Below are 72,089 nucleotides of genomic sequence, written 5' to 3'. Positions count from 1 at the left end.
CAATGTATGGATGTATATTTTCATTTATAAACCCCTGCTTGCACATACAGCACTGTACAGTAGAAAAATATATTAGTATATTAGTAGAACAAACCGGGGTCAATAAAATGATAAAGTAAAATATACAAAAAATAGTTAAATTTAAGTGCTGAATGTTAAAAAGACAAGATGAAGGAGATCCTTGCCCCATAGAGTTTATAATCTAAGTTGGTGGGTACAGACGAGAAATAGTTTACACCTGCACTGCTATCGTTATCAATTACCTGTAGGAAGAGCTACAGCTAGGTAATAAAATGGTTACTGCATTAAAGAAATAAATATCCCTTTTTCGATACATACATCAATAGGAGCATAAGATGTGCTGCAGTTTATAGAGGTGCTCAAGAGTCAGATGTTATGTGAGTGCAAGTTACGCAACTTGTATATATTTTGAGTTTATTTTTGATCAGGCTGAGGGAAAATTCACTCTGGAGGAATTCAGGAAAGGCCTTCCAAATTTAAGAAACAACGAGAGAAAAAGGTTTAAAGGGGTGGTTCACCTTTAAGCAACTTTTCAATTGGTTTCCATTATTTATTTTTTATATTGGTATAGTTATTTGCCTTTTTTTCTGACTCATTGCAGCTTTTAAATGGGTGTCGCTGACCCCTTCTAAAAAGCAAATGCTCTGTAAGGGCTCTTACACATGAGCGTTTTTACCTGCGCTCCCCTGTCTTCCGTTTTTCGGCATTCAGCCGCAGGGCAGAGCAGGAATAGACGCATTTCATTATTTCAAATGGGGCTGTACTCACACAGGCGCATGTAGGCGCCGAACGCAGGAAAAATGCAGCATGTTGCGTCTCAACCTGCGTTCGGCGCCTACATGCGCCTGTGTGAGTACAGCCCCATTTGAAATAATGAAATGCGTCTATTCCTGCGCTCCCCTGCGGCTGAATGCCGAAAAACGGAGCGCAGGGGAGCGCAGGTAAAAACGCTCATGTGTAAGAGCCCTTAGGCTACAAATGTATTGTTATTGCTACTTCTATTCAGGCCTCTCCTATACATATTCCAGTCTCTTATTCAAATCAGATCATGGTTGCTGGGGTAACTTGGACCCTAGCAACCAGATTGCTGAAAATACAAACTGGCGAGTTGCCAAATAACTTGTGGGGGATCGCTCTTTAGGTAGTAGCAGCAGCAACTCCTTTCACACAGATAGTAGACAGTACACAGGTTTCCAGCTGATCTTTGTATGTGATTTTTATTCCACACACCAGTTTACACACCAACATAAAAGTTCATAATCTTTTAGGAGGCAGAAAACAAAATAGTTCCAGCTGTGCTGGTAAAGAAAAATGTCCTTTTCCCAAAGGATCCACAGCCCCACGTGGGCAATATAAGTCCAGCAAACAAAATAAACTGTTAACTCACAGTCCTTGGAGATTCCCTGTGCTTTTCTCCTGGAAGCCGCTCCAGGTGAGGCTAATCACTCCTCACTGCTCCTCAGAGCCTCATTTTCACATTACTCTGCACTGCTTCATAGAGGATTCTGGGATGGATATTTCTCTCTGTGCTTCTCTTGTTTCTGGCCATGCTCCCTCCTGACACAGTAATGGACCAATACAGCTAATGGACACAGCGATGAGTTATGGTATGCCTGTGCTGTAGGTTGGCAAAATAGCAACTCTACCTTCTTCTGTTATTTTTGTTTGGTTAGTCTTTAGTGTTACCTAAAAAACAACCTCCTTTGCATTAAAGGTTTGACAGGTCACATCCTTATGATGCAGTAGCCTTATTTGAAAGTCTAATAAGCAGCCCTTGGAACAAATATCCCCTTGACCCACTTGTTAGCTCTCCCTTGGCTCTCAAAAGCACATTTCCTTCAGTGGTGGTACAAGGCACATAAAAGAATATTTTAAGACAGTGGACTGCAACCCTATCAACAGCAAAAAGTGAGTTGATAGTTAACTGGATTCAGTGTCTTAAAGTTATAGAAGAAAACATTGCAATGCTGTTTGCAAGAAATACTAATGACCTGCAGTACCGCCAACCACCTGCAAAGCAAAAGACAATAGGGAATATAAATAATAAATACTTATTGCAAATGGAAAAACAGTTACAAATATTTAAAACATGGTTTTATTACTTTTAAATGGCCCTATTTTAATATTTCTTTATAATGTTAGGTTTAAACTTTTTCCTACTATACATTCTGTTTTTGTAGATTATGCTTGCTTCTACCACCCCCCTTTTTTTGATGGAACTGTGAGCCAGTAAGACTTATTTCTCTTTTCTCATTCACAAATTTAGTTGCAAAACTAGAAACTGTTGGACTGAAATAAAAAAATGTAAACTGCTAAACTGGAATGCTAGTAACACAATAAAACATTAAACAGTTGATTTTAAACTGCCATCTGTAAAATAAGGCTTGAGAAGTGTTAGAACTTAGAAAAGATTATATTATAAAGAAAGAAATATTGGGAAGCTGTTGTGGAAATTATAATGATAACAGTTAATTTATGTAAGCGTAGAAAGGTAGTCTGTGGTTTAGAAATGTTTTGTAAAAATGTCTGGCTACAGTTGTAAAAAAAGTCTGGCTACAGTTTATGTTTTATATCAGTTTTCCCTGGTCTTTTTCTGATCCTCTAACAGTGTTTTATACTATACAAGCCTGTGGTCTCTAATCAGGTATTTCAAACAACTCAGCTAGAAAAAATGGCCTATATTCCAACCCCAAAGTATCAGATCTGGTCGTATATGGAGATATGGAAAGCTTACAATAGACAATTGCTTTGTGGAAAAGGTCAATGTTTCCCCACCCCCTGTTTACAAATTGTCTACTGTTCCACCAGACGCAAAGCAGAAGGGAATTTGGAAGTGATGCTGTAGGACATTGTTTTTATTACCCACCTAATGTGGTAGGTGGAAGGGAATTCCTAATACTCTTTGCTTAACAGAGAGGCAATATTTATATTTTATTTTTTAACGCATTTAAATATGTCAAGGTCTTATTGATCAATTTCCCAAACAAAATCTGAAAATAGTGCTTATTCACAGGTTATTACACATTTTAAATGGATTTTAAGAGCAACCTATTTACACATTTAATAAAAAGTCTATATTAGTGGGTTATCAGCAAAAAAGTTATTACTCCATTTTATCTAATGTAATAAATGCAGAGGTCTATGGAATGTGAAAGTAGAACCTCCGTTACTCATGGGCTAAGTTGACTCAGCCTGAAGACCAGTTAGGGTATGATATGAGGAAAATGTTGATTTGTTTTCCTTGATACTCCTCAATGCTTAGCATGAAGATCAAATAAAGGGGAATTTGGGGGTGAGGGATGTTATACAATGTATATCTTGGCTAATCTAGCATTCTCCTGACAGCATCTCTTCAAGGTTTAGCCCAGTAATCCCAAACCAGTAGCTTGTGAGCAACCTGTTGCTCACCAACCCCTTGGACGTTGCTCTTAGTGGCCTCAAAGCAGATGCTTGTTTCTGAATTTCAGGCTTGGAAGCAAGTTTTAATTGCATAAAAACTAAGTATACTGCCAAGAAGAGTCTCCTGTAGGCTGCCAGTCCACAGAGGGGCTAACAAATGGCCAATCACAGCCCTTATTTGGCACTGCAAGGGACTTTGTGTTGCTCCCAAACTCTTTTTACATTTGAATGTGGATAAAAAAAAGGTTGGGGACCCCTAGTTTAGCCCCTTCTCCACTACCCAATTACCTGCCTTTTCTCTCACCTCTTCCTCTTTTCCCGGAACAAATTACACATGCAGGCAGAAGAATGTTGTAATGGGCGTTTGGTTTAAGATTCTGAATATCCAGGATTGATGTTTAAAGAGTAGACTTTTCTGCTCTGGGTTCTTCTGTCCCGTTTCTCGATAGTTTTCCTCGTTGTACTCCTATAATCCAAAAACATACAGGAAGGTTAAATGGCTCCAGATAAAACTGACCCAAATGAATGTGATAGGGACCTAAGGGAGAATGTAATAAAATTCACAAAGAGAACAAATTTGCAAATAAATATTTGCATGTAACTTTATTGCATTGCGAATCTTAATTGCGCATTCCGAACCTTTAGACCTGTGTGAAGGTGCCGTAAACAACTTTTTCGTTAAGAAGTTTTATTATATACACTGCACACTATGGCAAACTATAAAATTCAGAATCAATATCCAACTGTTTTTCACTTTGCTAACATGTATTCGCATTGCAAACGAATTGAGAAAGTTTTTTTCGTTAGCGAATGATTTTACATTTCCCCATTTGAGTCTAAACTCGATTGGGGCATAGACTACAATGCCTGTACAGAACATGCAGAACATATCAGCACTAGGTAAATGCAGGATAATCATTTGTTCGTTATCATTTATTCTTGAGCATCAATGTGAGTAGTACATGCATAATTTAAACTGTCTATGCACTGAGCAATGGTAAGGCAATTTGGTAATTTTAGAACAGCCCTAACACATCTCTCAGTACTGAAAATCAGGTTTCATACTGCTATAGGTGGGAGGTCGATCCGGAAGGGAAAAGGTTGTAATACCTTCTATCTGCTCGGTCATGACCCAAATTCATAGAGTTGTACAATTTGTCCATTTAAATTCCATGTAATTGCCCATGTGTGGCCAACTGTAAGCATACTTCTTAGACCATGCAGTAGCTTATATTGCTCCATTTTCATTCTATTAGGCAGTGATGATTTATTATATTGAGACAGGTTGAATTTGATAAAGTTACATGATGATTAAGAAGAAAAATAAAATTATGTAATTTGCTATGACAATGGAATCTGGGCAGCTGTGAACCTGTCCGTGTAATTTTATCCTTTGGGGTAACAACTCTTGTCAGTTTTTCATTTAACTTAAGATAACATTTCGTTGTTTTTGAAATGTATCTTATGATTTATGATTTCAATCCCCTATCTTTTAATCCTAATTGTGAAACATGAAACTGAGTGGTGGGAGCACAACATGTACTTCAAGAAACCAGAAGTGCAACTCACCAGGCTGTCCCTTGTTTTCCTTGTGGGAGACACATACATTTAATAATTCTAGCACTTACATGCAACACATAGGTTCAGTATGTGCAGTAACATAAAATGTGTTTGTTTTTCCATATAATCTGGCTGACTTGAGTTATGGGGTTTCTATTGGTTTTAAGTATTTTGGGCTTCCATTCTTTAGGTAATATGAGTAAACAACTGGAACGGATTGATTATTATCAATAATTCCATGTTGCTATGGAGGCATTCCAAACAGACGCAGGGATATCGCTAATTCGCTAGCGAACGGGACCATCGCTATTGTTCATTCACACTCTATATCCAGGTGACTTTTCACTTTGGCGAACGATCGTTATAAATTCACTAAAGTGCAGATTTTACTAATTGTTATCTATTTCGCCGGAGTTGACCTCGCCACCTCAGACCAGACGAGGTGCTAAAAAGCTAGATCTTCCTCAATCTTCTGTCACTTACATCATTTTCTGTGTGCTGAAAATGCATTAAAGTTCCAAAAACGCTGGCAACTTTTCCTCTTCTGAAGCGAAATTGCCTACAAAAGTCCTATCTTGGTCTTTTTTTTTGGGGTAACTGCTTTTCTCTAGACATTTCATAACATATAGAACATTAATTTTACAGTGGGCTCATGTGTAAGGCATTATATTGACATTTGTAAGAAAAGTGGTAACTTCAAGCTTTTGCAGCAACATTTATAATAAAGACCTCCATATAACTTTAAATTACCCGCCTTATGCAAATTGACCTAAGTGCAAGATCACTAGCGAATTTTCGCTAGTTGGCGAAAAGTCGCCAACGTTCGGCGCCCAGGTTGCAACTTCTTGTAACTTGTTACTGGTTTATACCTTTGCCCCCTCTCATTACACCCATGCCATTGGGCAGCACCTGATAAAACCCAACATGACAAGTGAGTCAGAAATATCGCACTATACCAAGCTACCAAAACATGGAATGAAGGTAAGACTCATTAGTAAATATATCCTCACTACCATTTTCTCTTGTTAAACCCCCACTAATGCATATAGAATCACTGACAATGTGACACTGATACTGAACATCTATTATTTTAATGTAAATAGAAAATTCTGCTTGTAATAGAGATAGCGCTAGGCAAATGGACTTGTCACTACAGAAGTTGAATACTTTTCTATTACAACTATTTCCACTAAATTAGGAAATCACTGTGTAATGAATGCCACTCTTTGAACCTGCAGTTACCAAATTTCCATCTATTGCAAGTCACCCCAATAACCCTCCCAACACACTACAATACTGCATCTGTAAATTCCTCATTTACAGAAACTGGTAAAGAATTCCTGCTGGCAAACAGACCAGTTAGTATAAACTTCTAAATACTATTCCCACACCTTAAGGTGTTCCGCTCTTTCATAAATCAAATATGACAATATTATGGGTTCAGGTCTGCTGGCACAGCTGTGCTGCAAACTCTGTTGATATATATTTTGCCAATAAACTTCTAGCATATCAATAAATATACAGCCTTAAAGGAACATCTTTTCTCCAACACAAAATGTATCTTAAAGGTATTTTAACTTCCACAAAATCAGTGACCAACTTAATACCTCTTTTTGACCTTACAAAGGTAATTCTGATTTACTCTATTCTTTGCATCATTTAAAGTAAATGTTAAAAGATTAATTTCTTAAAAGATCACAGTCAATTACTTCCAATGACAATAATGTAAGGTCGCTGGCTAGTCCAGAGGTAGTAGTGGCAGCACTCATCAGTAATTCCATGCCCAAGGACCAAATAACTGTTTTAATGCAAATAGCATTTCCTCCACATACAGTATATGCCAAACTTGAATATGATCTATTAATAAATTTAAGGGACCATACAATCACATTGCACAGGATTTGATTCATCTTTGCATTATTAAAGGAGCCACATGTCTGTATAAAGTTAGCTCGGCCTCTAGGTTTGTAGATATTTTTTCTGGTTGTGTTGTATGGCTACATTTCAAGATTACATTTGATATATACAGCAAGCTTTAAAAACATTTCAGTTCCTTCTTCAAAGGTCATCAGCTGTAGAAAAGGAACTGAAATGTTAAAGCTTGCTGTGCTTATCATCTAAAGCGGTCCATACAATGAAAAATCTTTGCCAAACAAGCAGAGCTTTCCCTGATATGCCCACCTTGAGGTCACAACTATCAACCTGTCCAAACTGCATCAGTGAACTTTATCTGTTTCAAAACACTATTTATAGTTTATACTGTATGTGTAGAGTACATTACAACTAGAAGGATAGGAAGGGCAGTTTGCTTTATGCTTTTCTGCACAGAAAAATGTAGAGTCAGCTCAGTGCTAACAGAAAACAGTGATTGCCATTGAGGCCACTGAGGTAGAATTTCTGATATCATATTATTTCAATTATAAGATTACCATACAAATATCAAACAGGTCACAAGCATAACATAGTTTCATAAGAATGATGCCATCCCCATTGGCATTAGTAGCTCACAAATGACTTTAGAAGCTCACTGTCACGTTCGGCACCCAATATCCAGAACCCAAGCTAAGCTCCGTGGTCTCGGCTCTCACTTCTGCCTTTAACCGCTGACTTTCACCGCAGGAGGAGCCCTCGGCTAATTGGATGCCGCCAGGTCTTATTTGAGAGAGGAGCTAAGCTAAAGGTTCTGGATGAGCAAAGGGGCACGATTGTCTCACCAGGATACTGGAAGGAAGAACACCACCAGGAACAGGCAAGCCGGGCCAGCACAAGCAGAGAATAGCCAGACAGGTTGGAATCAGGATTGAAGAATGCAGAATAGTCAGTGGACAGGCAAACGATCAGGATTGGAGAGGTCAGACTAGTCACAGACAGGCAGGATCAGGATTGGAGAGATCAGAGAAGTAATCAGGCAGGCAAGGGTCAATACACAGAAAGTCAAAAGGATTCACTTAGAAATGGCACTAGGAACAACCAAATTGGCAATCTCTTGTACACTGAATTCCCCTTATATACCTTTTGAATTTCGCGCCATTGTGCGTGACGTCATCAAGCCAGCGCATAAACCCGGAAGTGTGCCGGTGTGCGCCATAGAGGAACCAGACTTAGAAGAGGAAAGATGCATGCTGCAAGCATCCCCGCTGGAGGCATGGCGGGCGCCCCTGCATGCCCAGGAGGAAGCCACTGGACCACCAGTGTAAGCGTTAACCACTAGACCACCAGGGCAACCGTTCCTTACACTCACATTTAAATAGGATCTAAATTAAAAAATTAATTGATAAAGAATAGTTAACATTTTCAGGTTGCATCTCTGAACACATTTGCCAATTACATTTACTGTTTCAGAGATATTTGCATTATTATGTGGGGAATGTAATATTGGTCTCTTATGCAAAAATCGGTCGCAATTAATTTGCAATGAGAATAAATTTGCCCCTCACACAACTGTAGGATAGTGATTGCAAATGTTATAGTTTGCAATAGTGTGCAGTGTAATTAATACAACTTCTTGAAATGAAAAAGTTGTTACGTTTGCGCCAAAAGTTTATGCTACCATCAAGCATGTCTTAAAGTAGAACTAAACCTCTCCACAGCCAAAAACTCCCACTGCCCCCCCGCCACTGGCCCTCCTCCATTATTCACAGGTATAATATACAAGTAGTATGAAATACTATAAACAATGACAGTGTCTTTGCCCATTGAGCTAACAATTAAGTTTTGGGGCGTATTGCATAGTGTGAATTTAACTTGCTGGGACCACAAGCAGCTGACAAGAAAAATCATTTTCACATTTTTTTACATATATGTTCACATGGAGATTAAAAGAGTATGCCCCCCATATTGCTTTCATATGAAAAGAACAGTAATAGCATTTGAAGTTTAATATACTGCAAATTCCCACCCTAGTTTTTTTAATGATTACATTTCCTTGTGATTTCAAATTTAACTAAAGTTTTTACAAATATTGTTTAAAGGGTTTAACTTAATATTTAATACATTCCACATGTTGTGGGTCAATGTCAGTGCCACTTTGAATATTAAAAGCCTGTATGTGGGGAAATATTTTTTATTCTTATGTACTTTTTTACAGATGTATAATGAATTGCTGACATTCATGGTCATAATTCATGCTGTTTGCAGGTGTGCCACCATTTTGTGTTAACCCTCAAATATAACTGAATGACCTTCTCTTTACTTATAGCTGTGTAAAGAGAAAACATAGGGTTTGTTATATGGAAAGAAACACATTCCTTGTGTGCATTTGTAGTCCTTAATAAAACTACTGAAAACCATAGGGGAACCAGACTGCAAAGTTGCCCATTAAACTGTCTACACTTTCCTGTTTAAAGAAGGCCTCTCATGGGCATTAGTAAACTGACCCCTCTGGGTCAAGATCCAGGAAGGAAGACGTTTCTAAGGTAACCACAAGACCTTCCACCAAAGCAACGAGTAAAAGTACCAAAGTCGTTAAATTGATAAAAAGGAATTTTAGAATTACTTTATTAGCAAATGGAGATATATATATTTTACTATTTTACCATATGTATTTCTTGTATGTGAAATGAAAAAACAATAATAATAATATAAAAACAGAATATTTGTTAATTGAATTATACAGTCACAGAATGTATAGGTTGTGTGGTCAAAATACACCCCAGACAGATACTTAATAATAATAATAATATTAAAACAGAATATATGTTTTTCTTTTTGATTATTTTTTTACAATATGTAAGTCACAGAATGTATAGATCCTTTGCTTGAATGATCACAAATGTTGTACACCCCAGACAGGTAATTAATAGTCAAATATTGTTTTATTTATGTATTTATTTTAAATCTAGTTGATCTGGGAGATTTTATGATTATATATGTTGGATGAGTACATACTTCCTATAGGTTCTATGCAGGATGCTGCCACTTTGCGTGATTTAACTAAATTTCAAAGCTGGGTAGCAAAATGAAAAATGAGGTTCAATGTTGATAAATGCAAGGTTATGCACTTTGGCAAAAAATAATATAAATGCAAGTTATACACTAAGGGGCAGATTTATCAAGGGTCGAAGTGAGTTTTCGAAGTTAAAACTTTGAATTTCAAATAATTTTTTATGTACTTCTACTAGGGAATAGTCCAACTTCGATTCGAATTTGAAAAAAAAAGTTGAAATCCGAATATCGAAATGTATTATGTTCTGTCTCTTTCAAACTGAGAAATCAAAGTTTTTTGGGGGGAGAAACTTAGAATCGAATTTGATCGAATGTGCTATTACTTCGATCATACAATTACAATTCGGCCGAATACGGACCTCTTCAACCCCAAAAAAACTTTGACTTCACTTCGGTTGGTCTTTTTGAAATCGAATTTCAAAGTTTTTTCAATTTGAAACTCGACCCTTGATAAATATGCCCCTAACTGGCAGTGTGTTGGGAGTTTCCTTAACTGAGACGAATCTAGGAATTTTTGTAGATAAGTTGTCTAATTTCATGCAGTGTCATTCTGTGGCCACAAAGCAAATAAAGTGCTGTCTTGCTTAGAAAAGTACATGAACTCAAGGGATGAAAACATAATTTTGACTTTTTATAGGTCCCTGGTAAGGCCTCATCTGGAGTATGCAGTGCAGTTTTGGACTCCAGTCCTTAAGAGGGATATAAATGAGCTGGAGAGAGTGCAGAGACGTGCAACTAAACTGGTTAGAAGGATGGAAGACTTAAATTATGAGGGTAGACTGTCAAGGCTGTGGTTGTTTTCCTTGAAAAAAAGATGCTTGCAAGGGGACATAATTCCACTTTCCAAAAACATTAGAGGACATTATAGACAAATAACAGGGGACCTTTTTACCCATAAAGTGGATCACCGTACCAGAGGCCACCCCTTCAGACTAGAAGAAAAGAACTTTCATTTGAAGCAACGTAGGGGGTTCTTCACAGTCAGGACAGTGGGGTTGTGGAATGCACTGCCGGGTGATGTTGTGATGGCTGATTCAGTTAATGCCTTTAAGAGTGGCTTAGATGATTTCTTGGACAGACATAATATCAAAGGCTATTGTGATACTAAAATCTATAGTTAGATATGGGTATATAAATTCATATGAGTGTATGGAAGGGTCAGGGAGAGTGTGTGTATATATAGATGCTGGCTTTCATTCGGAGAGGTTGAACTTTATGGACTTGAAGTCCCACTAAAGAAAGCAGAGGGAATTCCAGAACCCAGGGTCGTCACTTCACAATGGAATAAGGTGAGGGGGATGATTATGATTATGTCTGCATTCTATTCCAGTTATAATCCAGTCATGTGGGCTTTACAAAATTCTGCATGATTACAGGCATCTGTAAGGTAATTTACTATATCCAGAACAATGTTTTTGATAAAAGCACATGATTTAATAGCCTGTGCAGAGTTACAAATATCAAAACGTATAAAGTAAAAAGACATGGCTATTTATAAAATGTTGACATATTTATGTAATTTATGACATATTGAGATATAGACATTTTTTCACATTTTTTTTGTCATTGTTCTCTTGCCTCAATGGGGCAGATTCCCTTAAGGGTCAAATTGTCGTCAGCGACCGATTCGCACACCTCGCACCACTTTGCGCAAATTCACTACGACTATGCTAATTCACTAATATGCAAAGTTGCCCCTGGGCGCTGAATGCTGGTGACTTTTCTCTAGTGTTACTTCGGCAGTGTGAGCATTTCATAGCATTCATTTGTGCCTAGTGAAAATTCGCTAGTGATCTTGTGCTTAGATCAATTTGCATACGGCGGGTAATTGAAATTTGTATGGAGGTCTTTATTATAAATGTTAGTGCAAATGCTTGAAGTTTTAAAATGAATGTTCCATATGTTAGGAAATGTCTGGAGAAAACCAGTTACCCAAAAAAAGACCAAGATAGGACTTTTGCAGGCAATCCCGCTTAAAAAAAAGTAAAAGTCGCCAGTGTTTTTTGAACTTTAATGCATTTTCGGCTCACAGGATATGATGTAAGTGACCGAAGATTGAGGAAGATCTAGCTTCTTTTAAGCCCTTCGCCTGGTCTGAGGTGGTGAAGTCAAATCTGGCAAAAGTGGTAAGGTTCAGTACAATCCGTACTTTACGGAATTTGCAGAGTAACGACCATTCGTCAGAATGAAAGTCGACCTGGCGATAGAGTGCGAACAAACTTTTGCTACTGACGTTCTCTTTCGCTAGTGAATGCACACCTGCGCCTGGGCAATGTCCCTGCAGATGTGATTTCTGGTGAAAAGTCGCTAGCTTTAACCACTAGTGATGGGCGAATTTGCGCCGTTTCGCTTCGCCGAATAATTCGCGAATTTCGCGCGAAATTCGCGAAACGGCAAAAAATTCGCGAAACGGCGCCGGCGTCTCGTTTTTGACGCCGGCGCCCGTTTTTCCGACGCCGGCGCCCGTTTTTGGCGCCGGCGTCCGTTTTTCGGAAAAAAAAATTTTGACGCCGGCGAATTTTTTGACGCGAATTTTCGCGGGCGATTCGCGAATTTATTCGCTGGCGGCGAAACGCGCAAATTCGCCGCGAATTCGCGCCTGGCGAATAAATTCGCCCATCACTATTAACCACTTCGCCCTTCAGTAAATCTGCCGCAATGAGTCTATAGCTTGTGAAGCATTCTATCCAATAGGGCAAAACAGCATTCTCTTATGGAAGTATTCAGTCAGTGGATTTACTAGAGAATTCTCAAGTTGGTTAGTAAATTAATTCAATAGAAGCCTTTGGAAAGACTGTGTCTTGTATTTTCATGACATTTCTCAGAAACAAGGTCAGCTGACATTCTTGCAACCTGGTGCACAGGCTTGCTACTAATGTCACAGATTTGAGGGGCTAATTAACATGATAAGTGGAGCTGTTCTGAAATGTAGCATAACTTCCCCCCAAAGTTAATTATGGAATCTAGTACAGTATTACATTTACAGAATGTTATGTACATATTCTTTCCATTACATTCATGATTCATAAAATAAAGATCAGGGACTGTGTATCTCTAAAAGGAATTGCTAAAATGAGAGTAAATAGCCCTCATCATCCCACAGGAGATAAAGACTGTACTGTCTTTTTCAGTATTCAGTGATATGACCAGTACTAATTGGTTACATCCTTTAACTGCTGTAATTTGCCACTTGCTGATTCACCAGCGAGTTTCACCACAGTGCTTTGTTACATTTTTATCCCATCAAGCCCTATTCCCTTCTGAATTCACACTTGTCCATTGACAAAAAAACTCTGTTTTTAAACATAGAACGAGTGGTGGTTTTTTGCTCCTGTCCTGAACTATGCTAGATTATATAAAATAACTTTTTAATAAATGTACTGTATTTACAGTAACATACTGCTTAATAAATAGCACACTTTATGTGTTTTTTATTAGTATTCAGCCCTTAAAGCCATATTCTACCATATGGTTTCAGTGATTTACCTTTGGAATAGCCAGAAGCAGCACCAGTAATATGTGGGTTAGGGTTGCAAAAAAAAAACATTCTTATTATATAAAATATTGACATGATAAGTGGAGTGGCACAACATATTGTTTCATCTAACCAGGAGAGTTTCTATACCCCTTGCCACCCTGAGGCAGGTTCTTCTTTGCTGATCCCCCCCCCCCCGTGATTACCTTGAGAAACTTCATCACAAGTCAAGGGGGGGCCAGATCGCAAACACAGAGAGTGCAACTTCATGCTCTGCACTAGAAGTTAAAGTTACCAGGAGTGGCTTTTAATACTGCACTGTTTGTAATGACTTATAGCAGACCAAAAGTTCACTACTAATTCTCTTAAATATCCACAGATGCAGGGGACAGCATAATGCTTGTTCCAAAAGAAAATATGCAGATTTTAAATGTTTGGAACAGTTCAGTTCTAATGGCCATACCATAATTTTCTGTGCCTTCATTTTTTTTTGTTTAAAGTGGTTATTAAATGATCCTATCAATTATCCATTTAACCTTACACATATTCAGGCATGTAGACTACAGAAATAAACTTTGCATTATTAGATAATCTTATAATAAGGATTAAGAAGAGAGACAGATCATGCATACTGCCAGAAATACAGAAAATGTCTCTAGTTTGTGTTCCTGGGCAGAAATATAAACACAAACAATATTTCCAAAGGATTTCATTTATAAAATTTAATAAAGTATTGTTGGATTGTGTTAGCATCAGAAACTCCTTTTAATAAAAAGGGTAACATATTTTAAAAGGAGGTTCACAGAGGGTGGTTGTTAATGGGACATTCTCTACTTGGAGTTAGGTTCTTAGTGGGGTCCCCCAGGGCTCAGTATTGGGTCCACTTTTATTTAACTTGTTCATTAATGACTTAGGGGAGGGTGTTGTAAGTAATGTATCAGTGTTTGCAGATGACACAAAATTATCCAGCCCAATTAATTCCATCCAGGATGTGGCATCCTTGCAACATGATCTTGACAAACTGGCAATCTGGGCAGCTAAGTGGCAAATGAGATTCAATGTTGATAAATGTAAAGTCATGCACCTGGGATGTAAAAATATCCAAGCCACTTATACCCTTAATGGGACTGCACTAGGCAAATCCATTATGGAAAAGGACCTTGGAGTCCTTGTAGATGATAAACTTGGCTGTAGCAAGCAATGCCAGTCGGCAGCATCAAGGGCAAATAAGATCTTGAGCTGTATTAAAAGGGGCATAGAGTCACGGGAGGAGGGGGTCATTCTTCCACTGTATAGAGCACTTGTAAGGCCCCATCTAGAATATGCTGTACAGTTTTGGTCTCTATCACTCAAACAAGACATTATTGTATTAGAGAGGGTACAGAGAAGCACAACTAAGCTGGTAAAAGGTATGGAAAATCTTAGCTATGAGGAAAGACTGGCCAAATTGGAGATGTTCACGCTGGAGAAGAGGCGCTTAAGGGGTGATATGATAACTATGTATAAATATATAAGGGGATCATATAATAATCTCTCTAATGCTTTATTTACCAGTAGGTCCTTCCAGCTGACACGAGGTCACCCATTCCGATTAGAAGAAAAGAGGTTCCGCCTAAATATTCGGAAGGGGTTTTTTACAGTGAGAGCTGTGAAGATGTGGAATTCTCTCCCTGAATCAGTTGTACAGGCTGATACATTAGATAGCTTTAAGAAGGGGTTGGATGGCTTTTTAGCAAGTAAGGGAATACAGGGTTATGGGAAATAGCTCATAGTACAAGTTGATCCAGGGACTAGTCCGATTGCCATTTTGGAGTCAGGAAGGAATTTTTCCCCCTCTAAGGCAAATTGGAGAGGCTTCAGATGGGTTTTTTTTGCCTTCCTCTGGATCAACTGGCAGATAGGTAGTTAATAAAAAAAAAAAAAAAAAAAAAAAAAAGGTTGAACTCGATGGACATGTGTCTTTTTTCAACCTTACTTACTATGTTACTATGTTACTATGTAAATTACAAATTAATGGTAAATAAAAGAGACACACATGCACGTTTAAGGTTCAGTTAATCTGTTGCAGGCAGCTACAATTATTATTTGATATATAGGTTCCGCATTGCACAGAGGTTTGTAAAAAAAACCTTCATCAGAGATGTCAAGCAAAAGAGGAAAATGACCAGACACACAGCATGTTAACTCTCCGCATGTCAAACAGTGCGCCATGGAATTGGTAAATGCAAGGTACTATTGGGCAATGGAGGCCAGGAAGTGTACAAGTTTTTTCAGGTCTAAAGACAGCCCCAATATAAACAATGAAAGTGAACATGGATGCCATCACTTGGCATACTAACCAGGAAGTGTGAAAATACATCCAGGTCAAAGGGCAACACAGATTTAAATATAAAAATGCTGTATATTAAATATAATTAAACTTGTAAAAACGTAGTGAAAAACTGTACTAAAAAAATTGAAAAAGGGTGAAAATTGCAGATTATTCAGGGTACAGCAGGCCACAACATGTGTCCTTTCGAAGTGCAGATGGAACAACTTGTCTTGCATACTCCCAGAATAGTTGGAAGGCACAAAGGATTCAGGGGCACAGTCAGGATCAGACAAGTTATGCCATTAGGTGTGACATTTTCACACGGCAAGCACAGCAAACCTGTAACTAGGTTGCTGGCATTGGTCCACAAATACTCCCCAAACGGACTTTATATAGGAGCTTTCTGGATAACAGGCTTCCAGATAATAGATCCCATACATGAGATGTCTAACTTGTTTGATGAGTCTGCCCTTTTGCAAGTTTTCTGTTCCTTTCCTTTAAAACCAAAAACAGTTCTGCATAGACAGCATAAATATACATAGAAATCTACACTGTAAATGCCATATGCATATATAAGATACAACATTGTATATTAAACAGTTATTTTAAATAGTGCATTCTGTATGTATTATCTGGGGCATTCATCAATAATGGAATAACTTTTCATGACTAGTCTTGCTAAACAAAGTCACTTCACCTGCAGGGATCCAGCAGAGATCTAGGGCAAACAAAGCAGGGTCTTGTAACCTACTAGTATCTACAGTGTCCATGCTTATAAAATCTTAAGGCTGACAGGTATTGTAGAATAAAAACCAGCATTTTAATCAATATTTTAAAATGTTTGGTAGCCCCGTATTGATATATCCCATATTTAGGTACTGACGGGATACTCACTTGTCTTTTTTTCCACACTTCTTAGAATGAAATGTTTATTTAACTGTTTGTATTTTTGCATTTTTATATCATGGTAGTTAGTGTGGTATTTCTGTGTTTTTAATGCATTTTATAAGAATCTGCGTAACTGTCTGTGTTGTAATAGCATGTCCTATACGCCTTCTGTGCTTCTTCCTCATCAATCAGCTCTGCTGTCAGTGTAGCATTAATGTGTTGACGTGATAGAATCTAACAGTATCTATGATGAAACGTTATGAGCAAAGTCTGTATGCCTTGAATGGAAAGTTTGGTATGCAGCTTTTCATTTGAGTAATTTTCTGCTAGAACAGCTGTTCTTCTTGGACCTTCTGTTTGATTTCAAGAGCACATTTTCCTAAAGTGCCGGTATTGAGTAATATGAGTCTTTTTTCCTCCCTGTTGATGGCAAATTTTAAAATTTCTTTTTAGAATTGCTAATCTATATAATCAGCCACAGATCTGGTAATCATTACCAGAGGTTTTGGTGCTGAGTATGATTTAGATATCTATTAGAATATGCACTTGATGATGTAAATTGAACTGTATATACAAATGCACAAAAGTAACACAAATAGGGTGTGCAGCTAAAATATTTGTGGATGGTGTGATTTCTGGTGCTCAGCTTTAAAACTGTGTTAGTGTGTAATTATTGGGCACAGATCGGCTCTGCCTATTAATGCAGCATACTGAGGGATACCCCGAATTAACACTACCGTATATACTCGAGTATAAGCCTTCCCGAGTATAAGCCGAGGTACCTAATTTTACCTCCAAAAACTGGGAAAGCTTATTGACTCGACTATAAGCCTAGGGTGAGAAATGCAGCAGCTTCTGGTAAGTTTCAATCAAAAAATTGAGGGTTTCTGCTCCCATTGGAGATGCCGGCGACCATTCTTGGATGCCGGCGAATATTCTTGGAGACTATTCTTAGGCACTGGCGACTATTCTTAGGCGCCGACTACTATTCTTAGGCGCGGGCGACTATTCTTAGGCGCCGGCGACTATTCTTAGGCGCCATCGACCGTTTTTGCGCTTGACCCGAATATAAGCCGAGGTAGAGTTTATCAGCATATTTTGGGGGCTGAAAAACTCGGCTTATACTCGAGTATATACGGTACATTCAAGTTGGCAGTAGCTTTAGGATTCCCAACGTCAATAGGCATGTTTGTGCCTGATTCAACAGAGGGGTTGGGATGGACACATCATTACTAAGTGCAGCTATAGGAAGTGCAAGAAGTGTGTGTTTAGATGCAAAGCACATTTAATGAATGCCAGTGATACATGCAACAACTTGTTTCCACATTAGCTCAACTACACTTGTGGTTGCAATCGTAAATTAACTCTTATACCTTTTCAGCAAAAGATACATAAAGCTTTTGCACCAGGGAAATGTGAGAAGCATGTTAAATTATGCTGGATCTGGATTGGCCCTAGGACAGCTTTTCTACAATAGGAGATCCTATCTTAGTAGAATTTGACCTGTATCTTCAGACTTAACTAGTAGATTATATAGGTAGGGTTATATGACTGGTCTTTAGGCATCTTACCAGTGGTATTATATAAAGGAGACAAAACAGCACAGCCCCACTCACACACTCCTGTTTTTTTTAACATCATTTTGAGATGTATCTTTTTTACCACAAAGACAATGTGATATAATTCTACCTACATACAAATACCTGCACTGCATATTGGTACAAGCCTGGGGCCATGCATTCCAAAGCAAAAGTTGTCATTGTTAAAGCAGATTTTTGCATTTTTGAGATATTTAAAACATCAGATAAGGATAATGAAGATACATATTTACTGTAGCTAGCATGAAACATGTTTTCGAAAGAAATAGACAAAACTATTACAAAAGATGCAAACGAGTCTACTTTTTTGACAGTAATCCCTGATTTCAGATGTCAATATTCCAAGTGAATGCTGACAATTCCTACATATTCAAGCACATGCACAGCCTATTAAAAATCTATTTAATAAACTACAAAAATTAGACAGCTTTTCAGTTGGTGGGTGAAAGCAGTGATAGTTCCAGTGAAATGTGGGAGCCGGTTTCAGCTCTTCAATTACAAAATGTAGTGCTTAGAATATGTTGGATTCTGAAACAGGACCATACAAAAAGGCAGCTGTTAAATTAAATGTATTTTGCTATACATATAAACCATTCAAAGAACTGCCTGTCTGCAACTGTTCTTAGTATGTCCACATACTTGTGAATGATATTGAATACAATTAACTTTTCCATTGGTCACCATATTGCAGAAATAAACCAAACCACCACAGTCCCTAGTGTATTAAACAAAGGTGTTTTTTTTTGTGTTAGTCCATGGTTTCTGTCATTTAATGCGACCAAAACACAGTAAGTACCTTGTTTTGTATCTTCAATAACAATACGTACATTGATTTTGTTATATATATATATATATATATATATATATATATATATATATATAGAGCGAGATACGGAACGCACACCCCCAGCAGAAATTACAGATCGGGTGCCAGTCGAAAAAAAAGCTTCAATAGGTAATGTGGGGTGACGGCACACCAAACAAATACAGCAACACGTTTCTAGAAGAAAAATAGGAGGTTTATTGGACTGAACCAACGTTTCAGTTCCTCACAGGAACTTTCATCAGGGAGTGAAAAGCTAAGTGCACAGTGAGACGCTTAAATTGTGAATAAGGCGCCAAAATTGGTTGCTAAGCAACCCTAGTAACAGTGTAAACAAGCAGTGATCGTGGCACCTGGACGTGAAGCATAATAAAAACAAAGCCGTATGTCTCGTAGTCAACAATTCTTACCTCCTCAGCCATGGCTTAGTGCCCCTTATTCTACATGGATCGTGTGTCGATGGCCCAATACAGTCCCCGTCCAGGGTCCTGTGCGCTGTGTATGTCTCTCACCACTTGCAGGCGCGGAGGGGGCGGAGCTTGCTGCGTGGTGCGCCAATTTGCGCATGCTTGCGATTGGAGGCCATACCGCTCAGATTGACAGCTAGGAGCCGTAACCAACGTCGCTAATGTATAGCAACGGTGGCGCTCCCCTGCTGTTCTTATCACAGCCCAGGCCCAGCAGCAATAAGGGTGTAGGGTCTGCGAGCTAACGCTGACCCATGCGCCTTGCTGCAATTAGCCCTGCTGGAACCTCTTTGGCCAATGCTTGCTCCCCAAATACGCCTCTCACATGTGGTGGAATGAGACAATGACAGCCATAAGTAGATCAACGAGGAACACACTATGTCGGGGGTACTGCCCCTGGGGTCCTGATGCCAGGCTGAGTCATGGGTAAGGTGACAGGGGACAATGGATATAACGGCATAGACTGTGAACAATAAAAACATATTTTGACATAAGAGGAAAATTAACACAATAGCGAGAGACCCCGGGCATAAGCTGGCAACGCAATGTGATGTGTCTCAGAACATATTATGACAGTACAACTGCTGGGCAAAACTGTCCATAAGTAGGTAAGTTCATATGAAGCACCCCAGTGGGAGTGTTTCGTTCAGACCACGGGGGGATACTGTATCCAATGTGTAAATCCACCTGGACTCTCTTCTTAACAGGGCTTGTTCTCGGTCGCCACCTCTTTCCAACGGAGGTTGATAATCTATAGCCATGCATCTGAACGTTGGGAGAGTGTGTCCTTCCACTAGAAAGTGTTTTGCCACAGGTTGCATGGCTTTACCTTCTTTCCATGCTTTGCTGATGGCGGAACGATGATTGCTGATTCTCTCACGGAGAGTGGTGCATGTTTTTCCGACATAATATTTACCACATGGACAGGAAATGATATAGACAATGTATGTGGAGGTACAACTTAATCTTTCACGTATCTTAATTCTCTTGCCAGTATGTGGATGAGGAAAGTCAGGACCTGTCAGTAAGCTTCTGCATGTTACGCAATTGGGACATTTGTAGCACCCGAGTTTCTTTTTCTGTGCCAACCAGGTAGTATCAGTAGTAATGGTGCCTTTAAAGTCAGTGCGTACTAGCATATCCTTGAGGGATTTACCTCTTCGAAATCCCATCATGGGTTTCTTAGTTGCGTGCAGTGAGAGCGATTCATCCATGTTCAGCATGGGCCAGTGTTTGTTAATACTGGCGGTGAGATGTTTTGATGCAGTTGAAAAGGTAGTGGTGAAGATCATTGGAGAGTTTGTTCCTGTCTTCTGTTGCGGTCTAGATAATAGATCACTTTGAGTATGTTGTAGAGCCTTGTCTAGCTGTGTACACAGTAGCTCCTCGGAGTAGCCTCTTTCTAAGAACCGACCAAACATCTCACGAAGTTGTACTTCGGCTGTTTCTCTTCTGCTGTTGTTACGTATTACTCTTAGGAATTGGGAATACGGGATACCCCGGATTGTTGCCGGCGGATGATGACTGGAGGCATGCAATACAGAATTGCGGTCAGTAGGCTTCCTATACAGTCTGGTGCCCAGTTTGGAGTCTTTGATATAAATGTTTAAATCCAGAAAGTCGATGTTGTCCACATCAGAGTTGATGGTAAGTTTAATGGGGCTGTTGAGGTCATTGAGATGTTGGTAAAATTGCTGTAGGGCTTCCTGTGTGTCCACCCAGACCATGAATAAATCGTCGATATAGCGAAAGTAAGTGAGTATAGATAGTCCAATCAATGGAAGGATGTGGGAGCGTTCGAAATTCAACATGTATAGATTGGCATATGAGGGGGCCAATGCACTTCCCATGGCCGTCCCGGACACCTGTAGAAAGAAAGACTTCTCATATCTGAAGAAGTTCCTGGACAACGTCAGCTCTAGAAGTTGTGTGAGGAATTCTATGGGTACAGTGTTAGGTGGTGTATTGATGAGTGCTTCTCTGCAGGCTTGGATCCCTTGATCATGCGGGATGACAGTATAAAGACTCTTTACATCCATTGTCACTAGTATGCTGCTAGAAGGGATGTGGTGTAGTTCATTCAGTCGTCTAATCACATGGCTAGAATCCTGTGTGAAGGATGCCATGGTCTGTACAATTGGCTGTAAATAAAAATCCACATATGTAGAGATGGATTGATATAGGGAACCAATGGCAGAGATGATCGGTCTTCCGGGGGGAGCCGACAGGGACTTATGAATTTTAGGTAGTGTGTAGATTATGGGGGTTCTCGGGTGCTCTGTTACCAGGTATCTATGTGTGTCCTGGTCTATCCAACCAGCATTTTTGGCTAGGAATAGAAACTCATCTAGTTCCCGTTTGAACTTGATGGTAGGGTCCCCAGGAAGGGGCTTGTATGTTGTCGTGTCCGATAATTGTTGCAAGATTTCGTTTCTGTAGTACGTGTAGTCCAATAGGACGATGGCAGATCTGGTGATACGGGCGGCTGACAAAGGGGGTGCCATCGTCCTATTGGACTACACGTACTACAGAAACGAAATCTTGCAACAATTATCGGACACGACAACATACAAGCCCCTTCCTGGGGACCCTACCATCAAGTTCAAACGGGAACTAGATGAGTTTCTATTCCTAGCCAAAAATGCTGGTTGGATAGACCAGGACACACATAGATACCTGGTAACAGAGCACCCGAGAACCCCCATAATCTACACACTACCTAAAATTCATAAGTCCCTGTCGGCTCCCCCCGGAAGACCGATCATCTCTGCCATTGGTTCCCTATATCAATCCATCTCTACATATGTGGATTTTTATTTACAGCCAATTGTACAGACCATGGCATCCTTCACACAGGATTCTAGCCATGTGATTAGACGACTGAATGAACTACACCACATCCCTTCTAGCAGCATACTAGTGACAATGGATGTAAAGAGTCTTTATACTGTCATCCCGCATGATCAAGGGATCCAAGCCTGCAGAGAAGCACTCATCAATACACCACCTAACACTGTACCCATAGAATTCCTCACACAACTTCTAGAGCTGACGTTGTCCAGGAACTTCTTCAGATATGAGAAGTCTTTCTTTCTACAGGTGTCCGGGACGGCCATGGGAAGTGCATTGGCCCCCTCATATGCCAATCTATACATGTTGAATTTCGAACGCTCCCACATCCTTCCATTGATTGGACTATCTATACTCACTTACTTTCGCTATATCGACGATTTATTCATGGTCTGGGTGGACACACAGGAAGCCCTACAGCAATTTTACCAACATCTCAATGACCTCAACAGCCCCATTAAACTTACCATCAACTCTGATGTGGACAACATCGACTTTCTGGATTTAAACATTTATATCAAAGACTCCAAACTGGGCACCAGACTGTATAGGAAGCCTACTGACCGCAATTCTGTATTGCATGCCTCCAGTCATCATCCGCCGGCAACAATCCGGGGTATCCCGTATTCCCAATTCCTAAGAGTAATACGTAACAACAGCAGAAGAGAAACAGCCGAAGTACAACTTCGTGAGATGTTTGGTCGGTTCTTAGAAAGAGGCTACTCCGAGGAGCTACTGTGTACACAGCTAGACAAGGCTCTACAACATACTCAAAGTGATCTATTATCTAGACCGCAACAGAAGACAGGAACAAACTCTCCAATGATCTTCACCACTACCTTTTCAACTGCATCAAAACATCTCACCGCCAGTATTAACAAACACTGGCCCATGCTGAACATGGATGAATCGCTCTCACTGCACGCAACTAAGAAACCCATGATGGGATTTCGAAGAGGTAAATCCCTCAAGGATATGCTAGTACGCACTGACTTTAAAGGCACCATTACTACTGATACTACCTGGTTGGCACAGAAAAAGAAACTCGGGTGCTACAAATGTCCCAATTGCGTAACATGCAGAAGCTTACTGACAGGTCCTGACTTTCCTCATCCACATACTGGCAAGAGAATTAAGATACGTGAAAGATTAAGTTGTACCTCCACATACATTGTCTATATCATTTCCTGTCCATGTGGTAAATATTATGTCGGAAAAACATGCACCACTCTCCGTGAGAGAATCAGCAATCATCGTTCCGCCATCAGCAAAGCATGGAAAGAAGGTAAAGCCATGCAACCTGTGGCAAAACACTTTCTAGTGGAAGGACACACTCTCCCAACGTTCAGATGCATGGCTATAGATTATCAACCTCCGTTGGAAAGAGGTGGCGACCGAGAACAAGCCCTGTTAAGAAGAGAGTCCAGGTGGATTTACACATTGGATACAGTATCCCCCCGTGGTCTGAACGAAACACTCCCACTGGGGTGCTTCATATGAACTTACCTACTTATGGACAGTTTTGCCCAGCAGTTGTACTGTCATAATATGTTCTGAGACACATCACATTGCGTTGCCAGCTTATGCCCGGGGTCTCTCGCTATTGTGTTAATTTTCCTCTTATGTCAAAATATGTTTTATTGTTCACAGTCTATGCCGTTATATCCATTGTCCCCTGTCACCTTACCCATGACTCAGCCTGGCATCAGGACCCCAGGGGCAGTACCCCCGACATAGTGTGTTCCTCGTTGATCTACTTATGGCTGTCATTGTCTCATTCCACCACATGTGAGAGGCGTATTTGGGGAGCAAGCATTGGCCAAAGAGGTTCCAGCAGGGCTAATTGCAGCAAGGCGCATGGGTCAGCGTTAGCTCGCAGACCCTACACCCTTATTGCTGCTGGGCCTGGGCTGTGATAAGAACAGCAGGGGAGCGCCACCGTTGCTATACATTAGCGACGTTGGTTACGGCTCCTAGCTGTCAATCTGAGCGGTATGGCCTCCAATCGCAAGCATGCGCAAATTGGCGCACCACGCAGCAAGCTCCGCCCCCTCCGCGCCTGCAAGTGGTGAGAGACATACACAGCGCACAGGACCCTGGACGGGGACTGTATTGGGCCATCGACACACGATCCATGTAGAATAAGGGGCACTAAGCCATGGCTGAGGAGGTAAGAATTGTTGACTACGAGACATACGGCTTTGTTTTTATTGTGCTTCACGTCCAGGTGCCACGATCACTGCTTGTTTACACTGTTACTAGGGTTGCTTAGCAACCAATTTTGGCGCCTTATTCACAATTTAAGCGTCTCACTGTGCACTTAGCTTTTCACTCCCTGATGAAAGTTCCTGTGAGGAACTGAAACGTTGGTTCAGTCCAATAAACCTCCTATTTTTCTTCTAGAAACGTGTTGCTGTATTTGTTTGGTGTGCCGTCACCCCACATTACCTATATATATATATATATATATATATATATATATATATATATATATATATATATATATATATATAAAAATATATATAAACACCATACATACTGTATAAGTATATATATATATTTTTTTACTGGGAGGACTGCGATAGTGGGCAATAGCATGAAGCATACGGTAATATGGAAAACCATTGGGTTTGCCTCAAGTACTTTGATTTTCTACTACAGGAAACCTATAATCTGAAATTAAACGAATGATGAAATTTACTGTAGGGTACTGGAACTTCAACTGGAACAGGGATGTGCATTCAAAAACATTCCATATTTGATCAATGTATATTAAATATAGTTACTGTATATTAACTGTTAGTTTAGTGACTTTAAAATGCCTGTGTTTATATACTACATCCCACTGTAATTTACATGTATTTATTTGGAATTCCAACATAATTATTGTGCCTTTATATGGGGGTTGAGCTTTAACTGTATCCAAATTTAGCAGTTGGCAAGCAGTTTTATTCACAGCACGCCACAAGGATAACTTGATCCAGTACTTTAATATGTTAATTGCAAAAGGGAATTTATATATATAGTAACTGTGAAAAGAGCAAGACATTTTAATAAATCCCTGCATTGTACAACGTTGTGCATATTTGAATGTACCCTGTATTTTAAATGCTAATATGTTCCATTTTTTTTTAAACATATGCAAACTTTATTTAGCACACCAGTTGAAGAGAGTTTTGGCAATTTAGGACTAATATATACATGGGAATGGAATTTCATACCTGGATACCCATGATCCAGAAAGCTCTGAATTTTGAGAAACCCATTGATTTCATTCTATGCAAAGAATTATAATTTTCTAACATTACTGAGATGTAACTACAATATACTATGCATGGGTACTAGTGATGTGTGGGCCAGGCTGGACCAGGACAGGCAGGACTCACTGGTATCCCTGCCCGCAACCTTAGACTGGCAGATTCCAGCTCCCGGCTTCTGGTTTTAAAGGCACGCGCCTGCCACACCCCACCCCTTTTGTGACATCATCAGTGGGGCAGGTCTATAAGTGGAGGGGGAAGCCAGGTGTGGGCAGGCACAGGTGGGCGGGTGCAGGTTTGGGTCAAGTTTTTATCGACCCCCACATCACTAATGCGCACATCTTAGTTTGCACTAGGGATACCTGGGAAATGAGAGAATATTTGCAGCACTTCTTAAAGATTGTATTCAAGGGGGGGGGCTATCATTTTGGAACCCCAGTGAATATAGCTTTCCTTTTCCGTAAATCTAAATTGATTACATTTTGCAAAATACATTGCAAAGTATCTAAATCAAATTTGTGGAAACAGATATGTGGGGTATTTTTTTCAGGCGACAATAAGAAAATATATTTATAAAAGTGTTCCCAAAGTTATCTTTAGGACATACTATGTGTTAGGGGATGCTTTTCAGGTACTTTTATATTCCTCATTTAATTCATCTACAGTATTTAAAGTAACTTAAATGTAAAAGCAATTTAAATTTAAAGCATTTCAACATGCCCCTGAATCATACTAATGAATACAATTAATTAGCTCCATTCCTCTTGGACTCTTCATTGAGTTTTATTATCAATGACAGTAACGACATGAGCTAAACTTGTGCTCAGAATTACAAGCCTTTTTTCCTATAAATATGAAGTACAGATACACTCCTTTATACTATTTCTTCTTGCTGAACCTTGCGGTTAAAATTCGCCCCTTTACAAAGAGCATATTTTATGTCAGTTTAATTTACTATATGATTTCTGCTATGATACAGGAAAAAGGAATTTTAATGTCACTGAACCAATAGCCTGTAGCTATAGGCATATCCTTAGGTGTCCCCCAAGCGCGCTGGTTTCCGCCTACAGGAAACATACAAACACACAAGCAGTTTAAATGACTTCTGATGAAATTTACCATAGTGTGTATATTTCTGTGGTATAGAAATTAGATTGCAAATTCCACTTGGGCAGGGATGTGCATTCAAAGAGAAACTTTATGTTAGCATAAATAAAGATATAAGATAACTAAAGCTTTTCTTTCCCTCTTTGTTTTTCTGCCAAACTTTAGGAAATTCAAATGCAAGCTCTATCTGAGTGCAGTCATCCATGCCAAGCATATTTTAGCGAGAATCCTAATGTGAAAACAAAATGTATATTGACTACATTTATGTATAAATATCTTAGGATCGCCTTTATGTAAACATGTCATTCAACTAAAGTGTTTTTCCTTTGAAACCATGGCAGAGCAAATAATCTTTCTTGAAATGGTAATATTTGGTTACTGTCCATAGCTTGACATGATCCATGTTTCCAGTCTCCTATGGGATCTGTAGTATTTGTAGTGCAGAATTCATAATGAGTATATATCCGCTATCCTCTGGAAATTCTGACTGTTCACCCAAAGTAAAGTAGACACATCAAAGAGATTTATAGTCACAAACTGATTTTATTTTGTGAACGTGTTGTTTTTTGTTTCATAATTGAGGCACCTAACCATGTATGGTGCTGTCTACTCATATTGTTAACTCTTCAAACAAGAGCTCTGCAATTGTTATTTTAAAAAGTAATGGTTTCAAACATGGAAAAACTTGCAACAAACTGTACCAAAGTTGTGGAAGTGAGGCATTTAATTCTGCATATATTCATATATTCCTTATAAGAATGGTCAAAAATATCAAATATATCTTCTCCTAATTCAAGGAACGTCAAATAAGGAGCATATTTATCAAGGGTCGGATTTCAAAAAATAGCTCGAAATTTGATTTTTTTGAATTTGAAAATTCACCTCGACCTTTGATAAATCTGCCCCCTAAGTGTGTTCCACATGTCCACAGGTGGAAAGGATTCATCGAGGTGTGTGGACAACATAGGGGATCATCATCAAAATCAGAACCACATCAAAGATGGTATATATTGTAGTTTATTGTGTTGTTATTTCCTTTGGTGTTTTTCATTTTGTTTTGTTTACATATGGTTGGGTCATACTCAGATGAGGTCATGATGGCATCACTAATTGTTTTTTTCTGCATTTTAGGGTGTATAGGGAGCGTTATACTATATTTCTAGCTTGCAAATGACTAAAAATCCAGCCAAAATGTTAAATTGTACAAATATGATTTAAAAGCATTGTGCTGTACTGCATTTGTATTTATTTATACAGCACCATAAATGTATGCAGTGCTTTACAAGTCATAAATACAAACAGGGCTACAGTTGTTCTAGATTAAACATTGAGAACAAATAGGTAAGTGTTTGACGTTTTAATGCACAGTTGGAATGAGGCCCCTACCCTGAAGAGCTTACAATCTATGAGGCAAAGAAGATAGATGGACACAAAATAGGGAGGCAACAAGTGCATATGTCAGGGGTGTGAGAAACATTGCTGAGATGGATATTTCAAGTACTTCTATGATAGGTGTGATGCATCTGCTACAGAACTTGATTTAAAGCAATAATATACAAGTCTATTATGTCCATAAATCAGTCTCAGTAGTATGTGCCTGTAATAACTCATCTGCACAACTTGGTATTTTAATAGAGTTAAAATGAATTCTGTTTCTCCAATCTGGCCCCAGACTAATGAGTCTTTCTATTTGTGCCACCACCTCATAAATATGAAGCAAGCAATCAAAAAACATAAGATGTTACCACAAGAAAGGTATCACATTTCCCTTTCCTTAAAAAGCATTGTTTAAAATATGTTTCTTAGGAGAGGAAACAATACAAGAATGCATGCTAATGATTATTTTTCTGTATTGAGCCCAAGGATCATTTTCTGTGGCATGACCTGTGTCAGAGACCTAAAAAAGATTATTCAGCAGTTTTCTTATATGAATATAATCTGCAACAACAACAAAGGCACAGACACAGCAGAAGTAAAATTGGGAGTCAGTACATAGTGTTCCCTTTAGAGATATGGCTTGCTGTCAAAGACTAGTTACCTAGAACTTGAAAGGAATGAATTGTTTATCAATGCACTACATGCATTTTAGCACTAGTCTGATTTTAAATGAATGATGCAAATACATTTTAACGAAACAAAATTGTAGATTAGTTGATCTTTCCTGAAAAATCCATCTTTGAATAGTCATATGTGACTTTTAATCTAGACAAATATATCAATCATTATATTTAGAGAATAATATTATGAAAGATATTTATTAAGGTTCAAGTTGTGTTTTCCACGAGTTTTTGAGGTAATTTTTTTGTCAAAGTTTACATTTTCGGGTAAAAATAAAACGGGTTAAAATAAAACTTTAAAAAAAAACTCGAAGATTTATTATACTCTGACCCTGGAAATAGCTTGTATCCGAAAATACACCATCTAAAACCTGTCAAGGTCATTTAGAAGTCATTGTCAGAAATCCCTTGAACCATTTGAAGATGTTAATAGCCTTTATGATGTTCGAGTTTTTTTCAGAGGGTTTTGCCAGAAAACTTGATCGATTCGAGCAATTCGGATAATTTGAGTTTTCAGGTTTTGAGTTGAGTTTTCAGGTTTTGCAACTTGAACTTGTTTTTTCCATTCAAGTATTTTGAGTTAATTCCATTCAAGGTACAACAAGCTAACATTGACCTTTGATAAATAACCCCCTAAGAGTGTAATACAGGTGATTATATCTCAAAATACTAATGGTAACTGACAGTACAGGGGGGTACCAGGTACAGTCAAGTGATCAAACTGAGATCTTAATAGAAAACCAAAACCAATCAAAATTTTAAGTCTATGTGGGTTATTTACTTAACTTCGAATGCAAAAATCACCAAAAATCTAACTTTCAAAAAATCATGAATTTTTCAGAATCTATTAAACCCCGAGGATGGAAAAGTCAGAATTAAAAAAAAAACGGCATCTCAGACCTGTCGAGGTTGTATATAAGTCAATGGAAAAAGTCCCATTGATTTTTCGATGTGCGCTGGGTTTTGTGCAATACCCCGAAGTATTCGGGCAAAAAAGCATAAGAAATCTGAGTTTTCGGGTGAAAAATCCAAAAAAATCGTGAAATTCCGTTTTTTTCCCACTGTTGCACAGTTGATTTTGTGGGCAAGGCATCATGGAGGTTACACTGCTGAAAACATAGTGGGTTCTAGAGGGGGAGCTGGAGGAACTGGGAGAGGGAATGTTAGGCAGACCGGAGGCAAATCGGAGGTGAGCTGGGGTGGAGGACAAATTTACGTGCACATACATTTGTGTTGACTAGCCCTAAAGGAGTCAGACTTCCAAGTGGTCTGTTTACATTGGTTTTGTTTCTACCTCAAGGTGTTTCTAGGTCAAAGAGGAAGTGCTCAGCTCCTGAACTTCCTTATATAGGCTCCCTACAGGCCAACCTTATGGGTTGGGCCCCTCTGCAGGCTACTCTGAATATTGACAACTATTTACACTATGAAAAATAAAAATGATTTTTCACCTCCTTGCAAGGGTACTGCCCACTGAATGCAGAATGGATGTTGACTTTAGCTGTAATGCAAGCACAGTGTATGTGCCTGAAAACACATTGCAAAGTCAGGCAACATGGCTATGATCCAGTCTCCACCCATTCCTCATTCTGTTAATAGAACCCCAATTATGGTCTCTGCATGGCATGTAGGAATAAACCACACCTTGAATGGTCATAGCTTTAACTTTGGTCTCTAGACTTAATTTTTCACATCTGTTCTTTGATACAATAATATATATAGTTGGTGCTGGTGTTTTATTTATTTGTGGTATCTTCAAATGCCAATGAGTAGGAAGATGAAAGAGTCGTGACTGGCAAGTTAAGAAGTTTCTTTTCTTACCCATAACATTGAGTTTACACAGTTAGCTTGTTCATTCTGGATGGCAATTATTTTCCTCACTCTTGCAGCAAAAATGTTTTATTGGAAGTTCTACGTTATTCTAACTGGTAATCTTAATATTCCCATGAAAGCAAAATTCCAGTTTAGTTGAATTACTTTCTGTGTACATAAGATGAACTTTCTTCCACCGAAGCACATTTTTTATTAAAGCAGGGAAGACATGCAACAGCTATAAAATTCAACTCTTGTTTAGACTTTAAATAAATTAGCAACCAAACCAGACTTGCTCAGACTAAGTAAAACAATTCCGGTTTGTGGTTCAAAGCCCTTCTTTCAACCTTTTTCCTTCAGAGAGAAGCCTGGAGAGAATTTCTTGTCCTGTAATGTTCCAACTCCGATCACTAGATAAATACACAAGACTGCAATGAGTTATTCACATTTTGCATTTCTCAAATTAATTATTGGCACTTTAAAGCTGTGCTATGCAAGCATGTGTTGTGCAGTAAGAGGAACAGATCATTTCAGGGAAAACAAGAAAAAATTGGTTTAGGGGTTTTTATAATTCCCACAAATTTCATTGCAGGAAGAATAAGAATAGCTCACTTTAACCTCAAGTAAAGGTAATAGCTTAATGCAATTAGCATCAGTAAAGCAATTTGGTACTATATAACAACTAAGGGATTATTTTCATCAATATAAAATAATTCAGCACCCCAAATTAGATATGTGCAATTTGAAAAACAAAACTACAAGCTACATGAGAAATTGTTTTGAATCATTTATTGATAAAATAGTAACTGAGCAAATAAAGAAGACCAACAGAACTAAACATTGCCTAATGAATTATCTATATTAACTTGCATAACACCTTTTGTATTAAATAAAATATTATTATTTATGTATACTATTCCTATAAAGCAGTGATTTCAAATGTGATCATATCTCAATTTTATCTTTCACCTTTGAGATACCTTTAAGTATGATGTAGAGAGTGATATTCTGAGACAAATTTCATTTTTTATTATTTAAGGTTTCTGAGTTATTATTTAACTTTTTCTTCAGCCGCTCTTCAACTTGCATTTTAAGCAATCTGGTTGCTAGGTTCCAAATTACTCTAGCAACCATGCATTGATTTGCATTTGAGACTGGAATAGGAGTGGGACTGAATAGGAGTGGGACTGAATAGAAAGATGAGTAATAAAAAGTAGCAATAACAATAAATTTGTAGCCTTACAGAGCATTTGCTTTTTAAAAGGGGTCAGTGATGCCCATTTGAAAGCTGCAAAGAGTCAGAAGAAAAAGGCAAATAATTATAAAACTATAAAACATAATAATGAAAAACAATTGAAAAGTTGCTTAGAATTGGCCATTCTATAACATATTAAAAGTTACCTTAAAGGTGAACCACCCCTTTAAGTAGCTGTAGCATTCAAACTGCTTTTCCTCTAGGATTGCTCATATTATCGGGTAAAATAAAAGCTGCACAGATATGAATTCTATTATAATACACAAAAGCCATGAATATCTTGTAAATTATATCCTTATAAACGGTGAGTAGTGATGTCATCAGTTATAAACGGTGAGTAGTGATGCAATTTCTGTCACATGACTCACTAAAATTTGTGTATTATAATTAATAATGTACCCCCAGTTGTAAAATATGAGGATATTAGAAGTTACCTCGGAGTTCCATGACCTGTATAAAAACACTCGGCCTTCGGCCTCGTGTTTTTATATGGTCATGAAACTCCTCGGTAACTTATAATATCCTTATATTTTACAAGAGGGGGTACTTTATTCACTATATGTAGAATGCTTTAGGTTTTGGAGTGCCATTAAAACACTTTCCCAGCATCTTCAAAAAGCCACTCAGCTTCTATATTTTTGGGAATCTCTGTATAAATGACTTACTATTTATTGTAATGGTTGTCCTCCTGTTGTATACTTTTCTATATTGTAAAACTGGACAGCACTTCATTTCCCAGTAGCACTTTATAAATAAAGGTATACCTACATTCCTAAACATTAAATATGGATTTATGTAGCTTAGTTATCATCAATTATCATGTATTGTTTTACTATTACAGTGAAAAAGGAAATAATGTTTAAAAGATAAAATTATTTGCTTCTAATTAATTAATTAATTAATTAATTAATTAACTAATTAGTATTCGCCCAGTTAATTCCATGCAGGATGTGATATCCTTGTAGTAGAATCTTGACAAACTGGCAATCTGGGCAGATAAGCGGCAAATGAGATTCAATGTTGATAAATGTAAAGTCATGCACTTATACCCTAAATGGGACTTCACTAAGCAAACCCATAATAGAAAAGGACCTTGGAGTCCTTGAAGATAATAAACTTGGCTGTAGCAAGCAATGCCAGTCAGCGTCATGAAGGGCAAATAAGGTCTTGAGCGGGGGTTATTCTCCCACTGTATAGAGCACTTGTAAGGCCCCATCTAGAATTTGCCGTACAGTTTTGGTCTCCATCGCTAAAACAGGACATTATTGAATTAGAGAGGATCCAGAGAAGGGCAACTAAGCTGGTAAAAGGTATGGAAAATCTTAGCTATGAGGAAAGACTGGCCAAGTTGGAGTTGTTCACTCTGGAGAAGAGGCGTTTAAGGGGGATATGGCTGATACATTAGATCGCTTTAAGAAGGAGTTGGATGGCTTATGGTTATGGAAGATAGCGCATAGTACAAGTTGATCCAGGGACTGGTCCAATTGCCATCTTGGAATCAGGAAGGATTTTTTCCCCCCTCTGAGGCAAACTGGAGAGGCTTCAGATGTGTTTTTTTGCCTTCCTCTGGATCAACTGGCAGTTAGGCAGGTTATATACATAATTAAGGTTGAACTTGATGGCGGTGTGTTTTTTTCCACCTAACTTACTATGTTACTATGTTACTATGTAAATGGACTCTATGGGAGATCGGAGCTTTCTGGATAATGGGTTTCCTTCCAGATTAGTGATCCCATAACTGTGTATTGTATATTAGAGTGTGTTGTATTATAAGAGAAGAAAGATAACAGAAATGGCCAGTATATTTTTTAAAAGTTTCACCTACCTTTCTCTCTCTAGCAAACAGTAAATATATTAATTGAGCAATACAATTGCCCAATTCACTCAAATCATATGTTTTGCTTTGCCAGAAAATTCGCGAATTTCCCGCGAAATTCTCGAAACGGTGAAAAATTCGTGAAACTGTGTCGGCGTCTCGTTTTTGATGCCGGCATCTGTTTTTTTGACGCCGACGCCCGTTTTTGACGCCAACGCCCGTTTTTTTTAACACCGGTGTCCGTTTTTTTTAAACCGGCGTCCGTTTTTTTTTACTTTCGTCTGCGAATTTTCGCGTCCGTTTCGCAAAATTCGCCGCAAATTCGCCCATGACTAGTTATAAACACATTATTGTTGTTCATGATACAAAGCAATACACATCACACCAACTAGCAGGTGTAATATTAAAAAGTGATATCTCTTGATCCTCTTCCCACACTTTTGATGACTGATGAGTGATTTCAGATTAGTTTACTAACACCTCTCCATGATGGTGTTTCTAGTATGTACTGTATTATACCCCATATCAGATTTGTTGTCAAAAACCTACAAATACTGTATACTGAAAAGGTCTTTGCTCTCAGGAATTTATTAAAAAATGTATACTTGTAAATGAAAACTCTGAGAGCATATACTGTATATATGGAACAGTAAAGTCCTCTGTATTTTTAAATCAGTTTTGTGAATGCTGTTTAGATTCTTAAAAATAGTAGGCTTGTCTTAAATTGTATCATGTTCTTTAAATCTGACCCTGTTCTGCTTAAGATGCATACACTTTTTCCTATTAAATACAGAGAACTGTTTCCATTAAATGAAGCTACCACTCTTACAATCTTTGCTAGGTATCTGTAAAGCAGGTTTTTTTGTCAGTGTTACATAATGTGACATTCCATCAAGTAAATGGAAATAGTACAACTAAATTATTCTTTGTTGTGTTCTATTTTACTTTCTGCCCATAGAGCTGTAAATGCATTTAATATTACATATTTTCAGACTCCAAGCTATGCTTGTTTTCTTTTTTTGTGTACATAGAGCAGCTTTTCCCCAGAATGTTTATTTCATGTAAGTCCCAAGCCTTAGATCTCTTTTCTATGTCACTAAAAACACCACAAAGACATCTATTTAATTTTTTAAGGAATTCCAGTTACAACATACCAATTCTCGTTCCTCATTGACATCACATGACATCACAAAGGGCCCTTTCTTCGTGTGAATAGTTGTGCATTAGCTGTGCCAGTTGCACAGCAGTAAATATGGAAGTATCCCAAAATCGTTAACCCATGCTTCAGTTGGTGCTCTCTTTTTTTTACTAGCAATTGATGTGGGGCTTAGGGGGCTTCACCACAGGCTGACTATGGCTTTTCTATTACTGCATGGTTACTCATGAATAGTGATGGTTGAATTTATTCGGCAGGCGCAAATTTGCTGAGAATTCTTGCAATTCGCCGCCGGCGAATAAATTTGCCGGCCTCAAAAAAACCAGATGACGGCGTCAAAAACGGACACCGGCGTCAAAAACGAGACGCCTGCGCCGTTTCACTACTCATGAAGCCAACTATAAAAAACATTTGCCTGGTAACAAACTTAACCTAAACTATATACTTAGCTTTTATACCTGTATGTAATATTTGCTAAATTAAAATTCTTCTTAGTGTACATATTGACACATTTTGAGTTTTGGTGTGTGATGTTTTTGGGATTAAATCTGTATCAGACCAGGGGCATTAATGTTGGCACCTATAAAGTTAACAGTCCCTAAGGATCTAAATCCCCTAAAGGTGCTGTTCCCATAGTTGCAAAGCAGAAGCCAATGTACCAATGCCAATGTATGTTATCCTATTTACAGATCTATGTTATTGGCCTATGGGCTAGTGACAACTTTCTATCACACTTTGATATACAGAAGTGATTGGAAAGGGGTGGTTCTTCCTCTTTGGTCTCCATCTTCTGACCCAGGTGAATGTGTCTGGAAAGCCTGGTGTCAGCAAGGCCCAGTAAAGAGTTCTGCCCTAGATGGACACCCCATGTAGTAAGAGTCGAGCAACAGGGGCCCTGTAAACGAGGTTTAATTAAATACAGGACTATTTTGTCAGGAGTCAGACTCTAAGGCAAACTAGAAAAACAGTGTGTGCTCCACCTAAGGATTAATAGCTGGAGGTAGCTCCCACAATTCTTGGATTCTCTAGTTGACATTAGTGTACAAAACAATAGTTACCTACCAAACACCTCCACAGTGGGTCATGGAAATCTTCTCTATGTATGACTGATTTCTGATTGTACAACAATACTACCTCATTGAGTATTAACCCTGTGGTGTGGTTAAATAAAAATCCTTTTGTTGGGTATGCAGGAACCTCTGGCAGCCTATTTATCTTTCTACCAAGCAGCAGAGAGGTGTATTTCTCCTCCATTTAGTGAGGGCCCATCTGGGTAAGCGACTACAGTGTGACTGATGTTCTACCCTCATTAGATGGAAAGGCACTTTTAGGCCAAGATAAGGTTACATTAACGTTGCTTCAATTATTATTCCCCATTCCTGACTAGAGTTTTTCCCTGTGCTTAGGTTTTATACAATGGCAAGCGTTTGGATGTTATACTCAACCTTGACCAGATCATTAATCAATAAATATTATGTCTGCCATACAAAAAAAATCCCTAATTTTTTTTACAGAAGAATTGAAAAGTTGTAGTTAACGAAATAAAGACTTATCTGAGTACTGGACATTTAGCAGAATCACAGGGAGCAGTGGAGAGAGATGATTTGCAGAAGTTGTCTCATTGAGAATCATAAAAAACCACATGAGCTTAGCCAGATGTGTTGCATTGCCCTCTTTATCCAGGTGCCAAAGATCAGGGGGTTTAGATGATCCTTTACAGAAGTTTTGACTTTCTATTGCTTTATAATAGTCTTCAGTCTGGAAAAATGAAAAATTGGGCAGAAACAGAGGAAATACTATTCTTTTGTGTTCTTTTGTCCTTATCACATATTTTAAATATTAACATACCTAGTAAGGTCCCAAGCCTTGTATTCCTTTATACAGGTGACTTTTTTTGTTAATGAATTTTTGGAAATATTGAATAATATGTTTACTAATACATACTTTAAAACATTTTAAAAAGTAAAATATTTGTTATATATACCTGTGCTTGTAAGCAAAGAAAAACATTGTAAAAAAAAAAAACTGATTGAAAACTCAATAAATTCGAGCGATTTAAGTTTTTTTTGCAGAGCACTCTATAAATCTGAATATTCAGGCATTTCACCCGAAATTCACTTATTCAAGTTTTTTCAAGGTATAAAAAACCTTGCAAACCTCACAAACTCAACCTTTGATAAATAACCCCCTTAATATTGTTCTATTTTCTTTTAGAGCTTGCTAGACATGTCAATTCAATGCCAAATTATTAATACAGATAACTGTCAGTTGAGTTTTCATTAGATAAACGAGGAGATACATTTAACCAAATATGGCCGAAACTGTGGCTAGCAGCATTTATTTCATTATTTTCAGCTAAAGGAATGTGTAAATATAAATATATGCTATATAAATAACTCTTTAGTGAAAAAACTTTGTATCATTCTCAGATTAATAAGCATAAAAAAAACTAAATTCATTTTTTAAAATAAAATGTGTGTTTGTAAACTGCTCTACAGTTGTTTCCTTTGTCTTATTAGTTATCTAAATTACTCTGCTAACTAATCCTGCTGGGAACACTGGAGATACAGGATTAATCAATATATTATATGATATAATAATGAAACTGTCAAAATCATTTAGTTAATCTGCTGGTCACTGCTTAGGAATCCAGGAGTGGCTGGAACTGGGGTGAATAAACGTAAGATCATTTAGGAGTAATAAGAAGAGTTTAGATAAACATGATGATAACATCAGAAAGATAGATAAGATTATACATAAAGGCTGTTTGCTTTGAAAAACATATGACACATCAAGTAAAACTATATTGTAAATGACTTCTAGCAGTCTTAAGGCATGGCCATTATGGAAAACACCCTTTTGCTCAAAAATAGCTTGTCCCAAGCATATTCCTGTACACCTGTAAAAAAAAATAGTTTGAGCATATCTACATGAATTGTTGAAAATATAAAATATGTTTAATTTCTTATTGATTATCAAGTAAAAATGTTGCTTTTCATGGTATTTATGTTAAAATTAGCCACTAAAATGGTCAATATCAGTATTTAGACAAAAATCCTACCAATGTTGATGGTACTAATGAACTAATAAACTATCGTCATGCATGCACACATATTGCTTTATAAACCCAAGATAATGAGTAACACAAATAAAACGCTCATCACATGCATATTCTTATTAGATAACACCTGCAAAGCTTTTTCAGTATCAAAATACTGTATATAACATTATATTTATATTATTTATATATTATGTATTATATTACATTTTCTGTTAGATGCCATTTCAAGTGTCTTCCTGAAGAACTTCTGTCTCCTTTACATTTAGAGCTGCCACATAATGGGGCTGATTCTCTAAAGGTTGATAAAGTGATTGTTATTTATAGCATGGCATAAAAATGTTAATCCTTCTTATATTTTTAGAATTAACGATTGATTCACTGAAAGTGTACTTGTCTAACTTAAGAAGTGATATTTTTATGTTCATTTTAGCTAAATTGTGTGTGGTATTTTATAGCATGCGTTATTTTGGCCATTTTGATATAGTCTCAGCCCCTAAGACATTCGGGATACCACTGGCAGAGTAGAAGTCTCTTTTTACAGTATTCTAGTCATTCCTTTCACTGGGAAACGTAATATTATTCCATGACAGAACGCAGTGCATTCTAGACCTGCCCAGGGTATCATGAAAATGTATTAGTGGCGGGAAGGTAAGGCTCCAGTTCCTCATAAAGGTCTTTAATTACTGCCATACAGCTCCTCACTACTTCTTCTTCTTCTATTAATCCATCTGATGTTGTTTAGTAACGCCTGCTTTAAGATTAATTCTATTCTAGAAGTACTGCAATGCAATTAGAATACCGCTATCCAGAAATATATAATTAACACTTGTGATATGTCTAGTAGCCCATGCTAAATTACTTTGATGAATCTTTCCTTAAATAATGCGTCTTAAAAAACAGTGCATAAGGAATAACGACCTTTAGTGAATCAGTCTCAAATTATGTGTTCTGCATGAAACTTTCACAGAGGTGTGATTGGTCAGTCTAAATATCTTCCTGAACATTGCAGATCTCAATAAAAACAATTATTCTGGTAGTGTAGAAACTAAAATGTCATATGGTTTTAAAATTTCCAAAAGTTTATAATTAGTGAATTTTTTTGCCAGGAAAAATATTATTATATTGAAACACTACACTATATTTCTCCCTTTGTTTCTGTTCCTTCTCTCTTTTTTTCCTTCTGATTATTTTGCCTCATACAGTTTGTAGATATATTATAAACATATTGGGGTTCAGTTCAGTCGTGTATGTAATTCAATACCAGTATTTATCAATGAGGCTGCTGAGGACATTATTGAGATTGGTGCCCTTCTAAATTAAAGCAAGATTCACCCACAGCTAAATGAAGAAAGTAAAACAATCATTCGATTGTTTTGTCAAGACAAAGAAAAACATACCATACACATATAGAATAGTAAATGTGGGACACTTGGGTTTTTTTCTGCATTAAAAATTAGTAATATTTAACAATGGTTGTAAAGAGGTGAAATATCATTTTTGTTTTTCATATTTAGAAAGTAGAAAAGAAAGGAAAAGAAAAGAAAAGTAGGAAGTAGTATTCTGGCTATTATGTTAGACATCCAGTCACTCCAGCCTTTACCTGTATACATTACATTTTTGGATAACTAACTGTATTGAAAACATTTTTTATTTTGCACAGCCTATCTATTTAGACAGTTTTTCTTTTTATACTGAACAATTCCTTGAAGGTGATATGCAGGTTTATCCAACAGGTGGCACTAAGCCCACCTGTGGCACTTGCTTTTTTGGCCTAGAAAGATCCTGAGGCAGCATCCAAATCACAGTGGCCAAACCTACTGGGAGGTTAGTACAATCAGAGCTAGGATAGCAGTGGCAAATTTACTCTAGGAGTGAAAGGTAAAGGGAGCTAGAGAGCACAGATAGGCTGTTGTCCCAATAAAGAGCCCCTAAGCCATGGCACCAAAACTTAAAGTTGCTGCCACTCTACTCTTCACACAACCTGCAATATCACAAGTCGTGTAAAACCCACTAACAGCCCCTTCCTTTGCCTGGTATAAGTATAACAGCCTACATGCCTGTGCTTTGCCTACCTGATTAAGGTAAGAAAATATCCAATGTAGACTCAAAACATATTAACAAATTAAAATTATTTGATTAAAACAAAGTCTATGGGAGACGGCCTTCCCATAATTTGGAGATTTCTGGATAACAGCTTTATGAATAACGGATCCCATACCTGTATTACCTTTCCTATTCTGTCAATTTCCAGCCTACAAGTGAAAATGCAACAACCATCAACCAAAAAAAAAAAAAACAACACAATGTAGTGCTTCAATTTGTAATGCCTTTATTTTTTATTAGTTATCATTCTGTCCATTCTAAATTACTAACCGAGGCCTGTTTACTATGAAAATGAATCCCTAGAAACTAGATAGCTGTTGAAATTCCAAGCCTGGTAACTGCAGAACAAATAAATGTAAATAATTCACAAAGACTAGTTCAAAATTGTCTTTGAATACAGCTGTTTACTTATTGTTAAGTTAATTTTAAGTTGAACTACCACTTATATTAGTGCACAAAGGGGCTAGGGTCAGATCACAGAAATAATGTTTCTTTATGATTATTATAGATAAGACAATGCTATGATTCCTCTGATAAAAGTCAGAACAATAGCAGTTTTAAATGTTCCTCACTGATTTTTGCATGTACGTGTTATGAGGGTGGAGGGAAATAGGTGAAGAAAAGGATTACCCTTCTTAAAAGACACACATAGGAACTGGAAGTGATTTAAACTGTAGCCTAGGTGATTGCTGTCATCATGTGTTATCAATAGGGCTGGGCTGTCAGTCAAGTCTCACTCTCTGCACATTGGGTGGCCTTCTTTCTCCAGACCAAATAGATATTAGTCACGTTAGTGCTAAGAAAATACTTCCACTAATTAGCGAAAAGGGATGTGTATTTTTGAAACCGTAGGCTGTTTGTTTATCAACTATCTGTTTATGTGCAAATCACTAGCACAGACCGAGCAATACATCACGCCTGTTTCCTTAAAAACCCCATGCAAACATAGACTGGCTCATATCCTGTATTCAGCTAACTAAACACACTCTAAAGGGAGCTGCAATGTTCAAAATCCCTGAAATCCAGAGATGCTTTGTCTGTTTTTCTGCTTTTATTAAATAAATAAGAAACAGTAACCCTAAAGTGAAGGTTAGAAAAGAGATTCAATAAGGCACTAAGGCAGCAAATTATCTTTTTTAATAAAAACAAACAATGGTATTTACAGGTGTTTATGTAACTTATTATGTTGAAGAATGTAATATCTATGACATTTACTTGCTAAAGACCAATAAAATTGGGATAGTGGCTAGTTATATTGGCTGATGAACGATTTACTTAGGACCCTTACACTTACACCTCTCTAGTGAAACTGTCAATTCCAAATTTGGCTCAAAATATCTCCAAACTTTTATTTCATGCAACTATTTTCATAGTTTACTCTGTTCAATTTAAAAAAGTAAATTCACTGAATGCAAAACAGTGTAAAAATTGCTTTTATTTATAAATCTGTGTATTTACTTTTAACACGTTTTTTTATGTCATTATATATTTGGAGAGGTTTCAGATGGGTTTTTTTGCTTTCCTCTGGATCAACTAGCAGTTCAGATTAAAAAAAAACTAAAAGGTTGAAATTGATGGACGTGTGTCTTTTTTAAACCTTACCTACTATGTTACTATGTTACTATGTATTATAATTATGGCGTAACCCATGAAGTCAATGGAAGAAATGTAAGCGGTAAGAACATTTTGTTTATGTTCAGTTGATATTTGGAAAAATCAAGGAAGCTTAGTTTTCCTGGCTTTGGTCAGAAGGGTTATTAATAACAATCCAGTGCAATTGTTAGATCTCAGCAATGTGCCAACCAAGCCATGACATGTACTGCCCCAGTAATAGAATTGAAGTCTTTAACTTGTCAAGTAGAGTAAAAAAAGTAATCGTGAACTCATAAAATTAAATTGACTTCACCCATGCGGAAATGATTAACTACATTAGATATAGTCAAACAAGGAGCATAGAGACAAAATGCCACCATTAACATCCCCTAACAATGTATTACAACAAACAGATATACAGTCACAGACCAGATTTGCTTTTAAGTCAAAAATATTTTAAAAAGAGAAAAAAAAAGGCCATCTACGCTCAGCTTTGTTAACAATGTATTCTTACTCATGGTTGTTTCATTTAAAACTATTTTCAAGTCAAGATATTCAGAACAGCCAGGACCCTCAATAATACTGTAACATATGCAGAATTTAAACATTTACAGAATTCATGTTGCAAACTAACCGCCTAGCCCCTTTAATGGGAGGCCCAATTACTGGATGAAGTAAACAGATAAGATTGTAGTTTGGGGCAATTTATTTGCTATCTTAGATATTTCTGCACCAATGGAAAAGCTGCTATAAGGAACCAAGTTTATACACAATATATTTCTAGTAATGTTATGAGCTTATGTCACGGTTGGCACCCTAAATTCAGAACCGATGCTAAGCACCCTGTTCTCCACTCTTCCTTCTGCCTTTAACAGCCGCCTTTCATCTCGGGAGGAGCCCTCGGCTAATCAGATGGTGCAAAGCGAAGGGTTCTGAAGGAGCAAAGGGGCACAATGGTAAAGCAGAAGTCTTTTGGGCAGAAGGTCACAGTACAAGGCCTAGCGAAAAAGCAAAGTCAGATCAGGCCGGGTCACAAGTGGCATCAAACAGGCACAGGTCAAACCAGGAGATCAATAAACGGGATACAGAATAGACGAGTCGGTTACCAGGCAAGGTCAGGATTTCGGAAGTCAAGATTGTCAGCGCGCGCACTAGAGATCCGGCACATGAGAGGAGGAAGACTGGCGAGGCGGGCGTCCCCCACCGGCCCACTAGACTAGCCTAAAATCTCTGATTTGTAGCGATTAGTGAACTTTTTATCTGCTTTTATGGTGAAATTAGCTATTTTGAAAAACTGCACTATATTTTTGCAATTTTGCCTTTGTGTCCAGAGCTGTACACCAGCCACCATAGGGTGCCCATAAACTGCATCAATGTGTCCACGCTGGTACAAGGGGGTAACGGGGAACAATATTATCCGATGGGTAGACAGTGAGGGAACAAGGGCTCAGAGTAGGCAAAAGAAAAGGTATGTCCCTAGCCCTCATTATTGTGCTCTAGGCACATATTACTTTTGCCTACCCCTATTTCCGGAAGTCGTAGTCGAAGGTCGTAGTAGCCTATTCGATGGTCGAAGTACCCAAAAAAAATGTTTTTTTTACTTCGAATCCTTCACTCGAGCTTAGTAAATGTGCCCCTATGTGTTAGGAAAACAAAAAATCACAATTATTTCCCCATAGCTATGGTGTGCTCAATTTTTGCAACTACAATAGATTTTTCAAGGCTTTGTTGAAGAGACTGGATGCCAGGAGATCAAATAGGAGCCTTTCATTCAGCTATCTCCGGGATACATTTAGCAAGCAAGTTGTGATTCAGTCCTGGGCAGGACTGTAAAAGGATTTTGATGAGAACCAGAGCTAGTGGGGCTCACAAGCGTTTCTGGGGGCTGAAGGCATATATCTGCAAATACAGTTCTCAGCTGATAAAGATGATTATATAACCACAGCAATATGGCTATATTTGAATAAAAGTCTTGCTGGGGGAATTAAACCTAGTGCCAAACTACAAACGTGTTTTAATGCCATGGCTGAGAGACTGGATTTTCAGGAGACCAAAGTTGAACCTATCATCTGGGTTTCCCCAGAATATGTTTCCTCTTCTAGATGGCCTACATTTTGCAGGCAAGCTGTGGTTCAGTTCTGGCCAGGTTCTGCTATATATATATATACATATATATATATATATAGTATGGATAGCTTATGAACCCACCTAGCAAAACCAGTTTTAAACAAAGATCCGCAAATGAAAGGCAAACTTTCAAAGAATGGGTTTGTAACTGCAAAACCTTTAAGAGGGACCTCCACAATAGGCCTAGAAGACAGCAGCAGAACCCACAGAAGCAGACATCTATTACTGTCAAAGGTTATGCAGAAACATGGACAAAGTAACCTATGGCAACCCCTTTTATACTAGCTGCTCCTGTTATGGAAATCATTACCTTGGCCTTTTTCATAAGGTGAACTTCCAATTAAAAACAGTTATAATATAGAGCACCACAATAGGCTAGGCAGAAAGCAGCATAGCTTACAGAAACCTAATACCTAAAATCTATTAACTTAATAAAATATATTAATACTTAATAGTTTTTGCAAAAACATGGGCAAAGTTGTCCCATACTTCAGAAACATATGGCAACTCGGCTGATATTTTATTTTATTATTCTAATTACAACAGACCAGTAAGACACATCTTTTGTTATGGGTTACAGGAGCTTGCTTGTGTTTCTCCCAATTTATTTACGCATTGTGGAAATGTTTGCATTACTGAGCATGTATTAGAGCTATGCCAAGCTACAAAATATTTCATCGTAGTAGAAATTAAAAACAGATTATAACACGGCCCTTTCAGAAATATCTCTAAATACTCATATTGTAAATCTGTCATCTTTCGGCACAGAAAGCAAGATGATACATTTTAGGGCAAATCTTCATTAATTATGGTGGGAAGACAATGGCAAAACAAGAATAGTAATAAACTGGTAATAAAGTATCTCTGGTGCATATATGGGAACGAGATTCATCTGGTCATGCTTTATTCTGTCATAATGATATAGTGAAAACACATGGAAATCATTTGAAATTGTCATTGTGACATATAAAATGACTGCACACTAATTAAGTGTATTAAAAAAAAATGTATTTAACATCAATGATTTATCCAAGATAAAGTTCCTGGGATCAGTCATAATGCATAAAGAGGCACTTTGCTGTCTTGAAATATGTTCACTTTGAACTTACTGCTCCAACCACTCAAAGATAAGTTTAGTCATTCTAAAGATTGATACACAGACACAGTGAGGAAAGGCCATCATGGGTCTGGTTTCTATTAAGTAACATATGTCTTGTAATGTGGCACCTTTACACATGCAAGGACACCATCAAATCTAATCTATAAAAGGTGCACTTTATTTATTATATTGCCTGAAAATAATTTTAGAGAATCTACAGAATAAATTGAAGCATAAGAAAAGTAACCAAGATTGTGACTAAAAAAACAATATAACTTCTAATATCTAAGGTATAAATTCTAATCTATATGTGAAAGGAGAACGAAACCCCCAAGATGCAACAGCACCTTTCAACTGCCCTCCATCTGCTCCCTTACCTCTCCCTCCCAGCACATTGTATTGTTACTTACCTTCACCTTCTATTTCATGGCTTTCACTCATACAGTTACCAAAGGCCTTTATGTCACTGCACTAATTTAGAACTTTTTACCACTGCCAACAAATATTTCAGAATGCTTGCTCTGACAGAATAACCACCTTTCCACGATACCCAAACACTTTTTGTTTATCCCAACCTTTATTTCTTTCTGTTCCTGAGATCGGCAAAAGTACCTCAGTTTAAAATTAAACTTGAGTATCTTATGCATGATTAACCTAATGCTTAAATGCTTCCTCCAACCTTGTGAGCTGCTGCAATTCCTTAGTCTAATTTGACAGTTTTGGCCATAAAAAAACTCAAAAACTCAAATTTGAAATTTCACTTTGACCCTTGATAAATCTGCCCCTAAGTGTTTAAATGATTTTTTATCAAAGTATGGTGATCCAAATTACATTACCTGGAAAAACCTAAGTCCCAAGCATTCCAGATAACAGGTTCCGTTCCTGTACAGTGGAGCAGGTACCTCCCTGTGCATGTTTTTCTCATTACTTGTGACACATGATACAAATTTATAATTATTCTTTTTACTCCCTTGCCTGTCCCCTGTCAAGTGAGCTGTAAAAATGGTTTGTACTGCATTGCCAAGTAGTGCTGTCTGAATAAGAATTATACCTTCTCACTAATGTTAATCTCATGGGGGGTCACAGTAAAATGTGTGACAACAATTGTGACACTTGCATGACAAATGCCACACACCCCAACTGTTCTAATTTGTCCCTTCTGATTGGCCTTGAATCCTTTTTATTAAGCTTGATTCGGCTGTCTACTTATTTTTACACTGCCATTATTTTATGAGCAAAGGGTGAACAGTATGCCTGACATATGTGTGCTGAGTTGATGAAGTCTCCAGGTATAGATCAGTCATGAAAATTTACCATTTGACTTTTTTCTTCACTAGTGCTGCTCAGTGGTATTTTGCATTTCAGGCCTGGAATCCATCAAATAATTCATCACTCACATGTGGCTTTAGTTTTTGCTTGTAGGAACATTAATGCTTCCAGGAACTTTGCAGAGTAGATTCAAATCCCATTTCTATATGTTGTACCATTTTGTTTATGAATCAAGAGGACTCAAGTCCAGCCTTTGGTCAGATCAGTTGATGGCAGATAAAAAAAAACACCTAGCCCACCAACTGATTATTTTCCATGGAGTCTGTACTTGATTTCTGCTGTACATACAGTATATAACATATATAATAATCAGTGCTCTGTGTTCTCTCAGTTGATATTTCCTTGTGTATTTTATGGAAAGTATTTACCCGAATGCCCAACTTTAATTATATATATGATGTGTAGACTTTATTTCGATATGTTCAGCTTTGTTAATGTAGTTAGTACTGTATCCATTGTCATTCTAACATTACTTAGTTGATTATAATATAAAACAAAGTTCTTCTTCCTGAATCAAAACGTAATGTTTCAGGATATATATTTGCTAGTGCCTCATGCACCTCAAAAGACTATGCCAGACCAGGATATTAGTCACCCGTGATTCTACCTACTGATTGGTTGCTATGAGTTATTGCCCCTGGGTAAACTTAGTGCCTTTTATTACATACCAAGCAAAAAAATGGTTGGCACTACAGATCCCACGGACAGGCGTAGTAAAGGAACTGCAGACTTTATTAGACAAATAATAAACAAAGCCTTACATGTTTCAAGCACTTAGGCACTTAATCACAGCCTATGATTAAGTGCCTAAGTGCATGAAGTCTGCAGTTCTTTTACTCCACCTGTCCATAGGATTTGTTTTTTTCCCCTTGGTATGATACCTCCACCTTGAGCTGTAGTTCTGGGCCTTGTACATCCAGACCCCATACATAAACTGTTAAGATTTTCTACTTTATACGGCTGTGTACCAAGAACTTTTTCTTAAAATTGATTCTTAAACAGCATTTTATTGCATAACCCTATTAAGATCCATAAATGAAATTTATTTTGGATAAAGATTCTTATTTGCAAAATATTATGTCCCTATATGTTAAACACGTCATTCTACTGTCTTTTCCCTCCAAGCATAAACAGTATAAAGAATGTTACAACTGGCCACAAAAACATCCACAAAGAGACCTGACAATAGTACTCAGTGTAATATTAATTCACATGAGAATTTGCCTTTAAATCTATGCTTGCAGGAATAGTTTTCTGCCAAATTGCCAGTTAAATGTCATTTTCTCAGAAGTGATTAAAGGCGCCGATGTTCTAATACGAGATAGCCACTGCTAACCAGACTATACTTGTGGCTCTTGCCAATTATTGTTTATTGCAATGAGAAAAATATGCTGTAAACTTCATTATGTACAGAATTGTTATATGTTTGGTGGCTTTCCAGCCCCTGTGAACACAGGGTTGCCTGTTGAAGAATGTGAAGTATATGTACCAGCTCATTATCACTTTCAGTAATGTTAAAAATTGGGGAAAACATTTTATTTTTTTATACCGTAGTAGTTCTGCACTTTAGTAAGAGAGATCAAAGGGGATGTAGCTTATGTCAGAATCCAGGTTTTCTTCTTCAGCTGTATTCAGCTATACAGTCAAGTCAGGTCTTTTTATCATTCTAGTCATCACATATAAAATAAAAGGCAAAAGTTTGCCCAGGTGCAATAACTCATAGCAACTAATAAGATATATGCTTTTTAACAGATGACCAGTAAATGCTACCTTCTAATTGATTGCTATAGATGATGAGAACTGTGGCAAACTTTGAAACTTATAGCTGAAAGGGCTATATTGACTTTTTATGATTGTATTGAGACATTTATTTCTAGGTATTCAGGGCTATTTGTTTCCTTTCTGTCAGTCTTTATGAAATGGAACTTATTCAATACCAGTGAACTTGTGTCACAAATTAAAGACTCCCACCCTCTCCCCTGCAATCATTCTTACTCCCTGCTTCTAGAATCCTCCTGTTGTTTCCTAAGGGGCAATCCAGGAAAAATCTTTAGCATGTCTGCCTGTTAAGCATTCAAAATCTTTCTGCCGGCATTCAAAGCCCTTGACTCTTCTGTTCACTACATTTATTCACTTGCCTTCCTGTACATTCCGTGCCATCTCTTCTGTTCCACTTAGAGTCACCATCTTTCTACACCAGCCACACCCACTGCTATCTCTCATCTAAAACCTTTCTATTTTGTTGCTTACCCCTGGAGTTACATTCCTTATGAGTAAGTTTATATCCATTTTTGGAGGTTTAGATCCCCTGAGGGAATTTTGACATCCATAGTTCTCCCAGATCACACTGTCATGCTCTGCTGGGATTCGAGACAGGGACCTTTGCCTTTGGGTTCTGGCTCGATGTCTTAACTATTGGGCCAAGTGATTAGCCTGCAGGGTTGCTCAATATATATTACATGGCCTTTGCAGCCCCAGCCCAGCAGCAGCAGCCTGATTGGTTTGCAGTAAGCCAATCAGGGCTGACTCCGCCCTATTTAAGGCCAGCCCTCAAAACACTCCTTACCTGAGCATTGGTTCCCAAACTAGCAGTGTGCCATCTTCCCTAGCTAAGGGTTCCAGCTCTAGCCTCCTTTCCTTGTCTTGCTTTGTCTTGTCCTGCCTTACCTTGAACCTTTCCTCCTTACTTTACCTTGTTCTGTTCTTGCCTTGTCTTTTCCTCCCGGTTCTGCTCCAGTCCTACCTTTAACCTTGCCTTAACCTATTTCTGCCTTGACCTGACCCTGCCTTGCCTGTTCTTGATTCCTGCTTCCTGCTCTACCTGGTACCTAACCTGTCTCGCTATCCTGTCCTCTTGCTATCCAGTCCTCTCTCTATCCTGCCCTTCTGCTCCCGTACTCTCCTGCTTTCCTGTCCTCCTGCTTTCCAGCGCCTCTGTTCCCACCCCTCCGTCTGCTCTAGTCTCCTTCTGCTCGCCTCATTCTGCACTCTATCCCCAGTTTGATCCGATCTACACCTGCACCATCCTGTACTATCCTTTCACTCTGTTCACGATCTACACCCGCACCGTCCTGTCCCATCCTTTCAGTCTGCTTCCACTCCTGCTCCATCCAGTCTGTTCCTGTCTTGACTCTTCACCCTCTTCATCCAGTCTTGATCTTTGCCCTCTCCCTCCTGTTTCGCTCTGCACCTGTTCCAGTCTGACTCATCGACACGTGTCACCCAGTTCCTGCCCTTTTCCTGTCTGTGTCCCGTGGGTTCAACCAGCTCTTGCCTAAAGGACTCGTTTTCCTCCTGCTGCCTCCACAGCGCCCCCTACCTAATCCTTGACACACACAAACCATAGGCATAAGGACCCAAGCAGAACAAGCACATCTAATAAAAATATCCCTTTAATGCGGTTTATCATTTTTTTAATTTATTTAACTTGGCCACCTCAATGTGCTAAAAAAGACCACAATATATGAACCACATAGGAAAGTCCCCATTATTAGTACAAATCAGACTCCTTTTTCCAAAACTGTAGATGGGATTGGTTGCTAATCTGTTGGCACCCAATCATGGGCTGATTTTATACTTACTATGAATTTGGTGCACAGGAGAAAGAAGACATTTCAGGAACCACCCCAGTTAAAAATGAGTTCAGAGGACTTTCCATTGCTAGTTTATGGTCATATTGGATTAAATCAAGATCTGACTTAGATCTGAACCAGGTTTTTTCAAAACTGAATAATGTGCATCAGTTGCTCAAGTGCAAACAACACACACAAAAAACCACTGGAGAATTTTTTCAAATGTATAGTTTGGTATGATTATTCCACCAAAATATATACAATTTCCTGTTAAATGCTGACTGGTTTAATTGCTATAACCTATTTATAATGCAATGCTGAGCCTATTTGATGTGTATTTTTTTACCAACAAATACATGTGAGCTGAAAACCTACTTTTAAATTAAATGGATTCACACATAATCACAACCACATGTGGTTCTCTATACAATAAAATATATTCTTTTGTCCCATAGAGAAAACCATAATCTCAGTGTCAACTTGGAACAAAAGTAAAAACTTCTGGTCTCCAAGTAACATCTTATGGAATCTGCAATCCTGCAAGTGGGCTTTCAAGAGCTGACCTGCACATAAATTCTAATTACTGCTATTGTGTACATAGTACAATAGATAACAATTGTAGACGCCAAAACCAACACAGGATTATGTTATGACCAGATGTCGCTGTGCTCCCGTAATATATCACCGGTGCCATATTTGTGAGTATGTCCTTTGATAACTACTATTTTAAAAACACACTTGTCTAAATGCAAAATGTAAGATTTTAAAAGACTGTGGTAACATTTTATAAAATAATGATTACATTTCAATAAAAGTGGACTAAATTGCACCAGCTCAGTTGCCCTTATCAGTAAATTAGATTTTTGTTTTTACATGTTAAGGGCTAAGGCCTTACTGCAACCTTCACATTTGGCATTTAATATATTTCAGTTAGTATTGTTGCACATTCTGTTGCAAAGAAGGGCACAACTGTGCTTGTGGCGGTAAATGACCCCTATTGTGTAATAATATTAGGATAGAATATGTCTTGGTAATGTTGTTTTTCCTGTAGTTTTGCATCACACAATTGTATGTCCCGTTGACAATATACATTATATTTGTGCAAAGCTGTTGTTTTTTTGTTTTGCTTTGCTGTTAAAATTTATATAATCCTACTTTAGGAATGGGTTATTGTCTGATATACTTCTTATCAGCCACTGCAGCTACAGAAAGAATGAACTATTCCTCCACACACTACAGCATGCATTCTACAACTGAAATAATAGTTGTGAACCGGATTTGACTATGAGACTTTTTCTTTCTCTTTCTGTTTTACTTACATATTTAAGATGACAGCAAGCTCATTTCGGCACGTTACATGTTCGCTCTATTTACGTTACTGCTGAATGATCGTTATTGCATGCCACAGCCATTTTGTTTATTTATCTAAAACTTGCCAACACATTAACTCACAAGTATGTTTCTAATTGCCCTACTGTTTTACCACCTACTGATTTGCATTTATGTCCAAATGTAACAAAGTCCAAGTTCAGTTTCTTGACATGCTCACGTGCAGGTTTTCTCTGTGGTGTTTATCAAAGGGCACATTGTAGTTGTAGGACATGGAAGCACGCTCTTAGAATATATAAGTGTCATACCCATTTTAATGGAAAGCATAGGACAGCTGCACTATTCTGCATTTGCTCTAAAACATTACATTTTTATAAAGAAGCTCTATTTTGAAATCTTCCGTTCCATGGCAAGCTTACAATGTACCCCCCAGAATATTAAAAATACTGATTCCCCAAACCAGTTGTATAGACTGTTTCACTTATTTACTTGTTCAAAACATCACTTTACTTATATATATATATATATATATATATATATATATATATATATATATATATATATATATATATATATATATATATATATATATATGAAACCATTTAAAAAATATATAAATAAATCAAGAAGATAATATAAAAATTATATAAAAATATGACATCAGCATTTTAAAGCCTGTAATTTTTTTTAACATGAGCATGAATTCCTTCTGGGGGATGTCATTCCAGAGTGATATAGATTTGTCCAAATTACTGATTCTCATACGCAATTTATATTGGACATTAATGTTTCAGAGGGAATTTAGAGATCAATTCTGAGCTCTAACAACCCCCCAAAGCAGTGACTTGTTCTGATGAATTGGCACATACAGTACATCTTGTTTGGTAAATGCTTCAGAATTTCCCATTTCAAATATTTGTAAACCTGCCCCAGAAAAAAAGTATAACAAACAAGGGAAAGTTGTGCTCACCACTAATTTTTAAACCATTAAGCGGGAGTGCAATGAGGCTGTGACCAAAAAATACATATAGACAAATACAAGAGTCCTCTGCACTCAACCCATTATCAGTATATTAAAGACATTGAGACATTTTGTACCTTAAGCTACCAAAGAATGCTTTACTCTTTAAACAAAACAGGGATTCCTCTAGGCCATAGAGTTTTGTTTTCTGACAGATGCATATTTCCTTTTAATTTTCTCTACCCTTTCCCTCAATAAACAGCTATAATGATTGGGCAAATACCCTCTCTGCCATACCCTAAAATAATGCCAGAATTAAAACCTAACCTACTAATTCATTTGAACAAAGACGTCTATAGGCTAATGCCACACAGACTACATTTTAAAGGGATGGGAAACTAGCTATATGCATGCAAGAGGTAGCCTCAAAAAGACTGACTGTCTGTGAAACAGTCCTTCACTTGTGTTACTGACTCAGTATAAAATCAGCACAGAGGCAAATTTAGCTCCCAACATCTTTATGCAGATTGCAAACTTCACATTAGCATAATTTTTCTGACTGAATGCCTCATATTATAGTTACCTATACATCATGTATGACAAGAAACAGTGATTTCAGGTATCTACAATTCACCGTAACAGTTACATATTACACATGGTCTGGGGCTGAACAAGGGTGTCCCCTGACTTGAACATAATTTGACACATATGCTAGGTAGCACTGAGAGGACTTAAGGCACCAGGAACGCCCTATACTTACTATAGACTATATACTGCCTAAGTATAGGGCTCCCTTGCACCCAACAGAGCTGCAGTCCACAAAAAAGAGGTGGATACATTTCTTTATCCCATATTGAAAACTTAATTTCAACAGTGAAATTATTTTTTTCACACACTTGATTTTAGTCTTTGGGGAAAGTTTACCATGTATATATGTATATCTGGTGTCAGATTTGACAGCAAATAGGAAACATTTTGCAGTGTACTGGCCAAATGCAATCCAGTATAAAAATACAGAGCCAAATCTCTGCATATTGCATATATTTAGGACTGGTCCCTAAAGTCATATTGGATTCTGCAAAATGTTACTGTGCAGGGGCATATTAAGTAGTTTTTGTACTTGATTATTCTGTTTGCATGTATCTAGAAATTGAAGTAAAACAGTTATCACATAATTTTTTGTTTTGTGAATGTAATATATCTGTCTTAGTTTCTCATTTGTTAAAGTGGACCTGTCACCCAAACAAAAAGCTGTATAACAAAAGTCCTTTACAAATTAAATGTGAAATCTAATTTCTATTTTTTATTAAAGCATTCATAGCTGTTGTAAGCTCAGTTAAACATCTCAGCTGTCAAACAAATATTGTCTGCTCCTCCTCTATGCATAGAGGTGGGGCAGGCAATTACTTTCACTCTCCATTCAGTACTTCCTAGTTCTCACTGCTCTCCCCACATTCCCCATTCTCTTCACCATTTAATCGTGTAGTCAGGGCATGGGGATGGACATCAGGTCCCCCATTCTGGTGCACAAACAAGATTCTGAGATGATGCAAGGCTTGTCTTAATAACAGTGTCCACAAAATGGCTCCTGCCTGCTTGCTATAATTATGAGCTCCCAGACTAAAGAAAACAAGATTCAAATAATTGATATTGTGTAATTAAAGTTAATTTTACTTGACTAATGTGGTAAAATAGGATTTTGATTTTTTTTTTAAATTGACGGGTCCCCTTTAACTTACTGTAACAGTTTTTATATAAGAAAGAGTGAAAGACAGTGTGGCACAGGTAAATACACATCCATTATATCCATTATATTCCTTTCTTTTGTCCAGAGCAGCCGTATTGCTAATGGTCAAAATTTCTTGTGCACCTAGTTTGTGTTTACGTATTATTAAATTTAATAATAGTGGGTGTAATTTTACGCTATGCGAACGCCAGATGTGCCGCATTGCTTCCAGTGGAAGTCACTTAGAAAAAGCGAGTAAACATTGTATGCCGTTTTTTACCAAGCGAAGCCTGGTGATGTGTGGTGTATTATCCTGCTGTTTTTTTTACACAGCATAATAAATATGCCCCTTTAGGTTTCAGTGGAATCACAAACAGTTGTTGAACTTTAAATTTCATTGCAAAAATAATGGACGGAATTATTTTGGATTAAACTGGGGAATCCAGAATTTTGATCTATTTTACTATTGAGTAGATCTTTTCTGACAGTTAAGAAATGTTTAAATGAATTGTCAAATTCATCAAAGTTGATGGTTGTGTCTGTTTGCCAGAATGTGTTTGAATCCATTGGAGTGTTAGGGGCAAATTCACTAAGCGCCAAAAATGTGCTAGCGCCGCCTTCACCACACTTCACTGCACTTCGCCAAGGCGCTGCTAATTCACTAAAATCAGAAGTTTTCACTAAGCGACGAAAATGCGCTAGCGCCGCCTCTGCCACACTTCACCGCACTTCGCCAAGGCGCTGCTAATTCACTAAAATCAAAAGTTGGCTCAGGGAAAGAGGGTACCCCCAAAAAAATGTACTATCTTTTTCAGCCTATCACCCTTAAAAAAGTAAAAGACGCCAGAGTTTTTTGGGACTTAGAAAAAATTTCAACTTTTTTTGAAGCAAGCCCTATCTACTCTATTGCCCTTCGCCTGGTCTGAGGTGACAAAGACAAGTCTGGCGCAAGAGGTATCGTTCAGTAAAATCCGCACTTTAGTGAATTAGCGTAGTTACTTCCCTTCGCCATATCGCAACTTCGCCTGGCGTAAGAAGTAGCGCTAGAGTAGGTCCACTTCGCTAGCAAATTTACGCCAGCACCCGTTAGTAAATCAGCCAAATTACCAAATGACGTCACGCTAGAGAATTTTCGCTAGCGTTAGCCACTTCGCCCTTTAGTAAATTTGCCCCTTAGAGTTGTGAATTCCCCAGAAGCAGTGCTGAGTACTATCACTTGCACAAATCCTTCATCCCTGATGCAATTAACAGGGACTTGCAATGAAAATGATCTGTTATCCTTGGATGGTGAGTTTGCATGGCTAGAAAGGTACAAAGCTGTACATATTTGTGTTTTCAATAGAGGTGTAAGCTACAGTAGACAGTAGACAGTTCCCTGCTTAGCCCCTTATACGCCCTACGCCTAGCAGCACCAGGAAGGCACATTGGTAAAATGAGCACATGGTATAAAGTGTAATTAACAGGAGCACAATACTCACTGTCATCTCTGGGTTGTTCCTGCTGCACACAGGTTTAATTGTTTGTGCTCCCTAAATGGATCACAAAATGGTGCAACAGTCTTGGTATGCAATACTGCATTCAAGAGGTGTGATGTGCTGGTGGGATATGATTGTCCCCTGTCACGCCCCTTCCTTGCATGTCACTTGTAATGCACAATGCACTTTCACTGTCCTGCATTTTAACAACTGCTCAGGCCAGACGTTATGTATAAAGTTCCCATTGTTCCTCTGAGCATACTGTGAACTTGTTATAGTAAGGGGTGCATGTCATTACTTGAGCATCCTTTTCCTTTCAAAGTCACTTTTTAAAGTTTTTTAAATTACCAGTTAAAACATAACAGTGTTCCAAGCAATAAGTCATCTTGGGCTTTAAGACAAATTTTTGATCTTTCCCCATGTACAGTCTGTTTGAAAGTGGCAATAATATGTTTTACAATTTACAGTAAGTATCTCGTGTTTACAACACTCAATATGACTCAGCGCTTTCACACACAGATAAACAATGGTATTTTAATGCCAATGTCCCTTCATATATATCTTACAGTTCAAAGCAGTATGCTGCGTGCATTTTATAACATATATTTATTACTGACAGATGCCCAATGTGTTTACAATTAAGAGACGCATAACAAATACAATAGGTCTTGTACAATATATTGGAAATTTATATTGTGCTTTCCATTGTTTGTTGCGAGATTCAAACCACATGCCGACCACTTGTTTTATGAAAAAATGTCTTTGAAGAAACCTTGCTCTGTTTCTACAAAAACAACAATAAAACATGCATTTTCTTTTATCCACATCTGGTGGCTGGAGTAACAGTGACCTGTAATATCCTGCAGAGGATACTTGACTGTAACTGACTTAGATCCAGAAGCTCCCCTAGCTGTGTTTATGGAAGATCTAGTCCCTGCATGATGGAATGCGTCATGAGCACTTTTTGAACAGACACATGATAGCTATTGCTCGCAAATGTAAACTCTGACACCTCAATAACAATAGATTCCCTTACCAATTCATACACCAATAATTTTTCTATTTTAGATTAGGTAAGGCATGTTATATCAGACATATGCTTTTCTCCTCTCTCTATATATTTATTTTTCTTGGGTACCATACAGTTTAATGTTGCATACATAAGGATTCTGCTCTTTGTTTCCATATAACATAGACTCGATGGTAATGAACATTTAATTTTGCTTCCTCTCAACAACCTAAATGTACCAGAAGTCTTAGCCATGCTCAAGTTGTGCCCAAAGCCATGTGCTGATTTTACAAGGATTAGTAGAGGAAACATAATAAACATGGACTGTGCAGGTGTTTCCCCTGAAACAAAACAAGAATATGTAAACTTCAGATTTCCTTCTCTCCCTGCTTCCTTGTTGAGAGAGTAGCCACCCAATGACATAATGTCAGAGAAGCTTTGTTATGGGAAATCGTGGGGGTGGGAGGTTTGTTTTTGTGATGCTCCATCTAGTGTCTAAATACATAGAAGGGTAAATATAGCAGGAAAAAATCGCTTGATACACTAATGTGATCCATTTACATGTCGACCTACATAGTATCGGCCCACCAGCACATTTTTAATTACTAGCAATAAAAGAATCAACCTAAAACTTTTTTGAACCATAACTATGCGGGAAATATTAAGGTGTAAGGTGGCATATACTGGTCTGGTTTTTGAAATAAAACATCTGGTTGCTGCTGGAGGAACCTGGCACCTTTTATTATACTACCCCCCATAAAGTCACGAATATAGGGAAGTACAGTTACTAACATTAAATGAATACAAATACATTATCCTACAATACATTATAGAGTTTAAGAAATGTACATTCCTGATCCAACAGAAACTCCAACCATTCTCAAATTAGCCAAGCCTTTCGGGAATCGTGACCATTGAGGGGTATAGTATATCACTATTGCCCTTCCCAGTCAGAACATTTATTACTACCAATCACTGCATTAGTCATGTGTATTGCCCTTAATACATGTTTAATGGGAGACTTGGAGGGTATTCGTCAGAGAAGGTGTAAGCAGTGAATCAAATATGGACCCTGGAATCTGTTAGCGTCAGAAACCTTTCCACTGTTTTTTAACTTTTTTTAAAATCCTCGAATAGGTCATATCTGGGGTAGAAAAGCCATCAAAGGTGCAGTCTGCACATTATAACCTTGTTTCCTTGCAGCTCAGACTTGTAGGAGACATAAAAGAGTTAAACTTAAATTACTGTCTGGAAAGTCTCATGAAGATGCTCTCTAGGAGCAAGGTTTTGGCTCAGGTACATATGGATGTCCTCTAATTAACACATAAGGGAAGGGACCCCACAGATCTTCTTCTTTGGACTCCACCAGAGGTTGTTGGACTTTTACTATAACGTAGAAAGTGATATTCTGAGATAATTTGCAATTGGTTTTCATTTTTTATTATTTATAGTTTTTAAGTAGGAATGCACCGAATACAAGATTGGTTTCGGGTTTGGCCAGGATTCAGCCTTTTTCAGCAGGATTTGGATTCAGCCGAATCCTTCTGCCGGCCGAACCAAATCCTAATTTAGGGGCGGGGAGGGAAATAGCATGACTTTTTGTCACAAAACAAGGAAGTAAAAACAGTTTTCCCCTTCCCATCCCTAATTTGCATATGCAAATTAGGATTCGGATTCAGATCGGTATTCCACCGAATCTTTCACAAAGGATTCGGGGGTTCGGCTGAATCGAAAATAGTGGATTCGGTGCATCCCTATTTTTAAGTTATTTAGCTTTTTATTCTGCAGTCTGGTAGCTAGGGTCCAAATTACCGTAGTGACCATGTATTGATACTGAACTGAAAATTAAGCGTAGGACTGGCCAGATATGGGATGACTTTGACGTAGTTGGCTAGCTTGAATATATTGCAATATATGGACAAACAATCCCTGTTTTCTTTAAAGGGTAAGGCATTTTTTCAGTAGCAGTATGCACAAAATGTCTCTGTCTTAAATATATTGATAATGGGTTGAGTGCAGAGGACTCTTGTATTTGTCTTGATTTGAACTGAGACAGTAATATAAATAGGTGAGAGTCTGAATAGAAAACTGAAAGTAACAATAACAATACATTTGTAGCCTTGCAAGAGCATTTGTTTTTAGATTGGGGTCAGTCACCCCCATTTCAAAGCCGGAGTAAAAAGGATAATTAATTCAAAAATTATAAAATAAAGAAAAACAATTGCTTAGAATTAGCCATTCTATACTAAAAGTTAATTTAAGGGTAAACCACCCCTTTAGGCAGAGAGATGGATATGCTGGAGGACCTGAAATAGTTGGACTTGGAAAGAAACCTAATTCATCTTAGTGTGGACAGTGACCATGAACAATGAATTTAGTAAGTGAGAGTCTTGTAATAGCAAAATTTAGGAGTGTGATTTGGTATATTCTAGGCAGAAAAAATTATTTCTGCATTCCACCAAAGAGGGATAATGTGAGGTTAGTAACTACCAGCAATATCCACCAGCTGTAGGGACCTCAGTGAAAAGGGAAGCCGGGGTAGAACTCTGCCTGGGATGCCATTATCAAAATAAGCAAATACACTGTGGTTGGAAATCTGCTGCTGTGACCACGGTAATGGCATTTTGTTGCTCACAAAAAAAATTGCCTCTCAGGCCACAGAAAGCTGAAAATCCCTTTCCATTGAATTGTACTGTAATCACTGTATGCCTGCCAGTGCACATGCTTTATCGTAAATGCAACAGTTTAAGAAACATCTTGTTAGTTCCAAGGGGACTGGATTCTTTCTTAGTAACACTGCTGCCAATCTTAATGGGTCACAATTAAAATGTATCTTTTCCAAAAACATTACAGATGAGAACACTAGCCTTTGGCATCACAACAACCCAGAATTAAAAGGATATCACATTAATTACATTAACCAAAAGGCTATTGTGCTTCTTTAACCTAGGTTAATATTCATACTTACAGAGGGATTAGTGGGATTCATTTGTTGCACAGAACGACAACCAATTTATAACATATTACAACATTAGTATATTTTTGACTGTATGTTGACTTAAAAGCATTTACACTGTCAGCACTATATATATATATATATATATATATATATATATATATATATATATATATATATATATTGAATGCCATTACATATGGCTTAACAAACATCAATGCAAAAACTATTGTTAGTAGATTAGGTCTATATTTTATTCAGAAAATGTTGCTTTAAAACAGAGATTGTTGTTACTTCTTAACAATACTGACACTGAACATCTGCTCAGGAACATAGTGTCCTGTATCAAAGAATAGTGGTTATCATGATTAATGTAATATGTGTCTGTAGCCTTGGCCCATGCTTACCTAAGAATGTGTGTGCGTGATTACTCTCTAAACTTAAAATAGACAAAATATTTTGTATTGTTGACAAAACCCAAGATGAAGGACTTAGCACTATTGCCTACTATAGAATAGCTATCAGATCTATATTTTGGAGAAAGACAATACTTTATATTTGTTTTTTGTAAATGGGAATAATGTAAAAGACTAATAATAACATAATTATATTAGTAAACAAATGTATTTATTATGTTCAGATGAAATTCAATAGCATAGTAGATACTCCATTTTTTTTAGCAGTCCCAAACTGGCAGTTCAGCATAGATTTAAGGCTAGTGGCACACTTTTCTCCTTCTAAATAGAAAATGAATCTAACGAAGATACTGTAACTGATCCTAATTGATGCATACATAGCAGGAGTAGGCTATAAAAAGACTATAAAGTGCTTCTAGTTTGCAATTTCCACTGTCCATAATGTCATCAAGAAACAGCATTTAAGAGGAACTGTGTTGGCTAAGGCAAGATCTGAATGACCAGAAATAACTGTTCTTATGGTGGCCAGAAAGGCAAACCCTCACGAAGGACCTGCAAAAAGGTTTGGCTGACACAGGAGTGGTGTTGCACTGTTTCATGGTGAAACGTTGCTTGATCATGATCTGCGTGGAAGAGTCATCAGGAGGAAGCCTCATCTGCAACTTCATCACTCATGTCAATGGGGTAGATTTACTAAAGGGCAAACTGGCTGTCGCTAGCGAAAATTCACCAGAAAAATGACTACAATTCACTAGCTAAAGAGACCGTCGCTAGCGCAGTTTTGCTGCCCATTGCCAGGCAAATTTTCGCTCAGATGAACAATCGTTACTCTACAAATTCACTAAAGTGCAAATTTTACAGTCTGTTACCTCTTTTGCCAGAGTTTCCTTCACCACCGTCGACTTGGATGAAGATAAGATGAAGATACATCCTCCTCAATCTTATGTCATTGACATCATATCCTGTATGCCAGAAACTCATAAAAGTTTTTTTTTATTTTTTAAAGCGGGATTGCATTCAAAAGTTCTAACTTTTTGTTTTTTTTAACCAATTTGAGGGGGCTTAGGTCTAGGGCATTAGAGGATCTCTGTAGTCTTTATTTTGCTTCCTTGGAAATATGTAATAATAATTGGCTACTTCAAGCATTTTAACCAACATCTCTAATAACGTTTATGTGACCTATATGTACCCGCCCAATTTAAACTGACCAAAGCTCAAGAGTACTAACAAAGTTTTGCTATGCAGAATTGAACGCTAGAGAAAGTTCACTAAGAAATGCTTGCTCTGACGAATTAACACTAGCGAAACTTCGCCAGCGTTTGGCTGTTGAGACTCAACTTTGCATTTTAGTGAATTGGACTAAAATTATAAATAAAGTTGTAGTTATTTGGTGACAATCACCAAATGTTTGTTTAAAGAAGAAAAGGAGCAGCATTTGATGGAAAAAAACACATGACAACTGTTAAACATGGGAGAGGATCCATTTTGCTTTGGGGTTGTGTGGCAGCCAGTGACACAGGAAACATGTAATAGGAAGAATGCAAAATAGCAAATAATTCTGGATGGCAATGTGAAACAACCAGACAAGAAACTGAAGCTGAAAAGACGATGGTTCCTACAACAAGACAATGGCCATAAATATAGCTAAAAAGCCACCACGAGCTACTGGAAGAAAAGCAAGCTCAAGATTAGAATGGCCTTCACTGTCTCCTGACTCAAATGTCATTGAAAATCTGTGGTAGATCTTAACCATGCAAGATGGCCTAAGAAAATTTAAAAGTGATCTGCAAGGAAAAGTAGGGAAAATTACTACAACAAGAAATGAAAGACTCTGGAGCTCATTTATAAACTTTGTGCAGTGCAAAATGGTTTGCACAGTGAATACTGTATATTTGCCCTGTGCATGGTTATATTTATAAAGCTAGATAAGAGTGGGGTATTTAATGTGCCCTACTAGTTTTTTAAATATGGCAGAAGTCAGAAAATATTCGCAAAACAAGTTTGCAAATTGAGATTTTAAATTACTGTCAATGTTATTCATTCACAACAACCTCACACAGAGGCTGCACTCATGAAAACAGTCGTCTCATTTGTGAGCTAATTGCAGAATTGAATGTGAATTCACAAAAACCAGAAAGACGGGCACAGCAGTGCAATATTTTAGCGTTCAGGAAAACACATGGGCAATACAACCATTTGCGAATAAATATGCGCTGGGCTAACTGTATAAATGACCCACTCTGTGTTGGATACAAAGTGTGAGTTTACAATCTGTGATCTATGGCAAAGGGGATGTTAGTTAATACTAACTTATTAGAGCAGTGATCCCTAACCAGTGGATTGCGAGCAACAACTTACTCACGAACTCCTTGGATGTTGCTCCCAGTGACCACAAAACAGGTGCTTATTTTTGAAATCCAGGTTTGGTGGCAAGTTTTAGTTGCATAAAAACCAGGTCTACTGCCAAACAGCCTCCTATAGGCTATCGCTTCAAATAGGGGCTACCAAATAGCCAATCACAGCCCTTATTTGGTATCCTTGAAAAATGTTTTTCATGCTTGTGTTGCTCCCCAAATCTTTTTTACATTTGAATGTGGCTCATGGGTAAAAAAGTTTGGAAACCCCTATATTAGGGTGTCTTAACTTTGCACATGGCACAGTTACAATTTTCATTCTTTTGTTATAAAATTTGTGAAATAAAATGTTCCTGTGCATTTACATTTGTAAATAAGTTCTTTTAAACACACTTGCAATAGTTTAGTTTAGTAGTTGTCACTTGAAAAATTAACTATGGGGGGGTGGCCACACTTTTGCTTTCAACTGTATGTCTACATTATATACATTTAGGTTTTTTCCACCTAATGTATTGTACAGCTGTAGAAAAAAAACCTTGGCCGGTTATAAACTATTAAAATATTTTAAAGAAAAATCAAGATGCTATTTTGAATTTACAATTCTGTCATGTTAAAATATAAAAATACTGCAATTATTACACACATTAAGGCAATTAATAAACAGATTAAAATAAGTGATCCCAGAACTGGAACTTGAGGTGCTCAGATTACAACTGTAATCCATTCCGATGGACTTCTATTAGCAGTTATCTGGAATCTATCTTTCAGCTAAATTGTAATCTGAATTGAAATATTTTTCCCCTGTTCCTCTATCCCATAACTAACACAACAACTTCTTGTGTGCACTCTTCTGACTTTGAGCAAAAATGAATAATACAAGTAAGTTATCGCATAGGGGAATAGCGAGATCTTTTTTTTTTTAATTAGGAAAACCAGGCTTAAAAGAAATGATCAGATGGCTTACAATTTACAAGCATCATATTACCTCTGGCTGGATTCAATTATCTTTGCAAAATATGTTCTGGATTTCATCCTAAAAATGACTATTGCAGTCTATGGGTAAGTATGTCATTTATTACTCAACTAAAATAATACTATACCAGTGACCAACCTTTTCCTCAGAGTTTGTGATGTATTAAAGATGTTTTATTTTTTGGTTTCCTTTAAAGGTGAAATTGAAACAGCAGTGGGCGAGTTAAGAGACTCAAGTGCAAAGCCATCAATCATTCACTGTTAGCTGATTCCCAGTGGTACGGGCATGTTCATTTAGAATAGCAGTAATAGTGGTATGTACAAAATCACAGTACAGTATCTCTGTGTCCACTCAGTCAACACTCCCAGTAATGCATTCCAGGGTTTATTCTAACACTTGAGTTTGTTAGGGAAACGTCACAAAAAGTGTTTATATTCTGACATTATAGTTTGTTGGCTAAACTACACAAAATGTTTTTATTCTTGCACTTAAATTTGGTAGAAAACAAAAAAATGGTAAAATTTAATGTATAAGGAACACAGCTGTCAAGCAACAGTCACTTTGAGATTTGTGCTGCTGAGGCTGAGGCTGATCATCACACTTTTGCACTGCAATCTATTCATTACAGTGGCCTTTCCACCAAATCCTCATCTGCACTAGTGGAAGTTTTGTAGAATCAGAGGGTGAATGCATTCATCCATTAAATGATCCCCTTGCACAGGGTGTGGTGGGATTTAGATGGAAGCCACATCTTGAGAATACCCCAGGGCCCAAGGTATCCACCTTCAAATGAAAAAAAAAAAAAAAAAAAAATATATATATATATATATATATATATATATATATATTTAACATTTAGTAAAAAAAGACTCTTTTAGTTACAAAGTTTGTACAAAGTTTGCATAAGCTGATGTGCCTCGTCAAGGCAGTGTCCATGCGTCAGTCCTATCTATGCCAAATAAAGAGAAAACCAGGTATGGTCTTTCTCCCCCCAAATATATTCTCTTTTTTTACTTAGATAGGACTGACGCATGGGGGCGCATCAGCTTATGCATACTTTGTACAAACTTTGTAACTAAAGGTGTCTCTTTTTACTAAATGTTACCTCTAAAGGAGAATTCAACCGTTAACTAAAAAAAACCCTACCCCCCTACCTAATGTAGACCCGCCTCCTCCCCCCAGCCTAGCTGCCTCCCTGGGAAAATGCCCCTAACTTTTTTACTTACCCCTCTGTGCAAATTCAGGGTTTGCAGTTCATGGCAGCCATCTTCCGGGGTAAGTGAGGCCATATATAACACCTTCCCAATGATGGCTTACTAAGTAACCTTGGAGATAAGGGATATGGGGAGCACTCAGGGGCGGATTTTATAATGGGCGCCCCTAGGCTCACTGTCGTTCATTGCCCCCATCCCCTGCCCTTTATTTGATCAAATTTTCTTCATCGAGAACGGAGCAATGGGGATTGCTGCACGGGAAATTTAAAAAACTATTGTATCTGATGCGCCTCCCCAGTGTTTCTGAATCAATGTGGGTGTGGTAGGGCAGCATGCCACCCCCTAAAATTCTGCAACCCTAGGCCTGGGCTTTGGTGGCCTTTCCACAAATCTGGGCCTGGGATCACTACTTGTTGCATACGGTGGTGCTATTCTTCAGACGAACGGCGGCGTTAACACTTAGCAAAATATTCACAGGAAAGGCAAGTACTCCATCACATCTTGCTGTGCAATGAATCCTTTATTTGAGACAATTTTGCTACTTCAAGTACAGAACAGCGTTTCGGGTGTTTGAAGGGAGGTGTATACCCCCCTGAAACGTTGTTCTGTACTTGAAGTGGCAAAACTGGCTCAAACAAAGGATTAATTGCACAGCAAGAAGTGGTGAAGTACTTGCCTTTCCTGCGAATATTTTGCTACTAAGTAACCTGACTGAAAGCACAGAAGAGTTATATATAGAATTGTTACGCAGGTAATATGTTGGAGACATAACAAAGTCCAGAAAGCTTTTTAGGAAATAGTTTTTTCTCTCAAGAAGAGGAAGCTTAACACGAGTGGTCATTATCTGGGAGGTGGGAGACTGGAACATTTTAGTTAAAAAAAAAAGGAAATGAAACTTTATATAGAAAGCTGTGGTTGAAACTATCACTTCCCGCTAGAAGTAGTATAAGCTAATAGAGAAAAGCAATTTAGAAAATGCCACTGCTTAGCAAAAGACTATATGGCAAACTCAGTATATAAATAACAGGAAATGAGTCGACTAAATGGGTCATTTGCTTATTATTTGCTTTCTAAATGATTCTCACAAAAAATGTATTGACAATAAAATGTTTTATATACAAAATGCAACAATTGATAGTATCAAAAAAATACAATCCACATAAAAATGCGTAAAATAAATACAAATTGTTATCACTTCTTTTGTCATTATGTTTTTCATTTGTAAATCGACATAGTTGAATGACAATTGACTTCTATGAGCTTGCAGGGTTTCTGAAACCCTATTAACGCTAGCTATTAAAGCTGAACCAAAAGCACCAGTAACCAGTGGCGCAACTACTGGCCACGAGGTCTGCTGTATGGTTTTATCGCTGCAGTGGCCATTCAGTGCAGAAACTGTATGCCTTGTGCCACTCGTAGCCAAAGGTGTATTGATATTAGTAATTCAGACCAGACCATGTTTTTTAAATGATTTGTTATTTTCTTAGACGAAACATGGCTCTTTAATTTATGTTCTGAACAATGGAGTCAAACAAATAATTCCATAGAAAATGCATGTCAATTACAAAATGAAGAGGTTAGTCCAACAATAACCAAATTAACACTGCAAATTTTCAATAGATACTCCAACTGCTTCAGTTAAAGGAAAACTATACCCCCAAAATGAACACTTAAGCAACAGTTTATATCATATTAAGTGGCATATTAAAGAATCTTACCAAACTGGTCTGTATACTTAAAGGGATACTGTCATAGGAAAAAAAAATGTTTCAAAATGAATCAGTTAATAGTGCTGCTCCAGCAGAATTCTGTAATGAAATCCATTTCTCAAAAGAGCAAACAGATTTTTTTATATTCAATTTTAAAATCTGATATGGAGCTAGACATATTGTCAGTTTCCCAGCTGCCCAGGTCATGTGACTTCAATCACTCTTTACTGCTGTACTGCAAGTTAGAGTGATATCACCCCCTCCCTTTTTCCCCCCAGCAGCCAAACAAAATACCAATGGGAAGGTAACCAGAGAGCAGCTCCCTAACACAAGATAACAGCTGCCTGGTAGATCTAAGAACAGCACTCAATAGTAAAAACCCATGTCTCACTGAGACACATTCAGTTACATTGAGAAGGAAAAACAGCAGCCTGCCAGAAAGCATTTATCTCCTAAAGTGCAGGCACAAGTCACATGACCAGGGGCAGCTGGGAAATTGACAAAATGTCAGATTTCAAAATTGAATATAAAAAAATCTGTTTGCTCTTTTGAGAAATGGATTTCAGTGCAGAATTCTGCTGGAGTAGCACTATTAACTGATGCATTTTGAAAAAAACATGTTTTCTGATGACAGGATCCCTTTAAGTAAATATTGTCCTTTGACATCTCTTGCCGTGAACCACCATTTTGTGACTCTATCTGTGCTGCCTCAGAGATCACCTGACCAGAAATTCTACAACTCTAACTGTAACAGGAAGAAGTGTTGAAGCAAAAGACACAGCTCTGTCTGTTAATTGGCTCATGTTACCTAAGTATGGTTTGTTTGTGTGCACAGTGAATCGTATGATCCTTATTTTTTAAAATGGCAATTTTCTATTTAGGATTACCCAATGGCACATACTACTAGAAGAGTATATTATTATGAAAATGGTTTATTTACATGAAGCAGGGTTTTACATATGAGCTGTTTTATGTAATATATTTTTATAGAGACCTACATTGTTTGGGGGGTATAGTTTTCCTTTAAGTCTCTTCCTTCAAATCCTTCAATGATGTTATGGTAAATGAATGCTGGAATCCCTAGTATGCCAGGCTGTCAGTGGAGTTTAAGTTCAACAACCTTTTTGCTTGTGTTGATACTAAGGGATTGCATGCCAGCAAATACATGTATTCCTCAGTTAATTTCAGCTTATTCCTTTGATGCTTATGAACCCTCTTTTTGGAGTAGCTTTATACAGAAGTCATGTGACAAATTATACCTCCTTTAGACTGTGTTTGAATTTTAACAGTCACTTTTCTCTTCCTCTGTGGTAAAGATTGCACAGCAATTCATATTTTTCTCCTTCTTTCAGTCAAACTACAATTTTATGCAATGGATGCTATAACAAACATTTTTTAGTTATCTCTCACCATTTTTACTTGGCTATTTTGCTTATCTGTCTTTCCTTTTCCTTTCCTTTTCTTTGCTGTCCCTGTCAGAGAGGCACATTTACTGAAGTGTGAATTTTCTCTTCACCTAACTTCACAACAGTTCACCTCACTTCGCTGGGTGCATTTTCACAACACGTCTCCATATTTACTAAAAATTACAAGTTCACTTTTTCTCTGCGAAAGCCTGAACCTGGCGAAGTACAGGGTACCGTTCACACTTATGATAAATTATGATAAATTATGATAAATGATGATAAATGATGATAAATTATGATAAATTATGATAAATTACTGGATTTTCACTAGAGAATATTTGCTGAAGAAACTTTGCTAGAGAATTTTTTCGCTAGCGAAACAGTGTGAAATTTCTCTAGCACTGAGCTTTTTTGCTAGCAAATTGTCCTCTCTGCCTTTTAGTAAATTGGCAAATTTGCTAGGAATTGTCATTTTGGCCAATTTTCGCCAAAAAAACACAATTCAACCTTTAGTAACTATGACCCATAGTGGCAGATTTACTAAAGGGCGAAGTGACTAACACTGGCGACGATTCGCCAGCGTTACCGCTGTCAGGCATTCGTCAATTTACTAATGGGCGCAGGCATAAAGAGACAGACGCTAGTGGTCATTCGCACTCTATCACCAGGCGATTGGACATTACTCCGCAAATTCACTAAGATGCGGATTTTATTGAACATTACCTTTTTTACCAGACTTGCCTTCACCAGCTCAGACCAGGTGAAGTGCATTGGAGTGAATATATCTTCCTCTTCTGTTACTTACATCATATTTTTAGTGGGAAAAGTTTCTAAGTCCAAAAAAGCTGGCGTCTTTTCCTTTTTTCAGAGTGATAGCCTGCAAAAGACCTCAAACATTTTTGGGTATCTGGGTTCCCCCATACATTTTCTAACATATGGAACATAAACTATACAGTGGGCTCATGTGTACGGCATTATAACAACTCTATTTATTAAGGTTCCCTGGACTTATATAATGTTATGTATTTGCTGCAATATATACGTCCATTCAACTTTAAATTTCCCGCCATATGCAAATTAGACTGCGCGAAGACCTCTAACGAAGATATGCTAGGCAGAATTGAATGCTAGCGCATCTTCGCTTTGATTTGCTCCCATTGCCAAAGTAACGCTAGCAAAAATTCACCAGCATTTGATGCCATGGACGCAGTTCGCATTTTAGTAAATAAGTGTTGTCTCAGCTAATTTTTGCCTGGGAAGTGTTGCGATGGCTGTGAAGCCGTCGCTGGCGAATTTTTGACGCTTAGTAAATCTACCCCATAGAATCTCTTTATTTGATTGCTCCTTACTCTCTCTCTCACTGGGGCAGTGTGTCCTTTGCTAGTGAAAATTTGCCAGAAATCCCCTATGCAGGGAGATCGCTAATTTACTAACAGGCGTAGAGGACAATTCACTAGCCAAAGAGTACATCACTAGTGAAGTTTCCTTCGCTAGCTTAGACCTGGCAAACTTAAGTCAGTGACATCATATCCTGTATACTAAAAAGTCATAGAAATTTTTAAAAAAACATTTTTTTTTTTTATATTTTAAAGTGGGATTGTCTTTAAAAGTTGTAAGTATTAAAAAATTTGTATTTAACTTTTTTTTACCATTTGAGGGGCATGTCACATATGTTTTATGGTGGGCTCATGTCTAGGGCATTAGAGGATCTCTTTTGTCTTTATTTTGCTTCCTTGGACATTTTTAATAATAAGTGGCCACTTTAAGCATTTGCATCTATAATGAAGACACATATATGACCTATTTCTACCCGTCCTATTCAAACTGACGTAAGAGCAAGTGTTCTAACGAAGTGTCGCTAGGCAGAAACGAATGTTAGCAATATTTTTCTATGTAATGCTCACACTGACAAATTTAAAGGAACAGTTCAGTGGGAAAATAAAAACTGTGTAAATAGATAGGCTGTGCAAAATAAAAAATGTTTCTATTATAGTTAGTTAGCCAAAAATGTAATATATAAAGGCTGGCATGAACAGATGTCTAATAAAACAGCCAGAAGAGTTAGTCAGCGACTTGAAGGGGGGCCACATGGTACATTTCTGTTCAGTGAGGTTGCAATTGATCCTCAGCATTCAGCTCAGATTCAAAAGCAACAGAAATGACCCATGTGGCCCCCCCCCTCAAGTCCCTGATTGGTTACTGCCTGGTAGCCAGGGTAACCAGTCAGTGTAAACCAAGAGAGCTGAAAAGTAGGAAGTAGTGTTCTGACTGACTTGTTATACATTAAATCACTCCAGCCTTGATACATTACATTTTTGGCTAACTAACTATATTAGAAACATTTTTTATTTTGCACAGCCTATCTATTTACCCAGTTTTTATTTTTACACTGTACAATTCCTTTAAGCTAGCGAAACTTTCCCAATAATCAGATGCAGAGATGCAAATTCGGATTTTATAGAATTTTCATAGTGGTAGCGAATTGACAAAGTAATGCAAAGTGTGGTGGAGCCTTTGCAAGCAGAAATTCGCCCCTTTAGTGAATTTGCCCCACTGTGTTTCAATCTTCTAGTCTCTCTCCTCTAAATTTACAGATGTTGGGGAGAGGCCCAGCTGGGGGCCCCAACTCCCAATACTGACAGCAGTAACTCTTACCTCAGTTTAATTATTTAAAATACTTCTAATTTGTTTGTTGTATTTTGAAGTAATTCAAGATCTATTCCTTAATTGTTTGAAGCAGCAAGTACAAATCACTTTAACCTTTTCTATGGCAGGGTCCATGTACCAATTTCACTTCTGTTACAAAAGATAGTAGCTTTGAGTCTTTTTGAGCATGGCCAATAATTATAAATGTTTTACCTGCCCATGAAAACATTTATTCTAGTGTCACACGGGGCTAATTCTCAACATATAATCAGCCAGTCTGCTGACCTCTGTTCCCACCTGTGTCTGTACTTACATTAACTGCAGTGGCCTGGGTGCAGACACCCAGAGTGTATTTTGGCATGACAAGGTGAAAGCGTGGGCCTACTTTTCTTAAGCAACCCAGGACCAGCAGCACCAGACAATGAAAGGGTTTTGTATATATCTATATATTATGTACTGATACTACACTGGTAAAACACAGTGTCTTTGTATAAGAAACACTAGTACAGTTTATAAAAATAAGCTGCTGTGTAGGCATCTGGGCAAACATTCAAGTTGAAATAGAACTATGCAACACATGATTACAAAACTAAAGCTGCATAGAATACAATAGTTTTTACAGGAAGATAGCAGGAACCAAATGTCATTTATATAGAATGAAAACATTTCTGACCAAAATAGAACATTTCTTGCCAAGAGACAATACTTGTAGGTTCTGGAAGAACAGATACCATCTTTAATACTTAAAGGTAAACAAATATTTTCCCCTTATGGCAGACCTTTAAATAGCCTTAATGTGGAGCCTGCAGTAATTACAGTATGTCACTTAAAATGCCATGTCATGTAAAATGCCCTGTCAGTGGCTGAAAATTAGAATTAGGTATATATGAAAGCATTTCATTACACGGGGGCCTGGTTTTGTGGACAGGCCACAAAGGCCCAGGCTTAGGGAGGCAAAGAGCTGGGGGTGGCATGCTGCCTGCTGATGGCAACTGCACATAGTGCTGGTCATACAGGAGCATAGGCCTATATGGAAAAGTGCATTGCTTTTTTTGCTGAATGGATAATATTTAACAATTTCAAATTTATTTGAATTTTTTTATACTGTAATGTCAGGAAGGCAATTAACATATTGAAATGGTTCAATGGACCTCTGCCATTGACTTGTAAATTAACTCGCCAGGTTTTAGATGGCAAATATTCAAATTAGAACTTTTTCCATGGCCGAGCTGTGATAAATTTACATTCAAATTGGGGGATTAAAATGTAAAAGTGTGAATTTTGACAACAAAAAAAAATCGAAAATTCGAATTCGAATTTACTATTCGACCCTTAATAAATCTGCCACCAAGAGGGCTACAGCATAAAGGGCAGTCATTTTGTAAAATGAGAATGTAAAATACAATTCAGCCAGCACTCACCAGGAACTCAACTTGATAAAGGGCCATTGTTTGGCTTGAAACGTTGTAACTGTCCTGATCATTAAGCCTAAGAAAAGCAAAATAAAGGCTTTTTAAACAGATATTCCTGTTGGTGCTGTCTGCTACAGTGTTTGTAAAATGAGCATGTAAGCAAATAAGGATTGAAGGGTCTAGTAAGTCTGATAAACGTGAGAGTTCCAAAACAATAAGATAAAATGAAGAAACATAATAAAACTATATACTATAATAACAGTTGTTGAGATTGAAAAAAGACAATTTTACATCTTTACTCCTCAACTTCCAGTTGATCCAGAGAAAGGTACGAAAATGTCAAAGGAGGAGCCACAGCAACACAGTTTCATTATTCTTACTGTAGAGATCCCCTTGTGCAGCTGGAGATGAATCCTCCTTTCTTTATCTCAAAATTATCATGGATTGTGGATGATAAAGTGTTAGTTCAGGGATTTATTAACAGGGATGTTAATTTAGGGAAATTTTACCTGTGCCACACACCAGTTTACGAAGACAGTGAAAACTGGAGCTAAATGTTGGGTTCCTGTTGGGCTAATTTTGTCTTGGGCTGCAATTTCTGTTGCTTTAATGGAAGTGGTTCAGATGTCCTTGGTAAAAAAATAGAGAATCTAAAATAAACAAAACAAACAAAATAAACACAATAAATAATTTGTATGATTTGCCCCTGATGAAGACCATAACAGTCGAAAAGGCCTATGCTTTGGGGCAACTTTTGTAATTATTTTTCTTTTGATGAAATAAAATGAATTTGTTTTTAATTTTGAGTGTGTTTGGAAAAATAGAT

The sequence above is a fragment of the Xenopus laevis genome, chromosome 4L, assembly GCF_017654675.1.
Source record: "Xenopus laevis strain J_2021 chromosome 4L, Xenopus_laevis_v10.1, whole genome shotgun sequence".
NCBI lineage: Eukaryota > Metazoa > Chordata > Amphibia > Anura > Pipidae > Xenopus > Xenopus laevis.
The sequence above is the reverse complement of the archived record's forward strand: the minus strand, read 5'-3'. Positions refer to the sequence as shown.